Below are 72,089 nucleotides of genomic sequence, written 5' to 3' on the forward strand. Positions count from 1 at the left end.
GAACAATGAACTTGTACTTCAAGCGCCCATTCCTAAAAGAAGAAGAACCATTCCACATGGTTGTTCTTACAAAGAATTCTGGTCCTGCAAGCCAATAGAATTCTCGGGCAATGAAGGACCCATTGCAACTTTACGCTGGATAGAGAAAACTGAGGCAGTTCTGAAAATAAGCAAGTGTGCTGAAGAAGATAAAATAATGTTTGCCTCAAATCTATTTAAGAATGCAGCCCTAGAATGGTGGAACACTATTCTCCAAACCAGAGGAAGTGATAGGGTTTATAACATGGAGTGGGAGGAATTTAAGAACATGGTAGAAAGGAAATTCTGCCCTCCCAATGAAAAAGAACAAATAGCAAATAAATTTCTAAATCTTAGAATGACCGGGGTAGACAGTAAAGGTTACACTACCACATTCTTTGAATATGCTAGGATAGTGCCAAGCCTTGCATCACCTGAACCGGTATTAATTTCCCGTTACATCTGGGGATTAATTGGAGAAATTAGACATGTAGTCAAGGCAGCTAGACCTCAAACCATAGAAGAAGCTGTAGAACTGGCTAATACCTTGACCGATGAACTAGTAAGAACTAGGGAAGAAGATCAGAGGAGAAATTTATCCCAAAGGCTTACTCAAGAATTCCGTTCTAGGAATTTCAACCGTAGGAATGTAGGTTCTACATCTGCACCTTATTGCAAGTATTGCAAAAGGAAGCATTCTGGAAAATGCCCCATATACTGCAATTTCTGCAAAATCTCAGGTCACAAGGAAGAAGATTGCAGGAGGAAAGCTAATAGCAGGGTCTGCTTCAATTGTGGGGAATCAGGTCATATCAAAACAAACTGCCCAAAATTGACCTCAGCTGCAAACAACAAGAACCCTAGAAATGCTAGAGCATTTGTTTTAACTGCAGACGAAGCCAAGATGATTCCAGACGTCATTGTTGGTACGTTTTTAGTTAATGATATTTTTGCTAAAGTATTATTTGACTCTGGTGCGAACCAAAGTTTTATTAATACTTCGTTTTGCAAACTCCTAAATAAATCATTAACTAAACTACCACAAGAATGTCTAGTAGAAACTGCAAATGGAGAAACTGTTAAGATTTCTGAAATCTTGCAGGGAGCAAGAATAGAAATTTTTAATCAAAAATTTATGGCAAACCTTTACCCAATGAATCTGGCTGGATTTGATGTTGTGTTAGGAATGGATTGGTTAATAGCCAATAAAGCCAGTATTTTATGTGATCAAAAGACAATTCAATTAAAGTCATCAAGAGGTGAAAAGATTTCAATTAAAGGAGATAAACCCTTTAGATCCACAAAATTCATCTCTGTGATGAAAACTGCGAGTTATATAAGAAAAGGATCTATAGTGTATTTGATTTCTATAATCACTAACACTAAAGGAAAAGAATTAAGAGAAATCCCAGTAGTATCCCAATTTTCAGATGTCTTTCCAGAAGAATTACCAGGATTACCGCCAGACAGGGAAGTCGAATTTAGAATCCATCTGCTACCTGGAACAGCACCGATTGCCAAAGCACCTTACCGTTTAGCACCCGCTGAAATGCAAGAACTGAAGAAGCAATTAGACGAATTATTGGAAAAAGGATTTATACAGCCAAGTTCATCGCCATGGGGAGCACCAATATTATTTGTCAAAAAGAAGGACGGATCGATGCGTATGTGCATTGACTACCGTGAATTGAACAAAGTCACGATTAAGAATCGGTACCCATTACCGAGGATTGACGATTTGTTTGATCAACTTCAAGGAGCTCGATTTTTCTCTAAGATCGATTTAAGATCAGGATATCATCAATTAAAGGTACAGGAAGAGGATATTCCTAAAACCGCATTTAGAACAAGGTACGGTCATTATGAATTTACTGTCATGCCATTCGGTTTAACCAATGCCCCAGCCGCATTTATGGACATGATGAACCGAATATGTAAGCCATATTTGGATAAATTCATAATTGTCTTCATAGATGATATTCTAATCTACTCTAAAAGTAAAAAAGAGCATGCAAAGCACTTGCACTTACTTTTAAGTTTGTTGAGAAAAGAAAAGCTTTATGCTAAATTTTCAAAGTGTGAGTTTTGGTTAGAACAGGTACAATTTCTCGGACACTTAGTGAATCATGAAGGAATTCATGTAGATCCAACAAAAATCGAGGCAATCACTAAATGGAAAACCCCTGAATCACCAACTGAGGTTAGAAGTTTCTTAGGATTGGCCGGTTATTATAGAAGATTTATTCGAAATTTTTCTAGAATAGCCATTCCTTTAACTAAGTTAACCTGTAAATCTGTTAAGTTTGAATGGGGACCAAAACAAGAAGAAGCTTTTAGAATCCTTAAGCAAAGATTAACCCATGCACCTATATTAGCATTACCAGAAGGAAATGAAGACTTTGTAGTCTATTGTGATGCTTCTAAATTAGGTTATGGATGTGTGCTGATGCAACACCAAAAAGTTATAGCCTACGCCTCTAGACAGCTTAAGAGCCATGAAGAGAATTATTCAACCCACGATTTGGAACTAGGAGCTATAATTTTTGCCCTTAAGATTTGGAGACATTATCTTTATGGTAGTAAGTTTACCATATTTACAGATCATAAAAGTTTAAGATATGTTTTCGGGCAAAAAGAGTTGAATATGAGACAAAGACGTTGGATGGAATTGCTTAGTGACTATGACTGTGATATCCAGTATCATGCAGGAAAAGCCAATGTGGTGGCTGATGCTTTAAGTCGAAAATATCACGAAAAGCCAAAAAGGGTACGTTCTCTTAAATTAAATCTACAAGTAGATTTAAACAATCAGATTAGAAAAGCACAAGAATCAGTGATCAAGGAAGATACTGAAAAATTAAAAGGAATGATTAAAGAATTAGAACAAGGAACGGATGGAATTTGGAGGTTCCATAAAAAGAGAATGTGGATACCTAAATTAGGGAACTTACGTCACCATATATTAGAAGAAGCCCATAAATCTAAATATACGATGCATCCAGGAAGTGATAAAATGTACCAGGATTTAAGGAAAAATTTCTGGTGGATAGGAATGAAAAAGGACATAGCAGATTATGTTTCTAAATGTTTAACTTGCTCACAAGTTAAAGCTGAACATCAGAAACCCTCAGGTTTGTTACAGCAATTAGAAATGCCAGTTTGGAAATGGGAATTAATAACAATGGATTTTGTTACTAAATTACCCAAAACAAGAAAAGGTAATAATACAATCTGGGTGATTGTAGATAGGTTAACTAAATCAGCTCATTTCTTACCAATGAAAGAAACCTTTAGTATGGAACAATTAGCCAAATTATATGTAAATGAAATCGTTTCTTTACATGGCATTCCTTTATCAATTGTTTCTGATAGAGATAGTCGTTTTACTTCTCATTTTTGGTCAAGTTTTCAAAGAGCAATGGGAACCAGGCTAAATCTAAGCACCGCTTATCATCCTCAAACAGACGGACAAAGTGAAAGAACAATTCAGACAATGGAAGATATGCTTAGAGCTTGTGTAATTGACTTTGGAGGTAATTGGGACGAACACTTACCTTTGATAGAATTTTCTTATAATAATAGTTATCACACGAGTATCAACGCTGCACCATTCGAAGCAATTTATGGAAGAAAGTGCAGAACCCCAGTCTGTTGGGCGGAAATTGGAGAAAAGCAACTATCTGGACCCGAGATAGTACAAGAAACAACCAACAAAATTATTCAAGTCAAGGAACGACTGAAAACCGCACGTGATCGCCAGAAGAGCTACGCTGATAATAGACGTAAACCATTAGAATTTCAAGTGGGAGATAAGGTATTATTAAAAGTTTCACCCTGGAAAGGAGTGGTAAGATTCATCAAAAGAGGAAAGCTAAGTCCCAGGTATATTGGACCTTTTGAAATTATCAAAAGAATAGGACCTGTAGCCTATCAGCTACGACTGCCAGAGGAAATGGCGGGAATACATGATGTGTTTCATGTATCCAATCTTAAAAAGTGTTTAGCTGACAAATCACTCGTAGTACCTCTTAAGGATATAGAGGTTAATGAGCAACTCAAGTTTGTGGAAAAGCCTCTACAGATTGAAGATAGAAAGATTAAGAATCTCAAGCATAAAAGACTAGTTCTGGTCAAAGTGAAATGGGACTCCAAAAGAGGACCTGAATACACGTGGGAATTAGAATCAGAAATGCAAAAGAAATATCCACACTTGTTCCAGTAGATCTCGAGGACGAGCTCTAAAACAAGGTGGGGAGGATATAACAACCCTCGGTAAAACCGACATCCACATAATAATTCTAGCACCCTAATATATTTGTAATATATCTATTTTATGTACCCCGTATGTGAAAACCGAGCCCTCGAACTAGATTATATTATATAAAATAAATAAAAACAATAAAAGTTAAGTTGAGGCGGGCCGCATGGGCCTCACCTCAAGCTTAAGCGGGCCGCGCGAGTGTGTAATCAGACATCGCCAAAACCTTAAGCCCAAGCGGGCAGCGTACATGGTGGATTAAGTCCATGCGGGCCGCGAGTGTCCGGATTTGTGGCGTGACCCGGTGCGGCCACGTGTCCAACTCGTGTCGAAGCTATACGCTGACCGGACTAAGCTACGCGTTGACCGCCTGTTGACGCGGGCCGCGTAGACTTGGCCCAAACTTCACGCGGGCCGCGTGGAGACTCGGATCAGGCCCTATATAAAGCAGCTTCGGGATTTCATTTCCGATCGCTCAAATCTTTTCTTTCTTTCTTAATTTCTGAGTAGTGTACACTATACCCGGGCATTATACCCCCTAAAATAGCGAGGTTCTGCTACGATGTAAGTATTATAACCCCTGGAGACGTATTAGATACGCTGCCCGATTGATCTAGGGTTCCGTAACGGCTGTCGTGGTCCTGCCCGACGTAGTCGTTGGAATGCCGTCTCGGGAAGGGTATTACTAATGTTAAATTGGGTTATTATACTAACACACGTGCATTTGTGTAAATTATAGATATTCACCAGGAAATCATAAAGGAAAACCCTAAAATAGCAATGTGAGTAATCTCCTTTTTGTTAACAGTTTTTACAAAACCTTAACCTTTTTACAATGCAATTTAGCAGTGATTGGGTCTTTGTAATTCTACAATTACTGCCGGTATGTTGGGGTTTTGTATACAAAATTGGAGTAACGTTACCATTGGACGAAGAGTTAGCCAATGTGTAATATGACCCTCAGTCAGACTTGACACTACTGAATGAGTAATTGGGTAGATATAAACATTGTAATCGCCCTCAATACTGTTTAAGTTAAATTAATAATTCTTGATTAAACTGAGATTATTCACCAGTATTTTCCACTGACAAAACCTTTTTAAAACGCGTTTCAGGTAACAAAATGTGAAAGCCAATTAGAAGCCAGCTGGACAGCACTGAAGGCTTGGAAAAGTGGCTATAAAAGTTACCCAAATAAAAGAAAGCGTTTTATTTCAATAAAGTGGGATTTATCTCTGTAATGCAGTTTGTAATAAAAACTTGGGTTTTACCCATTTGTTTAATATTATAAAAAAAGGTGGTTTACTCTGATTTAAAATATTTCCTAACTACGGTCCTGATGAAAATTTCCGCTGCCAAATAAAATAATAACGTGATACCACCGCAACTGGCTCACGGCCGCCCATTCCCGGACTATAGGGATTGGGGGTTGTGACAAGAAGCCTTTAGAATCCTTAAGCAAAGATTAAACCATGCACCCATACTAGCATTACCGGAAGAAACTGAAGACTTTGTAGTCTTTAGTGACGCTTCTAAGTTAGGTTATGAATGCAACGTCAAAAGGTTATAGCATATGCCTCTAGACAGCTTAAGACTCATGAAGAAAATTATTCAACCCATGATTTAGAATTAGGAGCTATAATTTTTGCTCTTAAAATTTGGAAACATTATCTTTATGATAGTAAATTTACCATATTCACAAATCATAAGAGCTTAAGATATGTTTTTGGGCAAAAAGAGTTGAATATGAGACAAAGACGCTAATTGCTTAACGATTATGATTGTGATATTCAGTATCATGCAGGAAAGGCCAATGTAGTGGCAGACGCTTTAAGTCGAAAGTATTATGAAAAGCCAAAAAGGGTACGTTCTCTTAATTTAAATCTACAAGAAGATTTAAACGATCAGATTAGAAAAGCACAAGAATCAGTAATCAAGGAAGATACTGAAAAAATTAAAAGGGATGATTAAGGAATTAGAACAAGGAACAGATGGAATTTGGAGATTCCATAAAAAGAGAATGTGGATACCCAAATTAGGAAACTTACATCATCGTATATTAGAAGAAGCCCATAAGTCTAAATATACGATGCATCCAGGAAGTGATAAGATGTACCAGGATTTAAGAAAAAAAAATTTTCTGGTGGATAGGAAAAAAAAAGATGTAGCAGCATATGTTTCTAAATGTTTAACTTGTTTTCAAGTCAAAGCTAAACATCAGAAACCCTCAGGATTGTTGCAACAATTGGAAATGCCAGTGTGGAAATGGGAATTGATAACAATGGATTTTGTTACTAAATTACCCAAAACCAAGAAAGAAAATGATACAATCTGGGTGATTGTAGATAGGTTAACCAAGTCAGCTCATTTCCTACCAATGAAGGAAACAATTAGTATGGAACAATTAGCTAACTTATATGTTAATGAAATTGTTTCTTTACATGGCATTCCTTTATCAATTGTTTCTGATAAAGATAGTCGATTTACATCTCATTTTGGTTAAGTTTCCAAAAGGCAATGGGAACTAAATTAAAACTAAGTACAGCTTATCATCCTCAAACGGATGGACAAAGCGAAAGGACCATTCAGACAATGAAAGAGATGCTTAGAGCTTGTGTAATTGATTTAGGAGAACCCAAGTCTGTTGGGCAGAAATTGGGGAAAAGCAACTATCTGAACCTGAGATAGTGTAGGAAACAACCGACAAGATCATTCAAGTCAAAGAACGACTGAAAGCAGCACGCGATCGACAGAAAGGCTATGCAGATAACCGGCGTAATCCATTAGAATTCCAAGTGGGTGACAAAGTATTATTAAAAGTCTCTCATTGGAAAGGAGTGGTAAGATTCATCAAACGAGGAAAGCTAAGTCCCAGGTATGTTGGACCTTTTGAAATTATTAAAATAAGACCTGTAGCATATCACCTACAACTGCCAGAGGAAATGGCAGGAATACATTTCATGTATTTAATCTCAAGAAATGCCTATCTGATGAATCACTCATAGTGCCACCCAACACATAGTGGCACAAGGAATAATAGATGCAATGCCATTTATTCTCCAAACTGTTAAAGAAGCTGAAAATAAAAGTAAGCATAACAGTAAGCGACCAATTGAACCAGAACACAGCATAAACAATGGACCCGTACTTTAGATGCCCATTCCCAAAAGAAGAAGAACCATGCCATATGGTTGTTTTTATAAAGAATTCTGGTTCTGCAAACCAATAGAATTCTCGGGCAATGAAGAACCCATTGCAGCTCTACGCTGGCTAGAAAAGACTGAGGCAGTCTTAAAAATAAGCAAGTATGCTGAAGAAGATAAGATAAACACAAAAGAAAATATCATTCGTAATTCTTATGAAAACATGAAGTCATATAAGAATAAATCCTGAAACGTATTTTGTTTTGAAATACCATCCGTCTCAATAAAATATTCCGTGCATCGGAATCTCATAAGCATGAAAAGAGTTAGCTATAAGCATACTTATTACATTGAACCTAGCTATAGTATCAATGGAGACAATGATATATTTGAAACTCCATTCTCCACAACCATAATAATATCTATAGGATATTGATATTCACTGGTAACGACCAGTACAGTATTTAGACTTGAATCTAAGAAAAATGCCTTAGTATAAAGCTTTGGGATAAGCCAATTACTTGCGTAGATAAAGTGTGATGGTTATTGGTATCCCGTGAGGATGATGACTAGAACAGTGCCTGTATGATAAATAAGCAATAACACTTGGCCACTGTTATTTCTTGTTTATTGATACTACCCGGTTCTAGAATATGATCCATCATGAGAATACTAATTTCCTTGTTCCTTGATACAAGCCATGATAAATGATGTACTTCTGAAATCATTTGAGAAAATTCTATTTATGGGAAATACAATGATAACTACCTCTCCGGCAAGTCTGGGCATGATGTGGTATACACTCCAGCTTGTCCGGGTAAGATGGGGGTACCTCTCCGGCAAGACTGGGTGAGATGGGGTATATGTTATGTTGATGGAATTCCCTAAATATTACCATGATTTGATGTCTAACCTGTTTTTGAAAATATGAATCTGTTAAATACACTGACCTGATGAATGGTGTGTATATTACAGTATGTGAAATATATGATTATATAGATATGTATATCTATGAGGAAATCCAAAGACCATATTGATTGGCAATTAGGGATAAATCACGAACAGGTGTGTCAATGATAATTCTAGATTTAATTATCAGGAATCTATCTCGTATACGTCTATAATTCCAATATCAAACATTATTTCGTTTGATCATCAGTCTCGAAACTCGTGCGACAAAATGAACGATGAGAACCCTATAAGTTGGGACGCCATGGAAAGTATAAGATTTCCCTTTGCGATTATTAATGCATTAGGAAGCCTGTAACCAAAAGTTGTGCTAAGACACAAAACATCTAAAAACTTATGAAGAGTCGTTTCACCTCTTGAAAAGATAAGAGTAACCACGACTAGATATATTTACAAGAACTCTTCTTCCTCTATGATTCTACTAAGATTTATCATTCGGAACCCTTAAATTTATTTGAAATGACAGGAATATATACCTAACCGATAAATCTTTAGTTGTACCTCTTCAAAGTTGTAGAGGTAAATGAAGAATTTAAATCCATTAAAGATCATACAAATTAAAGGTAAGAATCCCAAAGCATAAGAGAATAGTTCTGGTCAAAGTAAAGTGAAATTCAAAACAAAGACCAGAATATACCTAGAAACTAAATTAACTAAATATTCATCCATATTTAAGGTAATCTCGAGGACGAGATTTAAAACAAGGTGGGGAGGATGTAACATTCCTAAAAATTTTTACATTATTAAAAGGATGCATCATAAATTGACCAATGGTAATATGAGGTAGTTTGAGCAAGCGTAGGAACAATTTAATAATTAAATACCTTATATTTGAACCTACTCTGTTTTTAATGAAACATGGTTCAAAATGTAGATAAAAATATGCTCGTCCTAATGGCATATTCATTATTTTATAAAACATCATATTTTATCAGTTATAAGCGCCAAATGAGTGAAACAGTTAAATTAATTATAATATCTATATTATATAATAATAATAATAAAGCCATGCCCTGTTTTAAATATTGTAGCCCCTGAGCACTGATACCCTGTCCAAGTAACGTAGGGCCCCGTAACGTATGTCAAGGCTATGCCTAAATTCGTTGGGGTTCTGTCTCGTGACGTAGGGATAAAGTGGAATTGGGTTACTATATTTAAGTGTGAGTGCACTATATATTTTACCAAATCACCCAGGAGTGATACCCAAAATATAACAACTTTCCTAAAACACCCATGACACCCCTACACTTCCTAAAATACATCCCGTATGGGAAAACTAAACCCGAAATATAATATAGCATTGAAAATAATGGGAAACCAGAAAAAGTAAGTTGAGGCGGGCCGCATAGACCCACCCCAAACTTAACGCGGGCCGTGTGAGGGTGTAACTGGACTCCGCTGAATTCTTTAGTTCATGCGGGCCGCGTAAGGCCACACCCTTAGTTTATGCGGGCCGCGAGGGTCCCAATTAGTGGCGCAGCCCGGTGATGACACGTGTCATCATCGTGGCAAGGCTAGATCATGACCAGGACAAGCTACGCGTTGACCCAGTATTGACGCGGGCCGCGTAAGCCTTGCCTGTTCTTTACGCGGGCCGCGTGGGAACCAGTATCAGCAACTATAAATAGCAGGCATCGGATTTCATTTCTGTTCGTCCCAAATTTCATTCTCAATCACAATTTCTGTAGTAGGCTTATAATACGCGGGTATTATACCCCCTAATTAGCGAAGCTCTGCCTCGTTGTAAGTATCATAACCCTTGGATACGTATTAGGTACTCTGCCCGATTGATCTAGGGTTCCGTAACGGCTGTCGTGGTTCTGCCCGACGTAGTCGTTGGAATGCCGTCTCGGGGAGGGTATTACTAATGTTAAAATGGGTTATTATACTAACGCGTGTGCATTGTTTATTTAATTAGACTATAACCAGGGAATCACAAAGGAAAGCCCTATAATAGCAATGTGAGTTGATCCACTTTTGTAAATCTTTTTGTTAAACTGTTTTTACAAAACCTTAAATTTCCATGCGAATAACAGTTATTGAGTATTTGTAAGAGTACAATTACAGTCGGTAAATTTGGGGTTTTGTATACAAAATTTGTTACCACCTGGTAAAGGAGTAACATGACCATAAGTCGGAACGACAGTACCGTGTGGTGGTAATTGATATAACTTGGAAACAAATGTAATTGCGGATGCGCCCTCAATACTGTTCACTGTGACTTTCTATTTAAACTTGATTAAACTGGGATTCACTCACCAGTATTTCCTGCTGATAAAATGTTTTTAAACACGTGTTTCAGGTAACTTAGTGTAAAGCCAATAGAAGCCAGCTGGAGAGCACTGAAGGCTTGGAAAAGTGGCTATAAAGTTACCTAACATAAAATAGATGTTTTTATTAATAAAAATAGGATTTATTCCTATGAAAGTGTGTATACTGAAAACTTGGGTTTTACCCATGTGTTTAATATTATGAAAATATGGTGGTTTTACTCTGATAAAAATATTTCCTAACTACGGTCCTGATGAAAAATTCCGCTGCCAAATTAGACAATACACGATACCACCGAAACTGGCTCACGGCCGCCCGTTCCTGAGGGGTCGGGGGTTGTGACATGTTCCATCTAATTAAGTTTCAGATTTAACAACTAAGGTCCCTCTATTTTGTTCCACATCTAGTTTTGTAGCTTTTTAATCACCTTATAAGCTATTTTTAGACTGGTTAACTAACTAGGTTAGAATTCCTAGTTAGTAAACTCCCATTTGTTTATGCTTTATAATTATGATATAATGTTTTATATTTTTTCGGGGTGTTACAAGTCCACCCCCCTTAAAAAGGGTTTCGTCCCCGAAACCGAAGTACGTACCAAATAATGTAGGGTGGAGACGTCGCATCTCCTCTACGGATTCCCATGTAGTGTCCGAACCTTTTCTGTGCTCCCATTTGATCTTGACTTGATAAATCACCTTGTTCCTCAGACTTTTCTCTTTACGATCTAAAATCGCAATTGGTTTTACTGCATAGTTGAGACTGTTGTCCACCTCGATATCATCGTACTGGATATGAGCAGTTTCGTCGGCCAAACATTTCCGGAGATGTGACACATGGAATGTGCTATGAATACCACTCAACTCTTCGGGTAATTCAAGACGATAAGCTACTTTACCAACCCGTTCAGTGATTCTGAATGGCCCAATAAATCTCGGGCTTAGTTTCCCCCTTTTTTTGAATCTAATAATGCCCTTCCAAGGAGAAACTTTTAGCATAACCATGTCGCCAACCTGAAATTCAATTGGCCTATTCCTTTTATCCGCATATGCCTTTTGCCTATCTTGAGCCGCTTTCAAGTGTGCCCGAACTATGTCGATTTTCTCATTCGTAGTTTGGATTATATCAGTAGGTGCTAACCCTCGTGGACCCACTTCTCCCCAACACACCGGAGTTCGACATTTTCTGCCATATAATAGTTCATACGGGGCTATCTTAATGCTCGCATGATAACTATTGTTATATGCAAATTCGACCAAGGGTAGATGGACATCCCAACTACCTCCGAAGTCAATAATGCAAGCCCGCAGCATATCTCCCAACGTTTGTATTGTTCTTTCGCTCTGTCCATCCGTTTGAGGATGGTACGCAGTGCTGATGAACAACTTGGTTCCCATTTGCTCTTGGAAATCCCGCCAGAAATTTGAAGTAAACCGGGTATCCCTATCAGACACGATGGATACCGGCACTCCATGACGTGCTATTATTTCATTAGTGTAAATTTCTGACATCTTTTTTGACGTATAAGTCTCACGAATCGGAATGAAGTGAGCACTTTTCGTCAGTCTATCTACCACTACCAATATGGCATCGAAACCACCATTCGTCTTAGGCAACTTGGTTAATAGGTCCATTGTGATATGTTCCCATTTCCAAACCGGAATTTCTAACGGTTGTAGTTTGCCGTATGGTTTCTGGTGTTCCGCCTTGACTTGTAAACATGTCAAGCATTTTTCCACATACCTCACCACATCCCTCTTCATTCCGGGCCACCAATAGTTTTGTTTCAAGTCATTATACATCTTGGTCGCACCCGGATGAATTGAATAACAGGATTTATGAGCTTCATTAAGTAGAAGCGCCTTCACTCCACAGGTATGCGGGACCCATATCCTTCCGGATCGGGTCTTCAACCCGTTATCCCCATCCGACAAATCTTTCAACTGACCTATAATTCTTTCTTTCTTCCAATTCTCTTCTTTCATTGCTTCTAATTGCGCCTCTCGAATACGTTCAAGTATACCCGAGGTCACCACGAGTTGCATCGATCTAATTCGTATTGGGACATAGTCCGCTTTTCTGCTCAGAGCGTCCGCCACCACATTAGCCCTTCCGGGGTGATAATGTATTTCACAATCATAGTCTTTCACCGTTTCCAGCCATCGCCTTTGTCGCATATTTAACTCCTTCTGATCGAAGAAGTATTTCAAGCTTTTGTGGTCGGTGTATATGGTGCACTTTACCCCATATAAGTAATGCCTCCATATTTTTAGTGCAAATACCACCGCTGCCAACTCGAGATCGTGCGTGGGATATTTCTTCTCGTGTATCTTCAACTGTCTCGAGGCATAGGCTATTACCTTGTCCCGTTGCATCAACACGCAACCTAGCCCTGATAATGAAGCACCCGAATAAACCACCATGTCTTCAACTCCGTCCGGCAATGTCAATACCGGAGCTTGAGTTAATTTTTCTTTTAGCGTTTGAAACGCTTTTTCTTGATCGACACCCCAAATGAACTTTTCTTTCTTTCGCGTTAGCTTTGTTAGCGGTGACGCAATCTTGGAGAAATCTTTAATGAATCTCCTATAGTATCCCGCGAGCCCCAAGAAACTTCTAATTTCCGAAGGGTTCTTCGGGGAATTCCACTTTGACACAGCCTCGATCTTGGACGGATCTACCAATATTCTGTCGGCGCTTATGACATGGCCAAGAAATTGTACCTCTCGTAGCCAAAAGGCACATTTAGAGAATTTTGCGTATAACCTCTCTCTCCTAAGTGTCTCCAATACCTCTTGTAAATGATGTGCATGCTCTGCTTCACTCTTCGAATACACCAAAATGTCATCGATAAATACGATGACCGACTTATCCAACATTGGTTTGCAAACCCGGTTCATGAGGTCCATGAAGGCCGCGGGTGCATTCGTCAGCCCAAATGACATTACAAGAAATTCGTAATGCCCGTATCTCGTACGGAAAGCCGTCTTTGGCACATCTTCTTCTTTGACCTTTAATTGGTGATACCCCGATCTAAGGTCGATTTTTGAAAACCAGTTCGCACCTTGTAGTTGGTCGAATAAATCATCTATCCTCGGGAGCGGGTATCGGTTCTTTACCGTGAGTTTGTTTAACTCCCGGTAATCGATACACATGCGCATGCTCCCGTCTTTCTTTCTCACAAACAATACCGGTGCGCCCCAAGGTGACACACTCGGCCTTATGAATCCCTTATCAAGCAAGTCTTGAATTTGGGACACTAGCTCTTGTAATTCCGACGGTGCGAGTCGGTACGGGGCTTTTGCTACGGGTTTCGCGCCCGGAGTCAATTCGATCCCGAACTCTACTTCCCGTTCAGGCGGTATCCCCGGTAAGTCCTCCGGAAACACATCTTCATAATATCGCACTACCGGTACCTCTCCAATCTTTCGTGATTCTTTTTCGAGCTCATTAGCGTATATTATGAATGCTTTGCATCCCCGCTTCATAAGCTTGTGAGCTTCCAACATTGAGCATACTATAGGGTTGCCTCCTTTTTCGCCATAAATGGTGACATGTTTCCCGCTCGGAGATGTTAGTTTTATCTCTTTACGAAAACACACTACCTTTGCATGGTATTGAGATAGCCAATCCATCCCAACGACTACTTGAAATTCTCCCATTGACATCGGGATCAGGTTTATCAAATATTCTTCGTCGTCAATGCTCAGTTTACAGTTTTTACATACATCACAAACAATAAAGCTTTTGTTATTACCTATCTCTACTTCTAAGGGCACAGGTAATTTTGTTAGAACAAATTAAGGATGTCGAATAAATCCATATGATACAAAGGATTTATTCGCACCCGTATCAAACAACACGTGTGCAGGAATTGAATTTACAGCAAATATACCTGAGACCACGTCAGGTTCAACCTTTGCTTCTGTGGCGGTTAGTTGAAAAGATCTTGCCTTTGCTTTCGGGGCTTCACCCTTCGGTTCATGCCCATCCTTCTTTCCAACCAATTCTGGGCATTCCGACTTCTTATGACCCGTTCGATAACAATTGTAGCAAACCGTCACTTTCTCCGAGCATGATATAGCCATATGTCCCGTTTTCTTGCATATGGGACAGGGCTTATTGTAACACCCCGAAAATATTAATGTTACATTTTAAACTAAATACTAGTAGTAAGTTAAGATAAAAGACTAGGAAAGATAACCTAGTTAGTAGAAATCTTAACATAATTTGACAAAGTATAATTAAAAACCCTTGTTCTATAACCCATGTATAATTGAGGGACCAAACTTGCCAATTCTGGAACTTAAATTATTATTAGTAAAAATAACACATCAAACACACACCTAAGTGTGTGTTTGATCGATCAGAACGCAGGCAACAAAGGGGATTTCCCCTCAAACCCTAAAGTTCACAAAATCCATCAATTGAAGGTGCAAATCGAGTCCGAATTGAAATCCGAATATAGATTTGTGATCACCTTGACTAAGGGATCGTAAGGTATGCAAAATTTCATGATTTGGTTCTACCTTAGATTTTAGATAAAATCACGAGGTTCAAATCTGATCATGCATGATGTTTGTTTTAATTGAAATAGTGTATAAGGATGAACCCTAGTAGATTTCTTGTTGTAATTTGGTTTAATTCTTGTAAAGTTCATGATCACCATTAGAGGTGATATGTGGGTTTTTGTAGAAAAGTATGAAACATTAGGATTTTGATGTGTCCTAGAGTAATTCAAGCTTTATGAACAAGATTCAGAAATTATTGATGTAAAAATTTAGCGAAATTGCTTAAATTGATGTTTGCCATGGCTAAATCATGAATGTTAAATTTAGTTACAATTGTAAGAAATTATGCACACAAGATGCTTGATAAAATGCCTAAAAGACATTGATCGACACAAATGTGGTGTTGGTAAAGTAACAAGCTTAATCATGAGCCGAATGGTTCTAATGATAATTGGCTTGTATGTTTTAGGCAACACGAGTGAGGCGTCGGGAAGTCAAGCCGGTGCGGACGCTCGCCAAAAGGGAAAGCTCTAAGGTACGTAGTTAACGCTACTATAATATTGATAAATTAGTTTTCTTATTAATGGGTTGCTAGTTTGAACAAATTAGAATCGTGTTGGTTTGGTTGTCTAAAATGAGGGACTTCATAATGGCAACCCCAAACGAGTTAAAAATGATGGGTACAAACCGGGTAACGGAAGTACCTCATCCGTAGACCATAAACCCGTGTGTGGGATAATGGGAAGAATATTAGTATCACGCAAACCGGTAATGGGAGCGTGTGTGTTGAAACAAGGGATCCAAAATGGGTCGTGCTTGTTGCAAAGGAATACCCCGTGCTGCGCTTTGATGGCCGAAAAGTGCAGGAATTGGTACAAACGGGTCAAAACAGTAATTAGGAAGAATATGCAGAAGCCACCGTAAATTACGGTACCACCATAATTTACGGTGGAGGGTAAGTCATTACGGCAATTCTCTACTGACTTACGGTGAAACCACAAACGCCCAGCGCCCACCGTAAATTACGGTGACCACCGTAATTTACGGTGGAGCCCTGCCAAAATTGTTTGGTTTTGCAAAACTGTGTATATCGAATTCGTTTTAAGCACACACTTATTTATGTGAAATTTGAAGGATCCTAACATTATTGTTTTGTTAAAATTCCAGCTTTTAAGTAAGTCAATCAAGCGGATGGTGATCAACGCAAGACTTATGAACCGAACACACTCAAGAAGATGATCTTCACTTTTGTCTTAGAAGTTCATTTGTGATAATTTTGTAATGAAAGAATTACCTATGTGTCCTTTAAGTTTAGTGGTAGTTTTCAAACACTTATGTACTAAATATTTTAAATGACTATGATCTTTCTTATCTAGTCGGTTTAAATATTGGGCATTTTAATTGGAGTGTTACAAGTTGGTATTCAGAGCTAAGGTTAAAGAGAATTGTGTTCGGTTCAAGGCTTGATCAACATCCGGTAAGAATTTACTTAAAGCAAATTAAATTTAAAAAGATTAAAAAGGGTAACGATTTATTGTGTATGGGAGGAGTATAGTGATATACTCGAACCCGGGAAGTACACTTAGTATAAATGATAAGGCAAAGTTATATACTTGGCCGGATAATAAGTACGAAGTCTCATGTAAGAGCATGAGAGAGATTGAACAAGATTATTTATCGGATCATTTTAACATTTCAGTAAGAAGATGTCGGGAGGTGCTAGTAACAATGTTCTATCCCTCACTACCGACGAGTTGAAAGAGAAGATTGCCGAGGAAGTTGGTAGGGCCATCGAAGTTAGTCTACCAAGATTTGTGGAAAGAATGCAAAACACCTTACTTTCGACTATGGAGGAAAGAATTGGTGAATTAAGAGAAGATCTTACCAGTGATAGAGGCAAGACTAAGGAAAAGAAAGGTTGTTCCTACAACAAGTTTATGGCGTGCAAGCCCCCGATTTTCAATGGAGAGGTAGATCCAATTGCTTGTCAAAGGTGGATAAGCGATATTGAGGGTGTTTTTGAACGAACGCATTGTGATGAAAGTGACTTCGTGGCATATGGAACTGGCCAACTTAGAGGCCAAGCCAAGGATTGGTGGGACAACCTCAGAAACGAAAGGGGTGCTGAAACAATAAGGGCGATGACTTGGGAAGCTTTCAAGGTACCATTCCTCAAACATCATAGCCCCAAGGCAGTGATAAATAAGATAAAGGAAGAATTCATGCAATTGAGGCAAAAGGGTGAAACCGTTGATAAGATTACGGGGATGTTCATGGATAAGCTCAAGTTTTGTGATGACTTGGTCAAAACTGAAGAACAGAAAATTTATTATTATCACACCATGCTTAGGGCTGAATATAGGGAGTTCATGACTCCCTCACATTATGAAAGCCTCACCGATATAATCAATGCGGCGCGGGAACGCGAGATTGAACTAAAAAGGCAAGTTGAAAGAGGTGAAAGGAGGGCCTTGGATGAACACCCGAGTCCCACAAAGAAGCCGAAGGTAGCTGAATCTTCGAAGAAAGGAAGTGCAAAAGGAGGATCTCCGAGTTGCAAAACATGTGGACGCACTCATAAAGGTGAATGCTACTTCAAGAACAAACCTTGCGTGGCATGTGGCAAGATAGGGCATGGGGTTGCAAATTGCCCAGACAAAGTAACGGTGTGCTATAAATGTTACCAACCAGGTCATAAAAAGTCAGAATGTCCGGAATTGGTGGGAAAGAAAGAGAGTGCCGACTCTAGGGATGAGACCCCGAAGGCTAAGGCAAGGTCGTTCCAAATCACTGCTGCTGAAGCAAAAATGGAACCTGACGTGGTTACAGGTATATTTACTATAAATTCGATCCTTGCATGTGTTTTATTTGATACAGGTGCGAATAAGTCTTTTGTTTCACATAGATTTATTCAAAACCCCATGTTTACATTAACAAAATTACCTATGCCAATGGAAGTAGAAGTAGGTAATAACAAAAGTTTTCTTGTTTGTGATGTATGTCGGGAATGCAAATTGAATATCGATGGTGAGGAATACTCCATTGATTTAATACCCATGTCCATGGGTGAATTTCAAGTGGTCGTTGGAATGGATTGGCTATCCCGCTACCATGCTAAGGTGATATGCTTACGTAAGGAGATACACCTAACGTCTCCGAGCGGAAGGCGTGTCATCATCTATGGGGAGAAGGCTTGTAATCCCATGATATGCTCGATGATAGAAGCCCGCAAGTTTATACTACACGGGTGTAAGGCATATCTAACTTATATACGTGACGTCGAAAAAGAAACGCCAAGAATTGAAGACGTACCTGTGGTGCGTGAATTTAAAGATGTCTTCCCGAAGATCTTCCGGGAATGCCACCAGAGCGCGAAATAGAGTTCGGGATTGAACTGACCCCGGGTGCTAAACCGGTTGCTAAGGCACCGTATAGATTGGCACCTTCAGAACTGCAAGAGTTAATGTCTCAGTTGCAAGATTTACTAGAGAAGGGATTCATCCGGCCTAGCGTGTCTCCTTGGGGAGCTCCCGTGCTATTTGTAAAGAAGAAGGACGGGAGCATGCGGATGTGTATTGATTACCGGGAGTTAAACAAAATCACGGTAAACAATCGATACCCACTTCCGAGAATTGACGACTTATTCGATCAATTACAAGGCGCTAGCTGGTTTTCAAAAATCGATTTGAGATCGGGTTACCACCAATTGAGGGTAAAGGAAAATGATGTACCAAAAACGGCATTCCGGACACGATACGGACATTTCGAATTTCTCGTGATGTCTTTCGGATTAACGAATGCGCCCGCGGCTTTCATGGACCTCATGAACCGGGTTTGCAAACCGATGCTCGATAGATCGGTGATTGTTTTTATAGACGACATCCTCGTTTATTCAAGAAACGAGGCGGAGCACGCTAACCATTTACGAGAAGTATTGGAGGTATTAAGGCGGGAAAGATTATATGCTAAATTCTCAAAATGCGCCTTCTGGTTACGAGAGGTGCAATTCCTAGGGCACGTCATCAGTGCCGAGGGAATATTGGTGGATCCGTCGAAGGTGGAAGCGGTGTCAAAATGGAGCCCTCCAAAGAATCCATCCGAAATTAGAAGTTTCTTGGGGTTGGCGGGTTACTATCGGAGATTCATTCAGGATTTCTCCAAAATCGCAACGCCATTGACCAAATTGACCCGCAAGAATGAGAAGTTCGTCTAAGGAAGCGATCAAGAAAAGGCATTTCAGACATTGAAGGAAAAATTAACCTGTGCACCGGTGTTGACTTTACCGGATGGTACGGAGGATATGGTAGTGTACTCGGATGCATCGCACCTAGGCCTTGGGTGCGTACTAATGCAAAGGGGAAGGGTGATCGCCTATGCCTCTAGACAACTTAAGCCGCATGAAACAAAGTACCCAACTCATGATCTTGAGTTGGCAGCCGTGGTCTTTGCCTTGAAAATCTGGAGGCATTACTTGTATGGTGTGAAAAGTACTATTTTCACTGACCATAAGAGTTTGAAGTACTTTTTCGACCAAAAGGAGCTAAACATGAGGCAGAGACGCTGGTTAGAAGTGGTGAAAGACTACGATTGCGAGATCCATTACCACCCCGGAAAGGCTAATGTGGTGGCGGATGCCCTTAGCCGAAAGGACGAATGCGCTCCAATACGAGTACGATCTATGCAGTTGGTAGTAACTTCAGGTTTGCTCGAGCGTATCCGAGAAGCCCAAACCGAAGCGTTAAAGAAAGAAAATTGGAAGAAAGAACGTATAAAAGGGATGGTAAAAGACCTTACAGAAGGAAGTAATGGGATGAAATGCCGGAATGATCGGATTTGGGTCCCAAACACATGTGGTGTTAAGAGTCTTCTGCTTGACGAGGCTCATAAGTCTCACTATTCGATCCATCCCGGGGCAACTAAGATGTATAGGGACTTGAAGCAAAACTATTGGTGGCCGGGGATGAAAAGGGATGTGGCTAAATACGTGGAGAAGTGTTTGACTTGTTTACAAGTCAAAGCGGAGCATCAAAAACCCTATGGCAAGTTGCAACCATTAGATATTCCGGTTTGGAAGTGGGAACAAATTATAATGGACCTGCTAACCAAGCTGCCCAGAACTAGTCGTGGTTTCGATGCCATTTGGGTAGTTGTGGATAGACTAACCAAAAGTGCACATTTCATCCCTATCCGAGAAACTTATACGTCAGAGAAGATGTCAGAAGTGTATACTAATGAGATAATAGCACGCCACGGAGTGCCGGTATCCATCGTGTCCGATAGGGATACCCGGTTCACTTCAAATTTTTGGTGCGATTTCCAAAAACAAATGGGAACTAAATTGTTTATTAGCACCGCGTACCATCCTCAAACAGATGGTCAAAGTGAAAGAACAATACAAACATTGGGGGATATGTTACGGGCGTGCATAATTGACTTCGGGGGTAGTTGGGATATTCACCTACCGTTGGTTGAATTCTCATATAATAACAGTTACCACGCAAGCATCGGTATGGCTCCGTATGAAATGCTATACGGAAGGAAGTGTCGAACTCCGGTATGTTGGGGTGAGGTTGGCCCGCGTGAACTTGAACATAAAGATATAATCGGACTCACGAATCAAAAGATCGACATAGTCCGAGCTCACCTAAGGGCGGCTCAAAATCGACAGAAGGCGTATGCGGACAAACGGAGAAAACCGATTGAGTTCCAAGTTGGTGATAAGGTTATGTTGAAGGTATCACCGTGGAAAGGAATAACCCGGTTTAGAAAAAGGGGAAAGTTAAGCCCAAGGTTTATCGGGCCCTTCAGAATCATCGAGCGAGTCGGTAGGGTGGCTTACCGTCTCGAATTGCCCCCAGAGTTGAGTGGGATACATAGCACGTTCCATGTATCACATCTCCGGAAATGTCTAGCTGACGAAACCGCGTATATTCACTATGACGACATCGAGGTAGATAATAGTCTCAACTACGCGGTGAGACCAATTGCTATTCTAGATCGTAAGGTGAAAAGCTTAAGGAACAAGATGGTCTATCAAGTAAAGGTCAAATGGGAACACCGAAAAGGATCAGACACCACTTGGGAGTCTGAAGAGGAAATGAAACGACTATACCCTACACTTTTCGGTACGTATAAGAAACTTCTGTCATATACATAAACAGGTTTCGGGGACGAAACCCTCTTTAAGGGGGGTGGACTTGTAACACCCCGAAAATATTAATGTTACATTTTAAACTAAATACTAGTAGTAAGTTAAGATAAAAGACTAGGAAAGATAACCTAGTTAGTAGAAATCTTAACATAATATGACAAAGTATAATTAAAAACCCTTGTTCTATAACCCATGTATAATTGAGGGACCAAACTTGCTAATTCTGGAACTTAAATTATTATTAGTAAAAATAACACATCAAACACACACCTAAGTGTGTGTTTGATCGATCAGAACGCAGGCAACAAAGGGGATTTCCCCTCAAACCCTAAAGTTCACAAAATCCATCAATTGAAGGTGCAAATCGAGTCCGAATTGAAATCTGAATATAGATTTGTGATCACCTTGACTAAGGGATCGTAAGGTATGCAAAATTTCATGATTTGGTTCTACCTTAGATTTTAGATAAAATCATGAGGTTCAAATCTGATCATGAATGATGTTTGTTTTAATTGAAATAGTGTATAAGGATGAACCCTAGTAGATTTCTTGTTGAAATTTGGTTTAATTCTTGTAAAGTTCATGATCACCATTAGAGGTGATATGTGGGTTTTTGTAGAAAAGTATGAAACATTAGGATTTTGATGTGTCCTAGAGTAATTCAAGCTTTATGAACAAGATTCAGAAATTATTGATGTAAAAATTTAGCGAAATTGCTTAAATTGATGTTTGCCATGGCTAAATCATGAATGTTAAATTTAGTTACAATTGTAAGAAATTATGCACACAAGATGCTTGATAAAATGCCTAAAAGACATTGATCGACACAAATGTGGTGTTGGTAAAGTAACAAGCTTAATCATGAGCCGAATGGTTCTAATGATAATTGGCTTGTATGTTTTAGGCAACACGAGTGAGGCGTCGGGAAGTCAAGCCGGTGCGGACGCTCGCCAAAAGGGAAAGCTCTAAGGTACGTAGTTAACGCTACTATAATATTGATAAATTAGTTTTCTTATTAATGGGTTGCTAGTTTGAACAAATTAGAATCGTGTTGGTTTGGTTGTCTAAAATGAGGGACTTCATAATGGCAACCCCAAACGAGTTAAAAATGATGGGTACAAACCGGGTAACGGAAGTACCTCATCCGTAGACCATAAACCCGTGTGTGGGATAATGGGAAGAATATTAGTATCACGCAAACCGGTAATGGGAGCGTGTGTGTTGAAACAAGGGATCCAAAATGGGTCGTGCTTGTTGCAAAGGAATACCCCGTGCTGCGCTTTGATGGCCGAAAAGTGCAGGAATTGGTACAAACGGGTCAAAACAGCAATTAGGAAGAATATGCAGAAGCCACCGTAAATTACGGTACCACCGTAATTTACGGTGGAGGGTAAGTCATTACGGCAATTCTCTACTGACTTACGGTGAAACCACAAACGCCCAGCGCCCACCGTAAATTACGGTGACCACCGTAATTTACGGTGGAGCCCTGCCAAAATTGTTTGGTTTTGCAAAACTGTGTATATCGAATTCGTTTTAAGCACACACATATTTATGTGAAATTTGAAGGATCCTAACATTATTGTTTTGTTAAAATTCCAGCTTTCAAGTAAGTCAATCAAGCGGATGGTGATCAACGCAAGACTTATGAACCGAACACACTCAAGAAGATGATCTTCACTTTTGTCTTAGAAGTTCATTTGTGATAATTTTGTAATGAAAGAATTACCTATGTGTCCTTTAAGTTTAGTGGTAGTTTTCAAACACTTATGTACTAAATGTTTTAAATGACTATGATCTTTCTTATCTAGTCGGTTTAAATATTTGGCATTTTAATTGGAGTGTTACACTTATCCTTGTAACGACATTCGCCTTTATGACCCTTCCCGCAGATCCTGCAACTTGGCGACCCGCCTTTCGTATCAGATTTCTTTACTTGTTTTTAATGATAAAATACACCATTTCTATTAAAAAATTGGTTAAGTAACATGACATTCATTAACGTAGTTCATAAGTATGTCAACCTTAGTCAATTTACGTCTAAGTTAAAACATTTCAAAAGTGGTTTAACAAGTGTTTACAAACCATACACAAGCACTACTAAAGATTTAAAACATTGCGGAAGCTTCAAAATGTAGTGTTCGGTTCTTCATTATCCGCTCGACCGCCATCCGTAAGATTCAAATCACCACCTAGGGTCAATACCACTAAAATGTTAGTTTTGACATTAGTACATAATGTATAGATGCAAGATCCGACATCAAAGTATAAAAAAGAAAAACGTTACAAATTTCTAAGTTCCACCGTAACTTACGGTCTCACCGTAAGTTACGGTAGGTTCTGGGAATTTTTGGTTCACTGTAAACCAGAAGAAACGCACCGTAAGGCTTTGGCACCCACCGTAAGTTACAGTACCACCGTAACTTACGGTAGTACCTGGAATTCTATATTTTGTTTGAGTTGTTCATTTTACTCAAACCCAAATCTCGGATTTTCCTTTTTTTTAGACATACCAATACTTTAATTTCCCGTAATTCTATTACGTTATTTTATTAACCAATAACAAGATCAATCGATCACAATACGGAGCATCTTCCGTGCCTTAAATGATTATTCGACCCGTTTGGCTCGTCTACGGAATTCCTCCATTATGACGACTACCAACGAGTTCCAACCAATTCGATCTATTATTCCATATAGCAACGTCACTACTTAAATTCAAAACAACCCTTGTTCAAAAATCCGATTCACGCATTTAATAATCATCAAATCTACTCAATGTAACGGGTCAAGTTACATACCTTTAAAGCAAGCCCTTCAAACGTTCATCTACACCGGTTTGCCCGCTCGATGCCCCGGCTTCCTTTCCTATAGAGTTCAATCACTTTAGGTTTAGAACTCTTTGTTTCACATACATAACGCACATTTCGTCATACATCATAATTATGCGTTTTTAACTTAATAATTCGGTTTTAAGCCTTCTTTGAGGCATTTCAACAAACACTATATGGGCAGAGTTTTCATACCCTTCATATTCAAGTTCATAGCTTACTATTTAGCTAACTCAACATCAATAAAGCTCTCATATAGCGTGTAAACATCATACTTTTCTGAAATTACTTTCTATGATCAAATTACACTAGAATAATCATTCTAAACCCTAGTGTCCATCTTCATCTTGTAAAACCCACAACCCACCTTCAAGGTGTTCATGGAATTTCCTGAATTTGGACATGATTTCACATGTAGTTGTTTGGGTTTCACTTCTAGACACTATGTCATCCCTAATCTAACCAAATAACACACATGCAACATCTAGTTTCAGATTTTCCAAAATCATGAGAATTTCGAACGAAGAATTAACACGAATTTTTACATACCTTGTAACCCTCTTGTGATGAGGATCACTAATCTATGTTTAGATTTCGCTTTTGATCAGATTTGAGCCTTCAATTTGATTGTTTTGTGAGGTTAGGGTTTTTTGGAATGGGGATGTCGCCCCCTGCTTCTTCTTGATCGACCAACACTTCAATTTTTGGAGTGTTTGGTTTATTATTTTTTTTATTTGTTCCATCTAATTAAGTTTCAGATTTAACAACTAAGGTCCCTCTATTTTGTTCCACATCTAGTTTGGTAGCTTTTTAATCACCTTATAAGCTATTTTTAGACTGGTTAACTAACTAGGTTAGAATTCCTAGTTAGTAAACTCCCATTTACTTATGCTTTATAATTATGATATAATGTTTTATATTTTTTCGGGGTGTTACATTTGGTGACTCACAAATTTAGAGAGGAGAGAGAGGGACGGATTTTGTGATTAAGTTATGTTATAGTTAGGTGTTTATCTCTCTCTATGATCTCTATATATACACCTAAGGCGAAATCCTTATTTATTACACTAAGGATAACTATGTTCATCAATTAAACACTAACTAATTCATAGGAGTATTTAGGTCAATGATTAATTAAATTGGAAAAATGATAACTAAGGTTATTTAATTAAATATAAGTCTTGCATTCTACCACTTGGCAGAGTACTCATTTATAATGAGCATTAGTGAAGTCTTGTCAGATTTAATACTCATTTTAGTTCTAAATTGAAACTATCGCAAAGAGATACAATTATTGAATCAACGTTCAACTCAAGACCCTCATTAATCATACTATAATACCAGATACTAAATTCAAAACTTAAATAAAATTATTTTCAAATTGACAATTAACCCTTAACATTGATTTGTACAATTATTGGCTTCAAGTCTTTATGCATGCATAAATATATTTAGAGACAAAAAAATTCAAGTAAGTGAGGAAATATTATTATTAAAAGTAAGCAAGTACAATGTACAACCAAATAAGGTCTTCAGAAAATCCCATCTTTGAAAACCTTAAGAGGGAGACATTTAGTCAACAGATTCGCAATCATATTTTTAGTAATTTTATACTCAATACAAAATTATTTTACCCAACTCACTCACGAACAAACAAATACTTTGTATTAAGATATAATCTTGCTCCAGTCGAACTCGAGAAACTAAAGTCAGCTGAGTTTTCACAATAAAGCTTCAATGGTATAGAGATAGAGTTACCAACTTTGAGTCTAGTGATAAGATCCTTTAGCAAAATTGCATGACAAGTCGCGTTATAAATAGCAATATATTATGCTATCATAGTGGATGTTGTTGGCAACTGTTGTTTATGACTCCTTCATGAGATAGGACCGTTGGCTAAGATAAAGATATACCCCAAAGTGTATTTCTTTTAATCTTTACATTTAGCAAAGTCGGAATCTGAATAACCAGCCACTTTCAAATTGTCACTTCTTCTGTAAGTCAGTTTATAGTCTTTCTTCCCTTGAAGACATCGAAGAACTTTCTTAGTTGCATTCTAGTGATCAAGGCCATGATTAGTTTGATAACAACCTAGCAATCCAACAATATAAGCGATATCTGGACGAGTACAGACTTGAGCATGCATTAGGCTTCCAACTATTGATGCATAAGGTATCATTCTCACTTGCTCCTTTTCAACCTCTTTATTTAGACATTGAAAAAACCGAAAACATGTCCCTTAACTACTAGAGCTACAAAAGGATAGCAATGTTGCATATTATAACATGCGAGGACATGCTCAAAGTATGCCTTTAAAGATAATCCCAAAATCCTATTGACTCTTTCTTAGTGTATTTCGTTGCCAATACATGAGAAACCTCTTTAAGATCCTTCATGTTGAAATTACGCGAGAGTAAACGTTTCGACTCATGCGGCATATCTAAATTATTACTTTCCAATATAATATAATCTATGTAAATGACAAGTATAGTAAAGTTGCTCCCACTCATCTTGAGGTAGGTGCATTGATCTACTTGATTCTTAACGAAGCCATATTTCTTCATGACTTCATCAAACTTTAGGTACCATTGACGTGATGTTTTCTTCAACCTGTATATGAATTTCTTCAACTTACAGGCTAAATGTTCTTGACCTTCAGGTTGTTACATGAACACGTCTTCATGCAAGTCGCGGTTAAGGAAATCGGTTTTAACGTCCATTGTTAAGGAAATCGGTTTTAACGTCCATCTAATGTAGCCCTAAATCAAAGTGAGCTACTAGGGCTATAATGATCCTTAAAGAATCATTTCAAGAGACAGGAGAAAAGGTCAATTGAAAGTCAATTCCCTATTTCTGAGTATAACCCTCTACAACCAATCTGGCTTTAGAGTGTTCAATGTTTCCATCTAGATCTAGTTTTGTTTTGAAGACATATTTACACCCTACGGATTTAACAGCGTTACGTAATTCAACCAAATTCCAAACGTCATTTTTCTTTCTAAAGTCAAGCTTGTCAGTCATGGTTTTATTTCATTCAAAAAGTGCTAATGGCTTCGTTATAAAAGATAGGATTGGTATACTTTCCAGCACCCATTTCAGCTTTAGTCAGGTTGGTTACATAATCATCAAAGTTAGTAGGCCTTTTGGACTTAGATGACCTCCTGAGTTGATTATCGAGTTCGGCATTGTTTTGATGTCGGTAGTTTAAGGTGCCTTCATTCTCAGGTACATTCGAATGGTACACTTTTTTACTTATGTGTAGTTTTGTCTTCTAGATCTATTATTTCAATTTTTTTTTCATAATTTTTGTAAAGATTAATAACATACAAGGCATATTAGAAAAAAAAATGTTATCAAGAGTTCTTATCACTCACTCTAGTTATCAAATTACCCTCTCCCATACCTTAGAGATGAGATCGGTACGATACCGGTACCGTACCGGTACCGATACCGTAAATACCGTTATCGAAATTGAGAAAATGTGGATACCGATTACCGTACCGTATTTATAGATTCGGTATCGGTACGGTACCGGTTTCGGCACTGGTTTTTCGGTAATTTACCACATTGGTACCGCTTTGATGTTATCCAACTTTTACCAAAAAAATATCATGTATGAAAGCATATTAGAATAAGACTTTACCTAAAAAAAACCTCAGAATAGTAAAAATGAACGAGAACAAACTGTATATTAGAATAAGACAAAGTCACAATGGAAAATGAGTATGAAAAAAATGATATTAGAGATAATGATACAGGAAGTTACACTCCAAAGAAATAATTCAAAATTCAAATTTTGGATAGTCTTTTAATAGGTTTATTGTAGCTGATTTGTAGTGATAGGATTCCAGATTTTGTAGCTCTTATTTTTTTTCTGTATATATATATATTTGTCATATGTCAATTAATAAATCAAGTTTATATACTAGACACAAGACTTTTAGCATGTATATAGAAAGCTATATCTATATTAACATGAATGCATACTAATAAATCTTGATACATGAAGTCATTAATAAATTCGGTATTAATACCGGTATTTACCGAAAAATACCGGTACCGATACCGTTATTTACCGATATCGAATTTTGAAAAATCCATTACTGATACCGGTACCATTTATGATCGGTACGGTACGGCATCGGTACGGTACCGGTATGGTACCAATACGGTACCGGTATTTCGGTAAAAAATAAAGTATGGTATTTATTGCTTTAACTTAACATCATCATTTTTCTACTTTATTCAATCATTTTTTACTTTATTTATTGCCTTAACTTAACATTGTTCTAAAATAATATTGAATTAGTTTACTAGTAAATTGTTATCCCCAAGGATCAACCACCATTACTAAATTTGTAAATATCACCAAGCTTCAAAACTTTATAGAAATGTCGTCAAAACACACCACGAGAGATAGTGACTAGACATGATGACCGGGGAAAGAGTGACCGGCGGTGGGGGAGGGTGGTTGGGTAACATTCAATTTGATCCCTTTTTTTTGTTTTTTCTTTTATATCTTAACCACAAGACGAAGTTGATCATTTTTACATAACTAACATTAAAAAAAGCTAAACATATAATCTAGGAACCAAAAGTGTGACAAGTTAACGAAATATGTAAATTTTGCTTGCCACATAGACTATCTATGTAATTTAGAGGTGTAAATTTCTAACGTTACACGAAATTTACGAATGTGGTTTAGTCTAAACGAGGCCGGGCCAGTTTCATGTTGAATCAGCAAATTTATTTAGCTAAACGGGTAGGGTTTGTATCAACCCAACTAGTTCGCATGTTGACTCGTTTAAACCATTTATATGTGTTTATTGTTATAAACTAAAGTGGTAGGGTATTTTATGCTCTAATTTTAACTTAAAAGAGAAATTAACATAAGATTTTATTATTAAATATGTAATAACTAGCATTGAGGACTCGCGTGTTGCAGCAACCCGTAATTATATACCTAATTCAAGTAACTCACCAGATCATACATGTAAATCCTAAACCCTAAACCATATATCTTATTAAAATTAATTAATCTATCTTTTTAATATGACTTGGTAATCACTCATATACTTTCTTTCTAAATATAAATATTCATTCTTCTAATTAACTTTCTAATACCAATTCATAAGTATTTTTTCAGAAAAAATAGTCAATTTGATTGTTATATTTTATTTAAAATATAGATTCAAGATTATTGAAATACATGATTTTCGTTTAGATTTCGACAATATGTACTTCATTAATTATTATACACGTAACATTTGTTTAATTAAAAAGAATTTTATTAGTTTTTTTTATCATCACATTATTTATCTAAACTTAATGGAATTGAACCTTAAAAAATTGTTGGAAATAGTGATATAATTTGTGAAAGAGAATACATGCAATCTTCCTTATTTTAACAAAAATAAAAAAGAAGAAAAGAAAAAAGAGAAGTAGGCAAGGGTTATTAAATGATTGAGTATAGATATGAAAACCAATGAAAACAAAAGAAAAATGAATAGCAAGCATGTGAGGGGAGCAAAACTTACTAATTAATATAGGGGTAATTTTATATACATTTATACTTTTTGTTGCAAAATTTTAAATTTTAAAATTTAAAATACTAATAAGCGAAAAATAAAAAAAATCCGGGTTAAATCTGTCGTGTTCGGGTCAACACGTAAACACTCATGTCGTGCTCGAGTTCATATGTTAAACACGCGTTACAGATTCGTGTAAAACTTCCAAGCTCAAGTCTGATTGAACCCGTTAACATGCAAACAAGCCCGTTTCCTATCCTGGTACTTTACTCTTAATTAATAAAATATATAAAATATCATTTACAGGGAATGTGGCCACTAGACTTGTGTCGGCCCGAATTGAATATCCATGATCCAAACTAGCTAGTACCACCCCTACGGTACAAATGTGGACCGGCATGCAGACAACCAAAACCAATAACTGTTTTTTCATCTATAAATACCTGCAACACTCCCTCCATTCTTCATCAAACCATTTCATCACTCCAAACCACAATGGCTAAGTTCTTTGCTGGTTTCCTGTTAGCTCTCATCGCCATTTCGATGGTTCAAACCTTTGTAAGTATCTTCAACTTTGCAATGCTAACTGTTAAATCGATGTTATTTAAACGCGTTTATTGATACATTTTGTTGTTTGGTTATCATTTAGGTTTCTGCTAGTGGAGGACATCGCGGCGGATTCGGGCCTGGAAGCCTGACTAGCTCTCGTAAGTTTCTCGAAATTTAGACCTATTTTAATTTATTCTACGATTTGTTTTTAATTCGGTTGTAATTTTAAAGTTTTGAACATCAATCGTTTGTTTCAACTGTGATTGACCATAATTATTAATTCGCTATTAATGCGACTTTAATTTTGAATATGATCACAGTTGAAACAAACTATTGATGTTCAATATCTCAAAATTAAAACTGAATTAATAGCAGCCAATGATCTCTAGATCAAGTGGTGGAGGACTTGCATTTCTCTTGAGAGATGCAGGTTCGACTCCCATTTGGTGCAGAGTGAGGCACTGGTGGGCAGTAATAGGAGACCCAGGGAAACCTGGGTTGGATCCTTGAGCCAACGGGTTTTACCGGTAATTTCACCGTCGTGCCTACGGGCGGGTGGGTTACCGGGTTTTCCCCGGAATTTGTGGTGGACTCGGGTTACTCTCGGAGTACTCCGTTTGTCTAGTGGGTGCCCCGAGAGTACTCGGGATTGAGTTTGTTGGCCGTTAAAAAAAAAATTGAATTAATAGCGAACCAGAGAGGAAACTGGATCTGAGACCAGTCGATCACAGTTGAAACAAACGATTAATGTTCAAAATTTTATAATTACAACTGAATTAACAACGAATCAGAGAAAAAACTGGATCTGACAGATCCAGTTTTCCTCTGATTCGCTACCAATCCACTTGTAATTATGAAATTTTGAACATCAATCGTTCGTTTCAACTGTGAACGACTAGTCTTAGATCAAATTTCCTCTCGGATTCGCTATTAATAAATTGTTACAAGTTTCAACTATGTGTTAACCTATGCGAAAATAAACAGAGTGCCCTGGGCAATGCGTACGAAGATGCAGCAAAACGCAGTACCACAAGCCGTGCATGTTCTTCTGCCAAAAGTGTTGCGCGAAATGCCTGTGTGTACCGCCTGGTTTCTACGGCAATAAGCAAGTGTGCCCGTGCTACAACAACTGGAAGACCAAGGAAGGCGGACCGAAATGCCCTTAGAGGTCATGGATATTTACAGGACGTGTGAATCTGTTATGTAGTACTACTTGCTTTTTGCTCTTGAATGCGGTTAGGTTGTTATAGCGTGAGGTCTGTTTTAGCAGAAGTTAAAACGGACTAACGGAATTTAATGGTTGTTGGTTGGTAGTTGTTACTCTGTTGGATGCTGTTACTGCATCGAACATGTGATTGGGCCCAAATGTTTTACGATTAATATTTTTATTCTATTCAAATATATATTTTATTATTGTTGTTATAAGTTGAAGGTTTCATGTTGTTCTACTTTACTTTTTAAGACATGCGTAACATATGATGCTAGATCAAGTTCTATATAGTTTTGAGTATGGTAAATTTGATTATTATTTAACAAAAGGAATATAAACAAGCATAATTTAAGAGTGAATTTCAAGAATTGTCCTTTATCTTTATACCCATTTTCAGGCAATGTCCTTTATGTTCAAAATTGACGAGTTTTGTCCTTTATGTTTTCATATAATACACGTTTTGTCCTTTAGGCCTAACCCAGTTAGTTTTTTCAGTTAAATTTGGTCATATGCTTTGCACATGAGGGCATTTTTGTCAATTCAAAGGTAAGTTCAACGGCAGATTTACAGCTCAAAGCTTCTGCAACCTTTGAATTGACAAAAATGCCCTCAGATGCAAAGCATGTGACCAAATTTAACTGAAAAAACTAACTGGGTTAGGCCTAAAGGACAAAATGTGTATGATATGAAAACGTAAAGGCCAAACCTCGTCAATTTTGAACATAAAGGACTGTGCCTAAAAATGAGTATAAAGATAAAGGACAATCCTTGAAATTCACTCTAATTTTAAATACATTAAGTTAAGGTCGGCTAATAAACGAGGAAGGAAATATAAATCATTTTATTTATATTTATTTATTCAACTAGTTCTATCGGTGGATGGATGGGTATATTAATGGTATGATGACATAAATATTTTATTATGAGGATAATTGTATAAGCACCCATTCTAGACAACTAGCCTTCTATTGCTACAAGAATCTGCAATATTCATCTCAAGAATACCCATCGAAAAAAAAAACTGCAATTATAAGAAGAAAAGCTCACTAATAAAGCACTATTTACATCATTAGTGTGTGTAATGCGAGGTGTGAGTGTGAATTTAAGCCTCTAAAAGTCAACAACCAACATGCTCCACTCGCATAGCTTCCCAGTATCACTCTTTAACCACCATAAGCAATAGAAACATTATTCACGCTAGGACAATCTTTAGCCCAATCTTCATTATTCACTCCTTTTGTTCCGAGGCCCCACCATTGTAAAAATAATCGATATGGAGTGTTGTATATTAGCCCTCTTACTGAACCTTCCACCATGAATTCTAACACTTCCAAAATTTCTAAGCCCTTTAAACCAGAACCAAGCTAACCAAAGTTGGGTCTTCACTTTAAAAGCTTTGACCCAATGCAGTTTTATCAACAGAAAATATGCAGCTAAAACAGTAATAATTCTACTGTGATCTTTAGAAACTTCCACCAGTGTAGTGGCCTTAACCAAAAAATGTAAAATACAGATTTAGAAAGTGGGTCAATATTGTGATCACAATGGCAATGATACAAAGTTAATATATTAGCTAAATTACACACTAATCCTATATCTATAACCCTCGTCAAGATGGTTCATTTATTTTCGAACATACTCAAATGACCAAATGTACTACATACTACATAAAGGTTGCAATAAAGACATGTTTGGTGGTGAGTGGCTTCCATTGATGGTTTTCTTTTTCTTAGACTTCTGGGTTGTCTTCCTTCCAAAAACCAAGTTCCTACATATCTTGTTTTGCCATCAAATTCCTAACAAAACAAAGATTATATTGTAAGATTTGACTTAAACAACGTAGTAAGAATTGTATGCGTCTAAATGATAAACATAACCATAGAGTTAAATGTCATGTTAGTCCCTGTGGTTTGGGTCATTTTGCCAGTTTAGTCCAAAGGTTTGAAACGTTACCATTTTATTCCAAATAGTTTCAAACATTGCCATTTTAGTCCACTGGGTTAACTCCGTCCATTTTTTCTGTTAACTATAAGGGCAATTCAGTCATTTTATATGTATTTTTGTTAACTAGAAGGACAACTCGGCCATATAAAATGACCGAATTGCCCTTTTAGTTAATAGAAAAAATGGATGAAGTTAACCCAGTGAACTAAAATGGCAACGTTTGAAACTATTTGGACTAAAATGGCAACGTTTCAAACCTTAGGACTAAACTGGCAAAATAACCCTAACCACAAGAACTAAAATGGCATTTACATCCAAGGAATCATATTATGTGTGTGGTGTTTTTAAAATATGAAGAGTATAAAAAATGGTTGTGAGTGGAGGAGAGAGAAAATGTTACTGTTCATCTGTATATTTGAGGGGACACTGTTCCTCCTCTATAATTTTTTAATATATTTTGAAAGTAGTTGTGAGTGAAGGAGAGAGAAAAGATAATGATAAAGGTATAAAAAATATTATTTAATTGAAAAGGAGAGAAAAAATGTAGTGTTTTTTAGTATAATTTAGAATGAAAATATAGTGGAATGGATGTGAATGCTCTTAACCATATATATCACCCATACCAGGTCCCTTTTTACCCATTTGATTTGCATCATCTTTAAATAGTATTTTATAGTTTACCCACTTGACCCAAAAATGGTTGAAACTCCTACCTAGAGAAAAGACCAAAGGTTCAGACATAAAGCTATAAAGTAGTGAAATTTCACATCTTTAGCAAAGTGTAATATGAGACCTATTAAACTATATTATTATTGAATAAAAGGTTACAATACCCCCGTGGGCTCACACAAATAATAATAATATAGTTTAACAAGACCATCCCGGATTTAGCCACACGATGAACTTTGAAAGGAACTTTTTTTTTGAAATTGTACGCTATGTAGTTAATGCGGTAAAATATCGGATATCGGTCAAGAAATGATATTTGAAATATAGGTTATCTCGGTGAGATATCGGTGGGATATCGGTAATTTTAATATAATGCAGAATTTATATATATAGCAATTTAACACCAAAAATTCAGTGATATATCGGTTATATCGGTCAAATATTGGTGATATATCAGTTATATCGGTCAAATATCAGTCAATATCGCCGATAATATCGGTACCGATATTTGACACCGATATTTTACTAATGAACCGATATGACCGATATAACCGATATATCACCAATATATCACCGATATTAACTTCATAGATTGTACGTTTATTATTTATTTTTGTAGATTTCATAAACATTTTCACATAAAAACATGCCATAGCTCCTTAAAGTTTTGTGAAACACTCAAGCATGCCCTATCAAGATGAGTTATACAACAGACAACTAAACCTAGCTATATATTCTTAATTCTTATGCATCTCTATTAAACTTAGAGGTAGCCCAAAACAATTAATCTAGGCATCTAACATAGCACCGTCAGTTAGATATGTATAATTTAGCATCAGATATGTATAATTTGTGATAATAATGAACAAATAAAAGTAAAGAAGAATTTATATAGGGTATTAACATGCAAAGTTTACGGGCGAGTGTAGTTACCTCTCTGTCGACAAACAAATAACAAACTTCACCGTGATTCAGATAAGACAACCATGTTTGGGATTTTCGGTACCGGTTACCGAGCTCATATCTACTGAGTTCAAACATTCTTATAATCAGTTGACCACCAAATGCTACAAATTTTACTAGACAAAGGAAGTATGAAGTAATAAAATCAGAATTATAGCTCAAAATTGACTTATACAAATATCACAATTAGTGCGCATGCATAATATAATAAGAAAAATTCATAGAATACATAAATTCGAAATCTCTGCATAGCCAAATCTCTCAAATGAAGATTTCCTTTGGCTTCTTCAACACCTTTACATTTGTAAAAGAATATATGATAAACCAGTAAGTTATACATCAATGCGTGTGGCATATTTTTTATATAATAATGTAAAAAATAAGGAATAACAAATTGATAAAAAATAAAAGAAAATATTCCAAAATTAGCATCTCCTTACCTTGCAAAACCTGACCAGTGACCAACAAAATGTAACCTTGATTCTAGCCTATTAGAAGTGCAATGACATGTAAGAAAATGCAAGACTAAGCTAAAATACATAAATATTAACAACACCTTGAGATTTTCAATAAACCTATGGAAATGCAGACGAAGACGAACACCGCGAATGCCTCCCAATCCCACCAGTTTTCACCTTCAATAACTGCATCCAAACGTTTGTATACCTCATTTGGCATTTCCCTGATGCATATAAATATGCTTGAACCAAAAGAATACGTTAGTCACCCAAAGACTCGAAGTGATCACAAGGCACATCAAATTCTGCATAACCCAAGTGACTAAAGTATGTACTTTAGCCATTTCAATTCCACGGCTCACCTCTGACATCCAATACCTAGTTGTACCAAATCAGTTGTAAGCAAAATAGCAAATCACTAAATCAGTCTTAGCCAATCGCCCGTTTAAAATATGTTACCTTGATATATGCCTGGAGATAAAATCAAGTATCTTTGATCATCAATTCGGGTGACAACTCGCTAGCCTTCCTGTCCTTTAATCCAACCCAAAATCCCCGCAATAAAGTTTTGAGTTGCCATCCGAATTTCGGAGCCAAAAAGAAGCTCTGATATTGCGCCACATCAGCCCGAAATTATTTTTTGCAGGCTTGATAGCAACAGGTTCTGTATAGACTGCAGAAAAAACGCACGAGACCAGAAGCTCATTCAAATACGATTTAAGAACAAAATATGCTTTTCAAATATATTTTCTCAATTTAAAGATGCATAATCTGTTTTAAATCTAAAACTGTATCTTATCTCTCAAAGTCAGGTTTTCATAATCTGTTGAATTGCTAATTGGTTTGAAAGTATTGATTTGGGGCGTATTATTACTAACCATTTTATCTTTTTTTCAGGTTTTTTGTGCCAACTGCTCAAGATCAATACCATGGCATATTTCGCAAAATCCATATAGACGAATCAACATACTAACACATCTCGGAAGTTGTTCTGTATTGCCATCAGTAAGTGGTTAGAATTCCAGTTGTTGCAAGTTTTTAACACATTTGTTACATAAGAACGAAACATGTATGGACAGTTTATTGTGTGAGTATATATGAATTACTTGCGACTGTTATATTGGTGTGGTGTACTGGTGTATACTCTTTAAGACTTTTTATACACCAAATAAAAACAACTTGCACCCAATAAATAATACTCAAAAACCAAACCTATTATGACTCTAATCCTAACAAATAGACAACCTTGACCCAAAATGACCTATTTAAATTAAAACCCCATTATGCCTCGGGCTCATGATCGTTTTTTAAATGAGCTCCAACTTAAGCTCGAGTTTGCTTTGAGGTTTCAGCGAGTCAACTTGAGTAGCTCACAAGTATTAGTTAAACCCATGAAACTTGTTATTTGATTCTTATGAGTCGACTAATCACTTTACGAGTAGCCAGAGCCGGCCCGTAAGGCTTATCAATCTAGGCTAAAGCCTAGGGCCTCCAAAAAACAAGGGCCTCCAATTTTATTTCCTTTCATATATTAGACTTGTTTTTGCCATTTAAATAATGTTTCTAGGCCCAAAATTTAGGATTTACACTAGGAGTCTCCATTGTCCACGCACACAACACATCTACCCTCATTACTTGCAGCGTCTTTTGAGTAACCAATGTGAAACTAATTATAGATTGAGTAGGCCAAGATTAGGAAAAATCATCGCTATGGTTGTTCAATGTCTCAAATCTCAATCTCAATTCATTTATACCAATTCAATAGGGTCCTGACTTTGTAGTTCGCTTAGGGCCTCCAAAAACGTTGGAACGGCACTGCGAGTAGCTTCAATAAAACTGATAAACTTAGTATACAGGGGCTATTTTAAATGTAAAACTTTAGAAAATAAGAAGTTCCCAAACACTAACAACTAATTATCTGATCATAATAGTTTCAAACGACCCTGTTGACGAGTTCTATTTCATAAATGCAAAAGATAAAAAAGAAATAAATATTTATTTACGTGATACTATATTTTGAACTAAGGAAGAGTGTTGATTCTTGATTGGGGATGGGACAAACGCATCATTAAGGAACGAAAAATACATTGGATTATATATCCCTCTTTTGAGGCTGTGAATCGTGCTTTGATTGGTTAAACGAATTTTGGAGAATTGCACGTAAATGCCTGAACCATGTGCCAAGTTTCATATAAATTATAATGATTATTTAAAGCAAAAGTTAACGTGTGGCTGGAATAGCTCAGTTGGTTAGAGCGTGTGGCTGTTAACCACAAGGTCGGAGGTTCAAGCCCTCCTTCTAGCGATTTTGTACCTTTTTTCATTCTCTTCAACACAAAAAGTTCTTAGTTTAGTACCTGTGGTTTGAGTCCTTTTTCACCCGTGGGTCTAAAAAGGTTTCACCATTACCATTTTAGTTCACTAGGTTAACCTCATCCATGTTTTCTTTTAACGAGAAGGACAATTCGACCATTTTATATGTAATTCTGTCGATACCTGGCTATACTTTGTCATCCGTGGGTCCAATGGATGTTTAAGTACTGCCGATACCTGGCTATACTTTGTCATTCGTGGTGGGTTATGATCTCATAAAGTTGAATTGAGTTAATACGCTAATACGAGTTCCATTACATCTAGAAATTAGAACTCGTAACCAGTGAGCTGCTAGAATACTTAGCAACTAAGTAAACTTAATAGCTAAGTAAACTTAATAGTTAAGTAAACTTAGTAGTTAAATAAACTTAGTAAACTGATGGAGAGTGTGAAACCCAGGTGTTAACGTGCTTATCTTGTGTGGTTTATTGCCGTTTACGTGATTATATACTTCGAATATGTCCACTACGAGCTTTCGTGAATTTACAGGTTTATCGCGTAATTTGGTGAATTTAAAGAGGTGAGAGATGATGCGGAACGTTTGTGGATGGCAATCAAGATATATTACATCATTGGGAATGTGTTCGGGTCGAGTGATAGCGTGAATGTGAAAGAAACGCGAAACCATGAAGTCCAGGGCTAGTGTGTGAGTTAATATGTAGCTTATGCTATATGTAACGTAACATACGGCCAAGAATCAAAAGAAAGAAACAGAATATTGAAAACGTAACCTACAGTATTAAACCGTAGGCTACGGCTAAATGAAAAGAGGAGCCGACATCATTAGGGGACTACGTGGAGGAGATTTATTAAAAAGTGAAGGGGAATACATCACTTGGCGGCTGACTTCTTTTAAGGATGGTGATTCACAAAGTCAAAGATAATCATCATACATACATATCATCACGTGAAGAAAGGAATAAAAAGGCAGTCAGCAACATTAATTCATTGCATGATCATCAAGGAATTGGAGGGACTTTTTGGGGGTTTCTTTTGGCAGCAAGCAACAATTAAGAGAAGGCCAATAACAAATATTATCATCATCATCATCATCATCACGGCTGCCTTGTGAGGTGGACTTGTGGCGTCATATTGGGCCGCACATGTGCATATTGGATTGGGCCGACATCTTGACTTGAGGGGATGTAATTTGGCAGCCTTGAAAACACGAGAAGGGGAGCCGCCATAATTGAGATAGGAATACACATCTTGCCAGCCAACACATGAGGAAGTCTTGGACTATTTTGATTGGGCCGCCATTGGGGAGACACTCACGTGGGTTCTTGTGGAAGTATACATAGATCAGTGGGCTCTCTTGTCAACAAATGATTATCATCACAAGTGGGCCGCAATTATCATATGCACGTGGACTTCCCTATTGGGCCTAAACATCAAGTGACGGCTGAGGATCATCATCCCATGTGGGCCCCCAATATGAAGGTAAACATCACGTAGGGGACTTTAAGGATCCATCATCAACACACAATTGATAGACATCAATTCATCATCATCTTCGACGACAGACAGACAGAGGAACCATGGTTCGAGATCATCCAACCCTAATGAGCGGCTAGTCTTTTATGGTTTCCTCCGGATAGAGGGTTTGTGTAGTTAGGTACTTTTATGTGTTTTTAATCATTGTAACTTGGTGATCTAAGCATTCGATGCTTTTCACCATGGATTTAATTGACTGATTGTAACTGGTTGCATTTATTTAAACCTTGATTTCTAAGCATTCAGTTCCCGAGAGTTCTAGTAATTGGGATATATTTGACATGGGATTAGGGTTTGTAATTGCAATTGATAATCATTCGATAACCTCCCGTTATGTATTGACCGGAGTACTTAGTCGTTGGTTATCACAATTGGTTAATTAGGTTAAACATTTATGTCTTTGTGAATGTTTTGATTAAACACATAATTGAAGTTAATTGCAAAACCTGAAATCTGGAGGAACCATCTTTCTTCCTACTGATTTAAATCGCATTTTTTACTCGTTAATTTAGTTCTTTCACATAATCAAACAAACCGATTTCTCAATTTAGTAGCAGTTAGTCAATACTTAGCATAATAACGCTTTCCACAGTCCTCCCTTGGTTCGATACCCTGCTTATTCTATACTAATAGTTTAAATAGGTTTTTGCATGTCACTAACGATAAACATCATAAACTTACTGATTACGTACACTTAGCTGTTAAGAAAACTTACCAGTTAAGCAAGCTGAGTAGGTTAATTAATCTGCTACTTAAGTTAAGTAATCGACTAAGCAAATTATAAGAGTTAAGATAAATTAATCAGTTAAGTAGTTAAGTCAGTTAATTAATTAATCAGTTAAGTAAGATTAATTAAGCTAAGTAAGATTAATTAATCAGTTAAGTAAGATTAATTAATCAGTTAAGTAAGATTAATTAATCAGCTAACTCGGTTAATCAGATAAACAGCTAACAACAAGATATACCTGAGGTAGATAATATCTAAATAGGCATATATGGGGTAGGTATTATCCAAGACAAATATTATCCAAGGAAAGTAATATATAGGGAAGGTTTTATCTAGGGAAGATTCAACTGAGGAAGATAACACCTAGGGAAGTTCTATATGGGATAAGACTTATCCCTTACCTATAGATAGGAAGCTTATGATTCATTTTTCTTTGCTCATTTCTTCTATTCTTCTCTCTGTACGTTGGTGTTCTAACCAATAATCACCGATACGATATTCTGTCCGATCGATTCGGGAACCAACTAACGAATGCCAAAGTGCTGTCTAAATAAGACTATACTTTGTGAATTTCGTTAAGGTTCTGATCTCGTGACCATCGTTAGGTTTGATGTGGTTTTACACTAATACGTATTCCACTCTGTTAAACTAAATGTTTAACCATCAGAAAACTCCGGTCCATAAACCTACAATCAAACAAGATGATTAATCATCAGAAGATTCAGAACTATAAAGTAGGTGCTTAGAATCAAGACGCTTGTTTAATCAAGACTATATGCTAGCAAGGCGAGTCATTCTCTTTTTACCAAACTGTTTCCAAAACCCTATTTATTTTCAAAGTTATAATTACAGCGATTAAGTCTTTGTAATCTTCAATTACAGCCGGTATGTGGGGTATTGTATACGGTACTTGATAACCGTCACCATTGGACAACGAGTTAGCCAATGGGTGATATGACCATAGTCACTGATACGGTCGAGTGACAAATACCGTTGGGTAATTGGTTGATATATAAACATTGTAACCGCTCTTAATACTGTGAATTATAACAAATTTGTTTTTATACAAAAATGAATGAACTCACAAGTATTTCCTGCTGACCAAATGTTTTTAAAACGCGTTTCATGTGATTACGGTAGATTGGAATAGGAGTTGTGACACGACACCGAACGGCTTAAAGAAGTGGCTTATCTTATCAAATGAATTAAATATTATTTTTATATATTCAGTTTTATCCCATATTAGCTACCTTTGTAAAACATGGGTTGATTCCCATCTGTTTAATAAATAAAATCCGGTGTTTTAAAACTCTGATATTTTTCCTAACTCACGTTCCTGATGAAATTTTCCGCTGCAATATTTTCAAAATAATCATCGATGACACTTGACTGCTTCACGGCTTCCGCTTCTGTCCAGGGTGGGGTCGGGGGTCGTGACATGTTATACCAGGTTTGGATTCATTGAATGAGGTTCTGTACTAGCTCTCAAAAATCAACAACTAGCCTTTTTGAAATCACCCTTAAAATCTCAAGTACGAATCATGTTGATCGGTTATGTATAAACATAATGGAAAACATATAGAAATACATGTAACTGCAGGCAAGCAAACATGCCAGCAGAGAATCCAGTCAGAGACGCAGCCATGGAGTTCGACATAGTTGTCAGGATGATCTGGTTCCTCCTTAGGGTGTAAGTTCTTGATGGTAATACCGAACTCTAGGGTTTGAGTTCGTATGGAGAGAGAGATGTAGAGGGAAACGTTTTTGGTGATGTTATGGTTATGATAATTGTGTAACCCTTAACCTCTCTAATTATCTCCTTATATATACACCAAGAGGAAACCCAATTAGTTAATAAGGGTAATATGGTCCATCAATAATTACCAACTAATTATATAATAGGATTAATATATTTTGATCTAGTTATTATATAAATGATTATATAGCTACAAGATTAAATACCTCATGATTAATATATATAATCTTACATTCTCCTACTTAGCCGAGTAATCATTTATCATGAGTATTAGATAAGCCAACTTAAAATTAAAATTGCATATATCCCCTTACTTAACTAATAAAATTGCAAATTTACCCATTTTGATTTATTTTATTGAAAACAAATTATATAATCACTATTTTACCCTTATTTTTACTAAAACTTTTAAAACTTACACATTTATCCATTTTTACTAGTTTTTGTGCCTTTTCCATAATTCTTTTTACTTTTTTACATTTCGCTAGTCAGATTTTTTTCCAGTTTTTTTTTACAATTTTACTAAGTTATTTGTTTTGCTTTTTCTTTTAATCATTAAATGTTTTTTAATGTATATATCTATACATTAGCCGAAAGTCACAAATACCCCTAGATCTATACCTTAAGCTACCTTTAATGATTAAAAGAAAAACACAATTGTCGATTTTTATTAAGAAAATCACAAACACTCTGTTGTATACGTTTTTAAGAAAACACCCTTTTAAGAAAACCACAAATGTAAAAAACGAAATGGATAAATATGTAATTTTTAAAGTTTTAGTAAAAATAAAAAGAATTCTAAAAGAAAAAAGAAGTTTAAAAAATGAAAAAAAAAAACTAACTAGCGAAATGTAAAAAATAAATGTGAAAAGCCACAAAAACTAGTAAAAATGGATAAATATTAAAATTTTGAAGCTTTTAGTAAAAATAAGGGTAAAATAGTTATTGTATAATTTATATTTAATAAAATAAATCAAAATGGGTAAATTTACAATTTCATTAGTTGAGTTGAGGAAGGGAATATATACAATTTAATTTTAAATTATGTAAATATGTAATTAAGAAGTTTTTTAAGAAGAAATATGTAATTAACCATTTTTTAATCAACAACATATTAAGTGATTTCCTAAATAACTTCATCGGATTCGTAGTGGGAAACATTACCCATTTCATCACGTATGTTTGTGCAAGTGGCAAACACTTGGAAGTCGGTAGAAAGAAGGTTCAAAGTGTTTCATTTTCATCCACAAAGATTGAAACTAAAAAGGTGGGCGGAATTTCGATAAAGGAAAAAGAATGGGGAAACATTATAAAATATAGTTTATTTTTGTAAGGAGATAAAAAGTGCACTAAAGTTATTGAAAAGCAAAGGTGGGTATGTGGTGGATTTTGGAAAGTTTCAAGATATGTGTTCATTTTTAGTCCCTTGGGTTTAGCCTATGACAAGTTACCCCTTTGTATTATAAAATAACTAATTTGTGTCAATAGTTTATTTTTGTTTTTATAATACCAAGAGAAAGAGAACATCTAACCCAAAAAAGTACGTCATAAGAAATGGCTTAAAGAATAACTAAATTACATTATTATAGATTCAGTAACGATTTAAATTTTGACATTCTTATGATAAAAAGTTTTACTAAAAAGTGAAAGAGATTAATCTTTTCTTTTGAACGTATTTTACTCTTTATATAATGTGCAAGTGTGTGTATATATACATATTTGAGTGTGTAATATTCATTTATAGAATATATGCTTACATCTCACCATTGAATCATTGATCATTGAAGCATGGTTTCAATATCATATACAGGGGCGGACCCAGGTTGTCCCCAAGGGGGGCGGGCGCACCCCATGACTTTTTTTCGGTTAGTATATATGCGTGATGCGCCCCTTATAAAATATTAATACCGCACCCCTTGAAATATTAACGCCGCACCCCATGACCGAAGAAGAAAGAGGAGAACAAAGAAAAAGTTTTCCGATGAACAGAAAGAAGTTACAGGAATCATGGAGGAGCTCCAGAAATCGGAATTGAAAAAGGGAGACATAGAGAAGAAGATGGTCTTTGAAATGCAATTCAATGCATAATGCAGTAGTTAGTTGCAGTACATTTGTTTTGTGGTTAATAAAGTTCCTTGTGCTATTAAAAAAAGTTAGTTGAAGTACATCGAAACTTGAGTTGGTAATTTCCAATCTAGAGGCACAATTTAAACAAGCATGAGAAAATCATTATTATTATTTTACTTCTCATATTATTATTCATTAATTTTTACTATGTAAATACTATGAATATGAATTATATTACTGATCTTTTATATTAAATACACGTAGTTTATAATTTACAATTTACACTATTTTCATATCTTCTTTAAAATTAAATACATGCAGTTTTAAATTTGAACCATTTGTACCACGCATAAAAACTAATGATTTTCGTAACGATATTAAAATAGAGATGTTATAATGGTTACATTTCAAAGAATGTAAACCCGTAACGATATTGTATTTTCTATTATGCAATTGAACAAAGATTAACGTACTTTTTCTTGATTATATAAAATTTAGTTTGATTATCTTTTTATACGATCCGAATCGGTCCGATCTGACCTGAACCGGACCGAAAAAATTTATTATATAACAATAAATAAAGGACCTCTGAAAATTTCCGCACCCCATGAAAAAATTTTCTGGGTCCGCCACTAATCATATATATATATATATATATTTTTAATTTTGAAGTGTTTTATATGTGATATCATGATGTTTATAATCAAATTTTGTATAGGTGATTATGGAGTAGAAGATTATATTTTGTAGAGGAGTTGAACATTCTATTTCAAATCTATCAAATTGGAAACCAAACAGAACCAAAACTGTACAAAACTGAACCAAATCAATCATTCGATTCCTATTTTGATATATAACCACATCAAATAAGGTAAATGGTTTTACAAAACTCAACTTTATTAAGATCAAGCAACCCAAATTACATTCTATCCGAAACTCATTTAGAGGTGTACAAAAAACCGGTTTTAGAATCGAACCCGGAAAAAAACGAAACCGATTTTTTTAACCGTTTTTATAACCGGTTTTAGAAACGAACTTAACCGAACCGGCGGTTGTAGACCGGTTAGGGATCTTAATCTTCGAAACCGGTTTTAAAACCGAAACGGTTATAAAAAAAACGGTTTAAACCGGGTTTTTTTTTTTTTTTTTTTTTTTTTTTTTTGCATAAACCGGTTTAAAACCGACCCTAACCAGTAGGACCGGTTATTGTCTTGAGTAAAAAAACTGGTTAGTAATCGAAACCGGTTATAAAAAAACGGTTTTTGATTTTGATGAAAAAACCCGGTTCGGTTAACAACCAGACATGTTTTTGAAAAAAAAAACGATTTGTATACCTCTAATCTCATTTAGCTCAAATCCGTTCTCATTTTTTTGTTTCTTTTGTCAAAACCCGGTTTTTATGTTTGAAACCAAAACCTAATAGAATTCGAATCCAACATCTTATCAGTTTGCCAACTTTAAATTCAACTCTTCCCTGACGGTTCAACCGGTTTTTATACCGTGCCATGTTTGGCTCAGAAACAGTTTAATCGGGTATACCAGTCAGTTTAACTGGTTCTACCGGACGGTTCAACCGGTACAACTAGCTGGCTGGTTTAAACCGCTTTTTAAAGATTGATTCCATTTACATGATGAAGTAGCTAAAATGAAAAAAAAGCAAAAGTAAAGGGGAAGAAATAAAATATAGCCGAGTCAGCAAATAAGTGAGAATCAAAAAGAGCGAAAGTTGGAAGAGAGAGAAAATCCAAACAGCCACATACGCAGCTTGTGGCTCATATTTCATCTCACTTTGCTAACGTGGCAGTAGAATCAAAACCACCAACACACACACAAAAGATCCGCACCGTATTCTTCCCACACCCGATTAGATCTCCTAATATTATCCATCCAAATCCAACCGTCCGATCTGCCGGAAATGTCGGATCCCGCCATTAAGCTCTTCGGTAAGACCATTCAGCTGCCGGATGACGCTGATGTTGACGCCGTTAACACCGAAGATCCGCCGCCGTCGGATGATGATGATGACTGCAAATCGTACGGTGATTGTAAGGTGATTCAATGTTTATTTGGTTGATTTAGGGTTTTGTTCGTGTTTGATGATGGATCTTATGTTAATTGAATGTTCTAGGGTTTGTTTGATTGTTTGCGTTGTTTGTTTGATGATTGTTTATGATTAAGGTGTGTTAATTTGTTTTGTTTTGATTAATTTTGTTTTAGTGTAAGTTTTAGTTGTTATTTTTTTAAGTGAATATTGAAATAAATTGGTTATTTGTTGTTGTTCATAAGTTTTTATAATCTGTTTTGTTTCAATTAATTGTGATTTAGTGCAAGTTTTAGCTGTTATTTTAAGTCAATATTCATATAAATTGGCTTCTTTTTTGGTGTAAAAGTAAAACAAAATTAGTGCTGCTTATAAGTTATAAGTTTTATTGTATTATATGGTTACTGTTTTTTTTTTTGTATATTTGTTTTTGAATTAGAATTTGGGGGATTTGATGATTTAAGTTTGTTATTTTGGGTAGGTTTAATGTGTGGCATTGTGGCGAAGTCCGGTTATGATTTTTCGGGAGTTTGATGTTACACGAGTGTCTTCTTATTGAAGGATATAAGATTTTAATGTTCAATACTGTTGAGACGGTATAAGAAAGTGGTTATGGCTAGCATAGACTTGTTACTAGCGGCTATAGTGCGAACTATAGCACGCTATGTAGCGATGCACCCATATGGTGTTATAGGGTGTTTAGCGACAAATACCAACGTTTTTGTATTTTCTTTTTACTTTTTTTAATAATTATAAATAGCGAAGTTCATTATGGTTTTTGTGTTTCACGATTGGAAAAAGAAGCGTATTTAGATGATTAGTGATAGCGTATTTTAGCTATTTTTTTTATAAAATATACATGTAAAGTATTTCTCAAATTTTCTACTACTTTATCGCTAAACATGAAATAGCAGGCGTTGCTATCGTTACGGTGCATATAGGCAGGGGCGTACCCACCCTAAGCCAAGGGTGGGCGGGCGCACCCCCTGAAAAAAATATTTTTTAGTGTTATTTTTCGCCGAAAATCCCGACCGCACCCCTTGTAAATTTTCACCCGCACCCCTTCAAAATTTTCAACCGCCCCACTTAGAAAAAAAATAATTATTAACCACTTATTCACTTAATTATTTGATCCAATCAAAGCCCAGTCTGCAATCAATTTTTATTAACACAAGCCCAAGCTCAAACCCAACCTAAAGAAATTTGAACTAAATAAAATAATCCAAACCCAATAACTCATTCGATTTCCAAATCCCGCCCCCAAAAAAACTCCCAGCGACTTGACGCCACAGCTCACGACCTGGTGGCTTTTTTTACCGGAAAAACCAAAATTCCGGTTGGACCGACCCATATTACGTCAGAATTCCAATATAGAACTAGTATGGTTTATTTATTTATTTTGTTTTATGTGATGATTAGGAGAAAATATAGATGTGTAAGGGTTTAATGTTTTTATATTTTTTTGATTTTTTTGTTGTTCTAGACTTGTAGTTAAATGATTTTGTTGTTTTATTTATAGCTTTGTTTGTTTAGATGATTAGTTACAAGTAATCAACATTTAATATTAGGGCTTGAATGTTTAAAAATATAATTGAAAGTTATGGGCTATGGTTGAACATATTGTTTATTTTGTTTAAGTGTTTAGTGTTGTTTTATGAACTTGTGGAGCAAATTATGTGTTAGGAACAATAAGTAAGAATGTAATGAACTTATGGCGTGTTTAGTATCTTTAGATAATATTTTGGATATATTTCAAAAAAAAAAAAAAAACCTGTAGGGCACAATTTTAAATACGTTTGTAATTTGTAATGACGTTTGACGGGTTTTTGATGATTTATAAATGTTAGTTTGATGTTCTTTTGTCTTACATGATCCGACCCGACCCGCTATGAACCGATATTTTTATACAGCTAGGGGCCTAAAATCTTTGAAAATATTCCGCACCCCTAGGAAAAAATTCCTAGGTCCGCCACTGCATATAGGTAGCTTGTCGCTATTTACCTCTATTCAATACTGACAACTATGATAAAAAGTTGAATTACATGCTTGTCATCTTTATATAAGCATTTGACTAGCTTACCAGTTGCAGCAGGTGTATGTTTGTCTGTGTGAGAGCTTATTCGCATATAAAGTTGGATTGTTAGCTTTCTGTTTTTCATATAAAGTTGGCAAGATAAGGTAGTAGAACTAGAAAGGTGTATGTGTGTCTGTGTGAGAGCTTATACGCATACTACGCTCAAAGATTACATTTCTAACATAAACTTACGGTAAATGTAGGGCCAGCCTGACGAGAAACCCGTTGATAAAGAAGAGGAAATAACCCATTCCTCAATTTCTGAAGACGTTACCGAGCCAAACGCATCTTCAACATTAAATGAGAACCCTACCACAACACTTTCCGCTGAAAACGAATCTGCTACTGCAAAAGTATCAAAATCAGAGGAAGAACAAAGTGAACAGGAAAAGACGTTAAAAAAGCCAGACAAAATACTTCCGTGTCCTCGATGTAACAGCATGGATACGAAATTTTGTTACTACAACAATTACAACGTTAATCAACCTCGACACTTTTGCAAGAACTGTCAAAGATACTGGACAGCTGGCGGGACAATGAGGAATGTTCCTGTTGGTGCGGGCCGTCGTAAGAATAAAACTTCACAGTCTCAGTACCGTCAAATAACGGTCACCGAACCTGTTCCTGGTGATTTGAATAATACGCTTCTTAAACCCAATGGCACGGTCCTTACGTTTGGTTCCGACGCACCTCTGTGTGAGTCAATGGCATCTGTTTTGAAAATTGCGGATAAAACAATGAGACAAGATAGTTTCCGTAAGCCGGAAGATATAATAATCCCGGGTCCTTCAAGTAATGATGATAACACAAATAGACCGTCAGCAACGGGGCCCGCGTTCTGCCCACCAGGCTTTCCTGGCGCACCATGGCCATACCCGTGGCCCCCACAAATGGGTCCTGCGTTCTGCACGCCGGGCTTTCCTATGCCGTTCTACCCCGCAGCACCGTATTGGGGTTGTGCTATACCCGTACCAAGCCCAAGCTCTGGCCCAGGTTTGAGCCCGGGCCCATGGAGTATGCAGTGGGTTCCTCATCCGTCGAGTTACCATCCTGCCCCTCCGGTTACATACGCCGCGTCTCCGTCCAGTCCGATATCCCCGACGTTGGGGAAACACTCACGGGCCGAGAACGGAGAAGATGAAATCATAAAAGAAAACGAAGCGGAAAAAAGTCTATGGGTTCCGAAAACGTTGCGGATTGATGACCCGGAAGAAGCTGCAAAAAGCTCGATATGGGCTACGTTGGGAATCAAAAACGATAGAACCACTAGCGGAAATGGTGGAGGTGTGTTTAAGGCGTTCCAATCCAAAAGCGAAGACAAAAGCCCGATCAAAGAAGCGTCTCCCGCACTTCAAGCTAACCCTGCGGCATTATCTCGGTCGCTTAATTTCCAAGAGAGCTCGTAAGTAAGTAAGTAACAAGTGGTTGATTTTGCGAGATTTTGTGGCAATGGAAACCGCAAAGGTGTATGTGTTGCATGGAGATGGGCTTCAGTGACATGCAAAAATGGGAAGCGAGGTAAGTTAATTCCGTCCGTTGTAGTTTCCATTGTTCCAAAGAGATAGAGACAGTGTGTACTTTGAATTCGAAAGTGTTCTTGAGTTTAGTGTACATATGTTATATGTGAAATAGTGAAGAAGGTAGAACAGATGGAGTGTGTGCAGTGAAATAAGGTAACAAACGTTAATCTTTAATCTTATTTTGGCCATTGAATGCGTTACTGCTAATTTGTTTACATCTTTATGTTTTCTCTTCTTTTTTTTTTTTTTACCATTTCTTGCTTTGTGTGTGTCATCCTCATAGTTGTCAATAGCGATCGTAGCGATCGCTATAGCGCGCTACGTAGCGTATAAGTATAGTGTCGCTATTAGGGTTGTAGCGATGGATAGCAAGAATAGCCACGCTATTTTTTTATTTATTTTTTTGTTTTTTAATATAAATAGCAATTAAATATAGCTATAAATTAGCAGGATCTTAGGTTTTTGTTAAATATACATGTAAAATAGCATACATACTAGGGTATTTTGATATAATATACATATAATTTAAAAAAAAAATTCTTTTTCTAGTGTATCACTCTTTATAAAATAGCCGCCCGGTATTTATTAGCATATAGGTACGTTATCGATATTTGTCGCTATTCGCCATTAACAACTATGGTCATCCTTACACAGGCCATGCATGCTAATCTTCTGTGTATCGTTTCAATTATATCGTTCCAATATCTTTGTTTATGTTTTGATTTGCTTGTACAGTCTATAGGGGTTTCTCTTTTGTTGTTTGTGAAATAATTGAGAAAATCTTGGTATAAAATTGTTGGTATTGAGCGGTTCTATTATAATTTGTTCTGTTTCTTGGATGTCTGGTGTTAATGCCATCACGTCGTTACCTCATCACGCGGCACTTGGTACATAAGCTAGTTGCCTGTGCAGACCCTGCTGAGGTGTTTGTTTTGTTTTCCGCTCATTGTTGGTCTTTGTTATGTTTTAGGTTTTGTTATTCCGAATTCTAACACAGAGATTTATGATTTCAAACAGCTGTTGTATGTGCAGTAGATTTATGCCAAGCTCACTTTACATTAATCACTAGTTGGTTAAAACTAAAACCAAAAAACTCTAGTTTATAGAAGATAATTGTAAAACCACATTTTTATATATTTTCTCTGCTAAAGATTTTGTCCAAATATTTACAAAGATGATATTACAATTGTGAGCTTAAGTTGTGCACCACTTTTCGATGTTATCATCATCTATACATCTTGTATTTGGATATCATTTATCGTTTGATATATTGTGTGATACCTATTATTATTGTTGATTTGTTATTCTTTTTATCCACTCATCAGCTTTAACTCAACCATGATTGGTTGTTATCGAGGTTTGTTGGTGGCTATGAGAAAAACATAAACTGTTAAAGAGTGCTTTTATATAGTGAGTTATTTACTTCTAAGTATTTATTTTTTTTCTTTTGGGTATTTGGATTATGAACTTTATGTTGTTTCTAACACATATGTAACAGTGATCTGTCAACTTATTTTGAGTTTGGGTGTTACACTATTACTGGTCATTAAATTCCTCTTGGTAGCTCGGGTTTGGTTCCACTTAATTAAGAATTTAGTGGTGGATCTAAAAATTTTTTTCACTGGTTCCTTTTGGTAGATTATCACTAATTCTCACACTTTTTTTTTCAAATCATACAAGGTTTCATTTTTTCCAAGCCGAATGGGTTCCTGGGAACCCATGGCCTAGATCCGCCCCTGCTTAAGATTTATACATGTTGATTTATACATGTTTGGATTCAAGTCATACTCAGGATGGTTGTCGTGACACGTGTCATTGATCCTCTAACTTTTCTACTGTGAGTGCGTTTTTATCAATTGGAATAGATTTTCACATAGCCAACGCGATTGATGAGCTTTACTCGGTTGAAAATATGAAGCAACTTATAGCCCTGGATCGCTAATTGTTTATAGAGTAAATTAAAAGTTTTGTCCTTTATGTTTGTACCAAATTGCAGGCGCCGTTCTTTGTCTTTAAAATTGATGAGTTTTGTACTTTATGTTGCAAAATCTTGCACGTTACGTCCTTTAGCACTAATCTAGTTAAAATTTTCTGTTAACTTAGATGACACAAGGGTATTTTAGTCTTTATACTCCTTTATTTAAAAAGAATTAACAAATAAAACAAAAGAATTATACTCCTTTATTTAACCCCCCCCCCCCTCTCTCTCTCTCTTAACCTCTCTCAACAGTTATCTCTCTCTCTCATCCATCACCATCACTGCTCTCACCTTTACCCAAAACCACCACCTCCACAACTATTACAATCACTAAATCAACACCAATAATCGTTACAAAATCAACACCAATAACCGTAATTAGCCAAAATCAACACCTTGGCCACCACCACCCTTGTGACCGTCGCCGGCGCCTGTGACAAACACCAACACCTCACCGCCGGTATAACTAAAGATATGGGCCACTATCTCTATCCTCTGAAACATTCTTAATCACACACCCTCTTCCCCATCCACAAATGCACTGTGACAACCACCACCGCAGGATAACTATAGATCTCCCGTCGTCGCCTGTGACAACCACCACCGCCGTGATAACTATAGATCCGGGCCGCCATCTACGTCGTCGGAAACATTCTTGTTGTTGCTGATAACTAAAATCCGGGCCGTCATCTCCGCCGCCTGTGACAACCACCGGTCCACCATCGGATCTGAGCAACCAGATGTGTAGTTAGAGAATGAGAGAGAACAATTAAGTTTATTGATTTAGTAGTTATTTGTATGTGGGTGCTGTTAAATTTGGGAGACTAAATTGGGGATTTGATGTTTTGCAAAGTATTTCGTATGAATTTGTGGTGGTGATGTTGGTTGGTGGTAGGGCTGTTCAAAAAGCTCGCGGCTTGGAGCTCGCTCGGATTTAGCTCGGAAAAAGCTCGCTCGATTTGGCTCGGTTTAAAAGTGAGCCGAGCGGCTCGGCTCGGCTCGGTTAGAAAGTGAGCCTAGCTCGGCTCGGCTCGTAACGAGCCGAGCTGGCTCGGTTCGGCTCGTAACGAGCCGAGCTGGCTCGGTTCGGCTCGTTTTGTAGCTCGGCTCGGTTTAGCTCGAATTATTTTACTTATAATAAGTTTTAATTTTATATACATTATAATATATTACAAAAAAAACTGATTATTATTTACATGTATATAGGTTTGTAATTTGATATTTATGGCATATTTGAAGATTGATTACCATACTAATGAACTAATATTGTATTTTATTGAAATTAAAACTTATTTTGCGTTATTAAACTTGATTTTGGTTTGAATTGTTTTAGGTTGAACTTATTTTGAATATATTCTTTTAAATTATTGAATAATATTTTAGGCTATTAAATTTTAAGAGGTATATATTAGTTTTTTTTTTTATAAAATCGAGTCAAACCAAGCCGAGCCGAGCTAGCTCGGTTTAAAACCAAGCCGAGCCCGAGCTTAGATTTTCAGCTCGGTTTCAAATCCGAGCCGAGCCGAGCCAGCTCGGTTTATAATCGAGCCGAGCCCGAGCTTGGCCTGGCTCGGCTCGGCTCGGCTCATGAACAGCCCTAGTTGGTGGTGGTTGGAGGAATGAGGTGGGTGGAACTGGTGCATAGAGAGAGAGAGAAAGAGGGTTTTTAGATAGAGAGAGATAGAGTTAACATATAACTTTTTTTTCGTTTTAAGATATATATTTTTTAAATAACAGAGTAAAAAGACAATTTTAAAGGACGTAACGTGAGCTGATTTATATTTTTTAAATAACAGAGTAAAAAGACAATTTTAAATAACATATAGCTTTGCACATGAGCTGATTTAACAGAAAAATTTAACTAGGTTAAGACTAAAGGACGTAACGTGCAAGATTTTGTAACATAAAGTACAAAACCCATCAATTTTAAAGGTAAATGACAACACCTGCAATTTGATACAAACATAAAGGACAAAACTTGTAATTTACTCTTGTTTATATAACTGGAAGAGTTAATTAATGTTTTCGTCCCTAAGGTTTGTCAAAAATAACGGTTTCAGTCCATTAGTTTAAAAATTGCGATTTCAGTCCATTAGTTTCATTTTCGTAACCATTTCAGTCCACTAACTTAACTCCATCCATTTATTTTGTTAACTTTGAGTTAACTAACTAATTCAGGGACGGTTTGCGTCCGTTTTAGAAACACAGGGACTTAAGTGTAAACTCTCAAACATTAAAACATAAAAAATAGTAAATTCCAAAAAATCAAAAAAATTCCAAAAAACCAAACAAATTCCAAAATATTCTAAAAAATAATAAAAATTCTAAAAAATCCAAAAAATCCGTTTCGGCGCAAACTGTTTCGAACCCGAACCGTTTCGAGCTGAACCATCCGTACCGTTTCGACCCGAACCGTTTCGAGCCGAACCGTTTCGACCTGTACCGTTTCGAAGCCGAACCGTTTCGAACCGAACCGTTTCGACCCGTACCGTTTCGAAGCCGAATCGTTTCAAGCCGTACCGTTTCGAACCGAACCGTTTCGAGCTGAACCTTATCGAACCGTACCGTTTCGACCCGAACCGTTTCGAAGCCGAACCATTTCGGTTCGATACGACACGGTTCGCGTCGAAACGGTACAGCTTGAAACGGTTCGGTTCGAAACGGTTCGGTTCGATACGGCACGGTTCGGTTAGAAACGGTTCAGCTCGAAACGGTTCGGTTCGAAACGGTACGGCTTGAAACGGTTCGGCTTCGAAACGGTACGGGTCGAAACGGTTCGGTTCGAAACGGTTCAGCTCGAAACGGTTCGGCTTCGAAACGGTTCGGCTCGAAACGTTACGGGTCGAAACGGTTCGCGTCGAAACGGTTCAGCTCGAAACGGTTCCGGTCGAAACGGTACGGACGGTTCAGCTCGAAACGGTTCGGGTCGAAACGGTACGGGTCGAAACGGTTCGCGTCGAAACGGTTCGGGTTCGAAACAGTTCGCGCCGAAACGGATTTTTTGGATTTTTTAGAATTTTTTAGAATTTTATGATTTTTTAGAATTTTTATTATTTTTTAGAATTTTTTGGAATTTGTTTGGTTTTTTTGGAATTTTTACTTTTTTTTTGTTTTAATGTTTTAGAGTTTACACTTAAGTCCCTGTGTTTCTAAAACTTTCGCAAACCGTCCCTGAATTAGTTAGTTAACTCAAAGTTAACAAAATAAATGGATGGAGTTAAGTTAGTGGACTGAAATGGTTACGAAAATGAAACTAATGGACTGAAATCGCAATTTTTAAACTAATGGACTGAAACCGTTATTTTTGACAAACCTCAGGGACGAAAACAGTAATTAAATCTAACCGGAAAATATGAAAACTTACGAAAAAGAAAACAAGATAAAAAGAACAAAAAAGACAAAAAAATAAAATAAATAATAACCATAAACAAATGATATAGGCAAATTAGATTTTAATAATCCGAACCGGCTTTTATTTGCCGACAATAATCCCAACTCAGTTAATTACCCACAATAATCCGAACTCTTCCATTTTGTTTGTGAAATAGTCCGCCGTTAAAAAAACATAACGAAATTAAGTTTTTTTTTTTCATATTACAAACCGATGTTTTCCGGCTTTTGATTAGAACGAGAATACAAGTCTATTGATGTAAAACTTACCTCAAAACATTGCTCTAAAAGGGTAACTTTAAATGAAGCGGTGTCTTATATGATTATAAAAATGTGGTTTTTTAACTGATGAACGAAGAGGTGTGTCTCGACAATCATGGCAGTTCATTAGAAGGATGATGAAAAGACACGTTTAAAAGACACGACTTTTAAACGAAAGGATATGCTCAACAATATACAACATATACTATAATTTTCTAACGGACACAACTTTTAAACGAACGGACATGACTCAAGTTGCTTTTTGTAGGTATATATAATATCTTTAATAGTCAAGAGTTTATTGCCAATTTTTACGCGTACTTCCACAAATTCACATATTTTTCTTAAAGACGATGTTTCCCTAGGCTCGATCCCTTAAACTTTAAAAGGAGTTTTACTTTAACTTCAAAGGTTTTGTTGTTTAACCTAACATGTTAGGTCATAGGGTATGGGGCTTGGGTTGGGGCGAAGGTTGGGAAAAAACGCCTAAGGCACCACCCTGGGTGGGCTTGGGTTGGGGCGTGGCCCTTGGGGCTTGGGTTTCAAGCCGGGCTTGGGGCGGGGGAAGCGAGGTGACATGGCGGGCTGTGTATGACCAACAGAAAAGAGCCGTTGGGCTAGCCGTTGGCCAACGGCTATATTAAAAAAAATAAAAATTAATTTTTTCTTCCATTTTTCACTATAAAACTCACATTTTTCTTCCATTTTTTACCACATTCAACCACATCTTCTATACATCTTCAATTCTCATTCTACAAAACGAAAAAATGCATCCTTATAACCGTGCTTATGACCCGACCAACCCATATGCACTCCAAGAAAGTAATCCTAGCCCACCACCCAATCGTCCAATTCCTCGTCCATTTTTCATACACTCTTCTATGCCCGACATGGCGGGTTATGCATCGTATATCGGGAATCGTGTGTTTACTAACTTCCCACACACCGACGATTCGATACCTACCCCGTTTTCACAATCGCCCATCGACCTTTCACCAACCTCCATCGACCTTTCACAAAACGAATCCGTTCCCGAAACTCAACCACCCAATGATGGTCCTTCTGCATCGAAACCCATCAAAAAGAGAAGTTATAAGAAAAAACCCGAGGCAGATAAAGTAGTTGAAACCGCCAAACGAAAACAACAAAAATGGGTCGTTGCTGAAGAAGTTGCATTGTCGAGGGCTTGGTGTCAACAATCTCAACATTCAACTTTAGGTATTCTTAACCTTTGTTTTTATTAATGGTTATTTTTTATATAACTTTGTAATATATTAATTTTTTTATTAAAATAGGAAATTCGCAACATCGAACCACCCTGTGGGAATCGGTTAGTAGAGTATTCCATGAAGAAATGGGAAGGGATGCTTATCGTGAAAACGATAGCTTATCCTCAAAGTGGAGCGAGATAAGCACCCAACTTACAAAATTTAGTGGTTTTTTAAATAAAGCAAAGCAAAACCCTAAAAGTGGTGAAACCGAAGCCGACATTTTGACAAATGCAGTGGTCACATTCAAATCAAATGTGGGGACCGACTTCCGTTTCATGCATTGTTGGGAGATTTGTAAGTTCCATCCAAAGTGGACGACTATCCCCATTGGTAGCGAAACTAACTCGTCTTCCAAAAGGTCAAGGGCCTCGTCCCAAGCCCAATCTGATGCACGAGATCAAGAGTTTGAGGACCTTTTGGATGATTCGCCAAGCCCAAACCGGTCTGAGTATGGAAGAAATGCCTCAAGAATGCGTGCTCAAAAATCTAGATCTGGTACGACATCTCCTTCAGCTGGGAGTTCTGGCTCGCGTAGGGGAATATACAGCGAGCAGTTTGATGACATTTCATGCAAGTTGGATACATTTAACGTATTCCAACAACAAAGGCCGAAATACGAAGGAGCAAAGAAGCTAGAGATGCCCAGAAACAAAAACGGGATGATTTAAAATTTCTATCCCAGCCCATTGATCACCTACAGGGTGAGGAGTTACAACTAGTCTTGGCGTTGAGAGAAGAGATAAAAAAACAAATATAAAAGTTATGATTTTTTTTTTTGTAATTTTCTTTATTTAAAAATATTAAAAAAATTAAATTTGTTGTTTTAAATAATATTCAAATAGCCAGCGAGTCAGTCCAGCGAAGCCCACAAACCCACGCCCCAAACCCCCGCCCCACCAGGCCACCATACCGTGTTGAATGTGGGTTTAGCCCATGTCTACCACCCAAGCCACGTGTCAACTAATACACCAACTCAAACCCAACCCCCACCCCATCATACCCCACGATCTTAATCTTATTCGGTATTATTTGTCCATCAAAAGATGACAAACTAATGATATTCAACATAAGATTAGTTACAAATAATTAGCAACTTCTCTGCTTAGATATTAAAACTTTGACATTTAACACCCTCATGATTTCAAACAACACAAAAACACCCTATAACATTTATAAAGATTAAAACAACCCTTTGAAATTCATACCTTAAGTACAATTTCAAAAAATAATAATACTCTAATCTTCCAAAAAATATGAACAATAAAAACCGGCAATAATATGAAGATCAACACAAAGTGTTCTCCATAAACTTCACAAACTCCCCAAAATCTATCCGACCATCGGCGTTCGCATCAAACGCTCTGATCATCTTCCTACAATCTCCCATATCCGCACTTCCCTTCAATCCTAAAACACAAAGAACTCTTTGCAACTCCCCTGCATCAATAAACCCGTCTTTGTTCTCATCAAAAACATCAAAAGCTTCTTTCACCTCATTCAATCTTGGTTGTTCCGCTTCAAAAATATTGAAAATATACATAGAATTCAACACCTCCGGCAGCTTTTCACCTCCAGGGTGGGAAAAAACACCTAATTCCGTGATCAATAGCTCCAAATCATCGCCTCGGACACTGTCATCATCGGTGGTCTTGTTAGTGAAAGAAAGGTGTGAGCTTGACAATCTTGAATCATGGGTTGGCTTCTCAACTTGATTCTTGGAGTGTTGAAGGTAAAACCGATGGACCCAAGAATTAAATGTTGAGATAAACTTCAAGAGTTCAGTGACCCGGGTTAAAACAAGTTGCAATATGAAGTATTGGATGAATTTAACTATCAAGAAACTCATGGTTAAGAAGTTATAAGAATCTTGATTTTGGTACAAAACTACAAATGGAGTTAGATTAATTAGTAAGAAAAATCTATGTGTTTGAATACATGAAGAATGAGATGTATGAGTTTATATAGAGTTTGTAAACATGTTTGAACTTTGAATATGTTGTTAAAAGTGTCAAAACGTGTGACACATTGGTCTATGAGGAAGGTAGGAAAATTAAGGTTATTATATTTTAATAAGCCGGCTTTCAAGGAAGGTGTGTGTACTATTTCCTTGGAAATTTTTAGTGGAATATGGGGGTTTGTGGTCTTCTTTGGAACTTGTTTTGAAGTTTCGTTTTTTATACTTTTAGTAAATTGTTCAAAGAATGGGATTGATGTTTCTTTTTGATTGACTAAGACCATAATATTATAGTTGAAAGTGGAAAATAAAGTACGGATAGAGAAGTGGAAGATTTTAAGGATTTATAAAATTCTTAAAAAGAAAAACTTCATAACCTTTTTTATATATCTATAAACTAGTATTAAGCCTCTACGTTACAGCGGTTGTTATAAAACTATGTTAAGTCAGTGACTACCAACACCAGAAAAGCTCGTAAAAACGAATTAAATAAAAACGAAAAAAATAACGCTGAGCGAAAAGCAGACGTAAAATCTTTGAATCACGAACGCTCGTTGCAGAGAAATTAAACCGAAACATAAAACATAGAAAAAAATAACTAAGTCAATCCAGGACACGTGCGTTGGTCGAACTTGTTAAATGAAGAAAAATAGATGTGCTGCGACGGGCCAGTCAAACGGGAAAAATATACGAAAAAAGATATTGAACCCCACACGCACACTGCGGTGCATTAACTCACAAAATTTAGAACGAAAAGAAAAACTTGAGAAAGATGATAAGTATGGTGGACCAAAACTGAAATAAAAAAGAGTTGAGATTAAATTGCAAAAGATGAAAAAATTTGTGTTAAAAGTAAAAAATAAAGGGTCTAAATCGCAAAATTAAAGTTATTTATTAATCTTAGATAAAGATAAGGATAAAAATAAATGATATCTATATATTAGTTATTAATATTAATATTAAAAGAAATTTATTAAATAATTATAAATAAAATTTATGAGGTTGAAGAAGAATATGTCATGTGTCATTATTTGTATGGTTTTATTATAAGTTAGATTAGACTAGGGTTAAGACCCGCCCGCGTTGCGGCGCGGGAACATCGTAAACATTGAATAGATTAGTCCAAACGTTATATGATGCATTAACCATATGAAAACACACATTTCGACGTATCCAGTTGAACTCAATGTAACATGTATAAGCATTGTGATTGGATCAAATGTAAAGTAAAACAAATTCATATCGAACAATCACAACATATTATATGTGACCCAACTCGTACATAGAAAACGTAACGGGTATGAAGGAAAATATGCACATGTAATCGAAAGGGCTTAATTAGAGCTTTCGAAAAAAGGGAAGAGAAAGAAACCATAATTTGACTCCACTCGGTTCGAAACAAACTTTACGAAACATACATAAAATAAGCACGAAAACATATTATATATGCGTGAACCATTTCCCAAAAAAGTTTACGTCGAAACGTATAACTTGAATTTATACCAAAACGTACATAAAAATCTGCACATAAAATGGCCTCTTTAAACGAAAACGTATTATATTTGACCTGACTCGTCTATAAAAAAAAGTTTACGTCGGAATGCGACCCGCCGCAATGCGGCGGGGATTCTTTAGTTATAACTAAGTCGATCTAGGACCCACACGTTATGTTAAACCTGTCAAACGGAAAAAATAGACGATGTAAAGACGTTCACCCACACACGCACGCACGTTGCGTCGTATTAACTCGCAAAATTTAGAACGAAACGTAAAAATGTTAAACCAAAGACGCACGTTGTGATGTGTTAAGTCACAAAATTTAGAACCAAGCATAAAGCGAAAAATTTGCGGAAAATGAAAACTATAAAGGACAAAAGTTGAAAGTAAAAAAAGTTGTGAGGATAGATTGCAAAAGATAAAAAGTTCTGGGTTAAAAGTAAAAAAACAAATAGTTTTGGGTTAAAAGTAATTTATGAAATACTTTTGGGTAAAAAGTAAAGAAAAATCCATTTTTTTTGGAAAACCCCCAAAGCAAAGGTTACGACAACCATATGCATAACCATTTTTTCTTTAAAAACCCCCCAAAGCACACCTCGCGTTGCGGCGGAGCGTAAAACGGTGTCAAATAGTACTAATGTCACGCAACCGTCATCGACCACCAACACTGACTCGACCTAGGATCTGCGTGTTACGACAAACCTGTCAAACATGAAAAATAGAGGTAAAAACGTTGAACCACACATGCACGTTGCGCCGTGTTACTTGCAAAATTTGAAACAAAACATAAAAAAGTTGAAGCACACTCATAAGTTGCGTTGCATTAACTCGAAAAATTTAGAACTATACGTAAAACGAAAATTTACGAGAAAACTATAAGTGACAAAATTGTGATGTTGAATTGAAAATAATGAAAAGTTTTGGGTTAAAGTTAAAAAATAAATTATATAGGGTTAAAATTGTAAAAAAGTAAAAGCTTTTGGTTTAAAAGTAAAAAATTAAGGTTTTTTTTTGAAAAATGCCCAAAGCACAACTTACAAGTTATTATCCACAAAAAACTTGCTAAGTTATATATGGAATAATATATAAACGTATTACACTTATATATAATAAATTTATCAGTTATTATTAATTTATTGTATCAATAACAGGGTTTGAGTTATTATTTTCTATAATAAAATATTATTAAATTTATTTTAAGTTATATAATATTTTAAGATTTATTAGTAAAATGTATCGACGTTTAAAAAGCCCGTGGCTCGAGACTTGCTCGAAGTTCCCTCGAAAAAAGTTCGAAAAAATCTCGGTTCGAAGTCAGCTCGGTTTTAAACGAGTTGGCTCGACTCGGTTTGCACATGAGCCGAGCCTGAGCCAAGGTAGGTTCGATTCGTGGCTCGCTCGTTTGGCTTGTTTAAATTAAACCCCCAAATTATTTATGTGTGTGTGCGTGTATATTTTAATATATTTAAGAAATGTTATTTAATTAGTAACATGGTTATTTTTTTTATTGAAAGAAAATAGACTGTTAAGCTATAGTCTTAATTAGTAATATTGATTTAAAAAAATATACATATTAAGGCAAGTAATATAGAATCTTTTCTTGTTCGTTTTATTTATAGTTTGCCCAAAATTACTATTCTGTTAGCTAAATAATGTTTTATTTATTGTTTTTTTTTGTTTTATATGTATCATTATGTGTAAAAAAATACAAAAATATAAACTTTTTTAAACAAACGAGCCGACTCGAGCTTTTGACTAGAAGAGCCCAACTTTCCAGCTCGTTAAGAAAAATGAGTTGGCTCAGTTCGATACGATTTTTAAACGAGTTGAGCCTGAGCCCGCTCTGGTTTGATTCTGTTCGGCTTGACTCAGTTCAACTCATTTAAAACCCTAGTAAAATGTAATAAAGTATGAACTTAGCAACTTAAGTGGATGAAGGGCTACGTCGTATGCAAGTATTGTTGTTATTATTGTTATATTTGTGAATATAACGAAGAACATAAGTCACCTGCCCTAAACCTTGATCATCAACTTGATGATGATGCCCCTGACCACGAGGAGATGGTCCACTTTTGTCTAGAACATAGTCACCTGCCCTAAATCTTGTTTATTAACATGATGATGCCCTTGACGTTAGGGAGATGGGCCGCTTTTGTGTAACACCTCGAAATTTTGTGTCCAATAATGTATTGACACGTATCTTAAGTTTACACGTGGCGTTTCATATGAAATAAAGGACTAATGTTGACAAACCTTGAAAGTATGTAAATTCGAGGGTTATAAATGTCAAACAAGGGTAAGTATACTGTATAGTAACCCTAAATGGTGCTCATACCTTCAAACGAATAAATCATGGATCGTACGGAAGCGAAACGCGGAAGAAAGTGGGAGATTACAAGCTGCGGGGGTTAACTGTGTCAACATGTTTAATTATACCTCTGAGTGACCCTTTGACGTACCCGAGGCTTTGTAACAGTAAAATACGCTCACTAGAATATACTGCATAAATTCCGCGAAATTCCGTTTTAAAACGAGGAAGTTATGATCAAATTCGTACGAGAAGGGTTAAAAGCGTCAACACTGAAAGTTAAGGCTTTCCAAATAATTAATAAACTAACCGGGGACTTAACAATGCAGGTAAAATAACATGAGGCCCTTAGTTGTAAATAATCGAGGGCCAAACCGCAAAGTTACCCCTTCAAACCCGAAAGGTCAGGTTAATAATTACGAAAGATTTCGTTATTAATTACCAGATTCTGATCATGATTACAAAAGATTTAAAAATCTGAAAATCTTGACCTCTCGCGGGCCGCGTAAGGTTTTAGAGTAAGTTGAGGCGGGCCGCGAGCCACCTCTTTAATCACGTCTGATTTTAAACTTCAGGCGGCCCGCGTTAAAGTGTGCCTAAACTCCCATGCGGGCCGCGTGGGACGCCCAGATGCAGAAAGTTTGGACTTGCATGCCTTTTGAGCTCGTGAACGATCATTTAGCCAATAAGTGAGGCATGGGCGCCCCCTACTCGACCTATACCACCTTGGGACACCTGCCCATCATCCATACTCAGTTGTAGGGTGTGTTGTGATGATCTAAGAGCATTTCTTGCACTATAAATAGACCTTCAATGTTCACAACTTAAACACACCTCAAACACACTCTTCTGATCATACTTGGAGCTCTCAAAGCTTTCTCTTATCATTCTAAGTTGTGCACAAGTCTCTGTAAGTATGCCAAACCTTCTATGGTTTTGTTTTTGCTTAGATTAGCCTAAAAGTCAATCCGTCGTAACTAACGATTGACTTTGCGATAACTCACGAATGGTTCAGTGAATTGTCGAATCAAAAGTGGTTATGTGTTGGTATTTATGTGGATAATAAACTCTAAAAGGGTTCCCACTGATCACCACTCTAACTAGTTCAAATGTCGAGTCAAACGCATGCTTAAAAAGTCAACAGAAAGCCGTTTTTGCGAATCTTGCATAATCTGTAATGTATATGCTATGAAACCGGTTTTGATGATCATAAAACATGATATTAAGTATATAAACTTGTCTAAACTCGTTTGATTCGGCCGTTTGATATATTGACCCGGTTCGGAGCCGAATGTCGCAAAAGTTTGACTTTTGCTTTGACTTCAGTTCTGACCCGTTTTAGTACAATGTAAATATACTTTAGGACTCCCTTAGGACCAGGTCCCATGAAGGTATCACCCTCTGTGACCGGTTCGTCGTTTGTCCGAGTCTTTTATGCATTTCCGTTAATTACTTAAAAGTTGACCGTAACGCCCTTTTTAAAATAAAACGAGTATTTCGGACACGTGAATGGACCATAACCTTGCTTACTAAATTCTAAGCATGTCCCGAAAGTTTCACGCCAATCCGAGGTCTAGAATGGGAGTTATGCTAAATAGCGCATTTATAAGAAACTTTTGTAATAAACGGCGCAATTAGCATAACGCCTACCTAAACCAAGATTCCGTCACCAAAACTTTTACCCACTGTACTAAAATAATATTTTGGAATTTTTAAATATTTTTAATTAATTTTAACCTGCTCATAACCTGCGGTTATGGCTACGGTTCGGTAAATACCGAATATGCCCTTTTCGGCCAAAACTTGAGTTCTACAAGGTCTTTTGACCCGATTCCGGTTGCTACTGATTTTAAATAATAAATAAGATATTTTGGACTTATCAAACTGATCGGGAAACTCAGGTTTCTTGTAGAACTCAGAAATCCCTTTAAAAGTCTTTAAAATGACCGGAAAACCCCTTACGGGGCGTATAATGAACTAAAACTCGTTACGGGCATTATGGAAGGTATACTACTGATACCACAACCTCTTTAAAGTATATTGACTTAGGAAAACAGTGTAGGACTCCTACGGTTACCCGTTGCGCCTATTGCGCGCACGGTTCGGCTTATGTAACTAGTTTACATAAATTAGCCGATACGGGTCAAACCATATCATTTTGACCCCAAAATCCAGAGTGTGAATATTAAACCCATATAAAACAAGTCTCCGAACTTGTTGGGTCAGAATCACGCTCCATTCTCGGTTTTCGCCTTGCACGCGATTAAACCGTATCGATCCCTCGAAACTAACCGGTCTAGGCTACGGCTAATATAAAGACCCGTTAGGATTCTAGTAGGTTATTTTAAAACCTTCATTCCAGAATAAGGAGCCCCAGTAAAAGATATTGGTGATTTAATTGATTAAGGAATATACATTGCAAAGGTAAATACTTTTAACTTATTTTCCCTTATACGGGCTTGGGTTACGGTATATAAAATACCGCTTGATTGAGCATCAAATAATTCCATCGTTTAGGTGGTTAATTGAATAGTTTGATCGGCTCATTTAAACAGTCTTGTTACTTAAAAGCCTTTGGGGGGTTAATGACCATGTCCCGGATATCCTTGGCATCATTCGAAGAAATGGCCACGACCTTGACAGTCGGGTGTAGGCGTACACCCGGTATTATGTCTATATTATTAAAAGACGTAGCCGATGGTTTACCCACCTCGGTTTTACGCAAATGTGGTGTGTCTATTGATCTTTAACCCGGACAGGATCCGGGCTACTGAACGCATAGAAGGAACATGTAATTCGTTCACAAGATTATAATTTTAAATAATTCTCCCAAGTTAAACAAACATGTTTATGCCACGTGCATCCAAACCAATTTTTAATCATTTTACAAAATGAGTCAGTTGAACGTATTTACCAAGGTAAACTGACGTATTTTCCCAAAAAGATTAAGTGCAGGTACTACACGTAATTGGCTGGCATTAGCTCCCTAGCATCTAAGGAAGTCTCGCAAGCTTGATGTCTATCTGTTGAACAATATTTTATTTATTTGATCCATCATGTGGATATTATTCAACTACTTGTGATACATTTGGATATTACAGTAAATGGTTGAATTATATTTATCTTTATGCTTCCGCTGTGCATTTATATATTGTGGTTTGACTATATTGTTGCCAACTACGTCACGATAATCCCCCACCGGGCCCACCGGTGATACACGTGGAAATCAGGGTGTGACAGGTTGGTATCAGAGCCAACATTGAGTGAATTAAACACTATCCTAATGTGTTTAATCTCAGTGACACAATTGCACATACTTGAGTCTAGACAAGAACATAGGACAAATTCGAATTGTTACTCCAAATTTGTCTTTTCCTTTTTATTATGGTATTTAAAGTTTTAAAAAGCAGGAAATATGCCGCCAGTGATATTCCGAGGAAGAGGAAGGGGAAGAAGAGGCAGAGGAGAGATCGTTACTCATCACGATCACGAAGCCGGACCTTCAAATACGCGAGCTCCTTCAACCACAAGAAGTGAAGAACCGCAAAGGCGAAGAGACCTTTATGAACCTGCGAGGCATTCCACCTCGCATAGCTCAACGCCATTATACCGGCACTCATTCGGGCCAAATTCCGAGAATGACCCCAACAACCCGCAACCCTCCTTCATACCTCCACAACGTTCGGCATCACACCGAAATTTTGACGACCCTACTCCATCTCTGATGGGTCATCCTTCCATGGCACACCCTATCAGGGACCAGATAGTTTCCAAGCGTTGTTCGACCGACATGAGTAGTACTACACACCACCTCAGCAGACATCACAACAGCCGCAACATCCGCGAGATCCCTCCGAGGATCCACATTTCGTGGCAGTTACGCCACCACCTCCGCCACCGGCACAGCCAGTAATGCCTGATCCGCCAAGGCGTAGGAGGACAAATGCCCGTATGTCCACCCGAGGGGGAGGGGATTTCCACTTCAGCACCCCTCGACACTCTAGTAGTAGCCACTACCCGCCACTACAAGAAGAAGGACCTTCAAGTCCTATACAGGAGGCGAACTCCGCACCAGCTGCACCAACTTCGCCACCATTTGGGTATGACCACCCAATACCTGCGTATACGGGTCCAACGGCTTACAACCCGTTCGAACCGTCATCGCAAGCACATTACAACTACAACTATGAGCGCGACCCATATGTGGTGTCGGCCAGGTATAATGCACGATATCCCGACGGAGCTCATGGGAACATGGGAGCACCGGACTACTCAGCTCATGGGTATCCAGCACCTCCCAGACCTCCAGTTCCGCAACAGGCGCCACAACCACGTTTCTCTCCTCCCGAACAAGAAGAAATACTCCACCGTTTGAGCCGTGTGGAGAGAGAATTCGAGGAAGAACGTAAGAGCCACCGAGGATTCCTCGAGGGCTTAGCAAACCTACTAAAGGGCAAGAAGAAGAAACGTGACCATTAGTCCTTATGTATGTTCTAATGTAATGTTTATTTTAAAAGAAGTCCCTGCGTGGACATTTATCGTAGTTCAGTCCCTACGTGGACTTATCTTTTAGTCCTTGCATGGACACTTATCTTGTATTAGTCCCTGCGTGGACTTGTCACTTATTTTAAACCTCTATGTAGGTATGTACTATTTAAAAGTCCCGTTTAGGGCAGTGTGTAATCGTATTAAAATTCTGGAATATTATGTTATGAATTTCATTTTGTGATTACTATATATGAAATAAATCAAAACCATTCCTTTTAATTTGATCTGCCAAAATAAAGAATCTTAGAGTGAAACCTAGCCAGGTGTCTTTTAAGATCCGGCCAAGATGGTAAGACCTAATTAAAAGATTCTGATTCCCTGTTAACCTCTGTAAGCATGTTAACAATCATGGCAGATGTGATTCGTTAAAATTACACACGCCATTCTTATACAAGAATCCTTAAAAGGATTCCAAAGCCCAAAATAATGATATAATAAATCATGGGTTAAATCATCAATAAAGATGATCACTTGTTAAACATCCGTTAGTGATGTAGTGCCTAAGGGCCAAATTATCAAACATCCGTTAGTGATGTAGTGCCTATGGGTCATAATTGCTGTCATAATAAGACAAAAGACAGTGGTGGTTTATGACTCCCTGTCAGAAGGAGTAAAAGGACTACGGTTCAAACCTTCATACCTTGATTCTCTGTAATCTCGGCTAACATTATAATAACGTCCTCGTGACTAGGCTTTTATGCCACTAGCAATATTAATTGTAATTAGGATAAGTATGTTCAAATCCTAAATGTAAAGTGAGTAACAAATTAACCAAATATGGTCTTCAATACCATGGTTAATGAATTGCCATAAAAGACAATTCAATGATAAACTCCTAAATAGAATTTTCATTATCTTCAGCAGCAGATACAAGCTACTATGGCAAATCCAAATGGAGGAAGTAGTCATACAAATGAAGATGATTATGATAATGCCCAAATAAATTTAACGGGCGCTCAACTCAAGGCTCTTGTCGACAATGCTGTGCAAGCAGCTCTGGATCGACAATATACAGAATCCCGAAGCAGAACAGTTTCCAAACCACCATCAAAGCCAAAGACACACTCAAAAACCCACAGCAAACCACTATCCAAACCTAAGAAGGACGACGATAACCACTCGTCCAAGCCCAAGAAAGACGACGACAACCACTCGTCAAACGAAAATAGTGTTCGTCGCGAACGGGAGTATACTGATGCTTCCCGTGCCAGGGGCTGTACATACAAGTACTTCGTATCTTGTAAACCCCGAGACTTTACGGGGGAGAAGGGTGCTGTCGAATGCCTGACATGGTTGGACGAGATGGACACAATGGTGGACATCAGTGGCTGCGCTGAAAGGGATGTAGTGAAGTTTGTGTCTCAGTCATTTAAGGGCGAGGCCCTAGCTTGGTGGAGGGCGCTGGTTCAGGCCTCAGGAAAAGCTGTGCTTTACAGCATGACGTGGGAGGAATTCGTTTCTCTCATCAGGGAAAATTACTGCCCTCAGCATGACGTGGAGAAAATAGAGTCCGATTTTGTGTCATTGGTGAAGACAAATCTGGACTGCCAGGCCTATTTGACGAGCTTCAATACGATGTCTCGCTTGGTTCCTTATCTAGTCCCCCGGAATCAAGGAGGATTGCTCGTTTTATCGGGGGGTTAGAACCCGCGATAAAAGCTAGTGTAAAGGCCTCTCGGCCAACAACCTTCAGGTCAGTGACTGACCTCTCTTTGTCCCTCACGATGGACGCGGTCCGACTGAGATCGCAGAGGAACAAAGAGGCCGAAAAGAGAAAGCGTGAGGATGATACCTCGCGAAGGTCAGGAAAGAAACACCGTGGAAACGGTGATGGCAAGAGAGGGGGAGAGTCGAGAAAGGATGGGCAACAATCGGGAGAGAAGCCCAAATGCAAGAACTGCCAGAAATTTCACTTCGGGAAGTGCAGGCTTGGGTCGAACTCACAGTCGCAGTAAAAGACGTATGCTTGTGGACTGTGCAAGTCCAAAGACCACAAAACTGTGGACTGTAAGAAGATCAAGGACGCAACCTGCTACAACTGTAGTGAGAAGGGGCACATCAGGAGCAACTGCCCCAAGTTCGCTAAGAAGACTGAAGAACCCAAAAAGAATAACGCTAGGGTCTTCAAAATGGATGTGAAGGAAGCCTTGCAAGACGACAACGTAATAACAGGTACTTTTCTCGTGAATAATATATTTGCAAGAGTACTTTTTGATTCAGGCGCTGACAAATCCTTCGTAGACCAGAAATTTTGCAAACTGTTGAACATGCCTATTAAAACCCTAAATGTAAAGCACGAAGTAGAGCTAGCAGACGGCACTGTAGAAACCGTCTCCACTATATTAGAGGTTTGTATGATATCCATTAAGAACCATTCTTTTCCTCTATCTCTACTTCCCTTTAATCTAGCTGGTTTTGACATTGTTCTGGGCATGGACTGGTTGTCGCACAACCAGGCCCAGATAGTCTGCAATAGAAAACAAATTGTTCTAAAGACCCCAACTGGTGAATCGCTCACCATTCGAGGGGATACGCAGTATGGACTGCCCGAGAACGTATCTATGCTCAAAGCTTCAAGGTGCTTAAAAAGAGGCTGTGTCATCTACATGGCACAAGTGATTATCGAAGAGCCCAAACCAAGAATAGAGGATATTCCTGTCATTTCGGAGTATCCAGAAGTTTTTCCCGAAGATCTACCTAGGTTGCCACCAGATAGGCAGGTGGAATTCAGAATAGATATCATCCCTGGAGCAGCTCCCATCGCTAGAGCACCCTATAGGCTAGCACCGACTGAAATGAAGGAATTGAGAACCCAGCTGGATGAACTGTTAGCAAAAGGATTCATCAAGCCTAGTTCGTCTCCCTGGGGAGCACCTGTCCTGTTTGTGAAGAAAAAGGACGGATCGATGCGTCTGTACATCGATTATCATGAACTTAATAAAGTCACGATCAAGAATAGATACCCATTGCCAAGAATCGACGATTTGTTTGACCAATTGCAAGGGGCTAGCTATTTCTCAAAGATCGACTTGAGGTCGGGCTACCATCAGCTGAAGGTCAGAGATGAAGACGTGCATAAAACAGCATTTAGGACTCGCTACGGTCACTACGAGTTCCTAGTGATGCCTTTTGGGCTCACAAATGCACCGGCTGCGTTCATGGATCTCATGAATCGCGTTTGTAAGCCGTATTTAGACAAATTCGTCATCGTATTCATCGACGACATTCTTATCTATTCAAAGAACGAAGCTGACCATGAGAAACACCTACGATGTGTTTTCAAATTGCTACATCGTGAGAAACTCTATGCCAAATTCTCCAAGTGCGAATTCTGGCTAAGAGAAGTCCAATTTCTTGGACACGTTGTAAGCGAGCGTGGTATCCAGGTGGATCCCACTAAGGTAGAGGCGGTCATGAATTGGCAAGAGCCAAAGACGCCCACGGAGATCCGTAGTTTCCTGGGATTGGCAGGATACTACCGGAGATTCATTGAGAATTTCTCAAGGATTGCTGCGCCCTTAACTTCTCTAACCAAGAAGAAGGAAAAGTTTATTTGGGGCCCTAAGCAGCAAGAATCCTTTGATATTTTGAAACAAAGGCTGAGCAACGCTCCTGTGTTGACGCTGCCGGAAGGCACCGAAGAGTTCGTAGTCTACTACGACGCGTCACACACTGGCATGGGGTGTGTGCTCATGCAGAAAGGCAAGGTGATTGCCTATGCTTCAAGACAGTTGAAGGGGCACGAAAAGAATTACACCACCCATGACTTGGAGCTGGGTGCCGTTGTATTCGCACTAAAACTGTGGAGGCATTATCTATATGGAATCAAGTTTGTGATCTATTCAGATCACAAAAGCCTTCAACATTTGTTCAATCAGAAGGAGCTAAACATGAGGCAACGCCGTTGGATGGAGACCTTGAATGATTATGATTGTGAAATCAGGTACCATCCCGGCAAGGCGAATGTAGTCGCTGACGCCCTGAGCCGGAAAGAAAGGATAAAACCCACCCGAATTAATGCTAGGAGGATGGAAGTAAAGAATAACTTGATTGAAAGGATATTAGCTGCACAGCGAGAGGCTGTGTTGGAAGCTAATTATCATAAGGAAAAGTTAGGAGTAACTGAGGAGCAGTTAACTCTTCACAAGGATGGACTCTTGAGATTGAATGGGCGGATATGGGTTCCTATTTATGGAGGACTACGAGATGTTATCTTCCAGGAAGCCCATAGCTCCAAATATTCTGTCCATCCTGGAGCAGACAAGATGTATCAGGATTTAAAGGCAAATTATTGGTGGATAGGCTTGAAAAAGTTTGTAGCCGCTTATGTAGCCAAATGCTTGACTTATGCGCAAGTCAAATCTGAGCATCAAAAGCCATCTGGCTTGCTACAACAGCCTGAACTTCCTGAATGGAAATGGGAGTGTGTGACTATGGATTTCATCACCAAGTTACCAAAAACGAGCAAAGGAAAAGACACAATATGGGTTATAGTCGATCGACTGACTAAGTCAGCTCATTTCTTACCCATTAAGGAGACTTATAGCTCCGATACATTGGCCCAGTTATATGTTGATAAGATTGTCGCCCTACATGGCATACCTGTGTCTATTATCTCTGACCGAGATACGAGATACACGTCTCATTTCTGGAAAAGTTTCCAGCAATCCTTGGGCACGCGTTTGAACTTTAGTACGGCTTACCATCCCTAGACAGACGGTCAGAGTGAGCGTACTATTCAAACGTTAGAAGACATGCTGCGAGCATGTGCTATCGATCTAGGCGGTAGTTGGGATAAGAACCTACCCCTAATCGAATTCTCCTACAACAATAGCTACCATACCAGCATAAAGGCTGCGCCTTTCGAGGCATTATACGGTAGGAAGTGTAGATCGCCTGTTTGTTGGACGGAAGTGGGAGAGGTCCAATTATCAGGACCAGAGATAGTTTTCGAGACAACGGACAAGATTGTCCAGATTCGAGAACGTCTCAAAGCTGCCCGTGATAGGCAGAAAAGTTACGCTGACCCGAAGCGTAAGGATTTTCACTTTGAGGTAGGTGAAAAAGTGTTACTAAAGGTATCACCCTGGAAGGGGGTGATGCGTTTCAGTAAGAAGGGTAAACTGAGCCCGCGATACATAGGACCTTTTGAGGTTATCGAACGGGTCAGGTCAGTTGCCTATAAATTGAACTTACCAGAAGAGCTCAATGGAATTCATAATGTGTTCCACATCTGCAATCTAAAGAAGTGCTTCGCTGATGAATCATTAGTTATCCCACACACAGATGTGCATATAGATGAGAGCTTGAAGTTTATGGAGAAGCCTTTGTCGATTGAAGACCGACAGGTGAAAAAGCTC

General features: G+C 37.5%; 4 protein-coding genes, 1 long non-coding RNA gene and 1 other non-coding gene across 7 annotated transcripts; 5 read left to right on the forward strand and 1 right to left on the reverse strand.

Moving 5' to 3' along the window:
* Positions 1-21,621: 21,621 nt before the first annotated feature.
* Positions 21,622-23,063, forward strand: LOC110867352. The gene is made up of 3 exons (XR_002551539.2): positions 21,622-21,742; positions 22,223-22,288; positions 22,921-23,063. It is a non-coding gene; the product is annotated as an uncharacterized LOC110867352 (long non-coding RNA).
* Positions 23,064-30,091: 7,028 nt separating this feature from the next.
* On the forward strand, positions 30,092-31,639 carry LOC110868692 (gibberellin-regulated protein 6). Its single transcript, XM_022117928.2, has 3 exons — positions 30,092-30,235; positions 30,327-30,384; positions 31,211-31,639. The coding sequence occupies exons 1-3, from the start codon at positions 30,173-30,175 to the stop codon at positions 31,390-31,392; spliced, it is 303 nt and encodes a 100-aa protein (XP_021973620.1). The 5' UTR covers positions 30,092-30,172; the 3' UTR covers positions 31,393-31,639.
* A 6,062-nt stretch (positions 31,640-37,701) lies between these two features.
* On the forward strand, positions 37,702-37,775 carry TRNAN-GUU. Its single transcript has one exon. It is a non-coding gene; the product is annotated as a tRNA-Asn (tRNA).
* Positions 37,776-45,689: 7,914 nt separating this feature from the next.
* On the forward strand, positions 45,690-49,729 carry LOC110868691 (cyclic dof factor 2). 2 transcript variants are annotated; one of them, XM_022117926.2, is made up of 2 exons: positions 45,690-45,937; positions 48,206-49,729. In XM_022117926.2, exons 1-2 carry the CDS (start codon positions 45,803-45,805, stop codon positions 49,406-49,408), a joined length of 1,338 nt encoding a protein of 445 aa, XP_021973618.1. In that variant the 5' UTR covers positions 45,690-45,802; the 3' UTR covers positions 49,409-49,729. The 2 variants fall into 2 exon arrangements, with proteins under 2 accessions (XP_021973618.1, XP_021973619.1); XM_022117927.2 differs by having other exon boundaries at positions 45,693-45,937; positions 48,212-49,722.
* A 6,297-nt stretch (positions 49,730-56,026) lies between these two features.
* LOC118480277 (glutathione S-transferase T3-like) lies at positions 56,027-57,127 on the forward strand. The gene is made up of 3 exons (XM_035975043.1): positions 56,027-56,369; positions 56,447-56,692; positions 57,123-57,127. Exons 1-3 carry the CDS (start codon positions 56,033-56,035, stop codon positions 57,125-57,127), a joined length of 588 nt encoding a protein of 195 aa, XP_035830936.1. The 5' UTR covers positions 56,027-56,032.
* A 371-nt stretch (positions 57,128-57,498) lies between these two features.
* LOC110868690 (probable calcium-binding protein CML46) lies at positions 57,499-58,382 on the reverse strand. The gene has a single exon (XM_022117925.2). The coding sequence runs from the start codon at positions 58,266-58,268 to the stop codon at positions 57,708-57,710; it is 561 nt and encodes a 186-aa protein (XP_021973617.1). The 5' UTR covers positions 58,269-58,382; the 3' UTR covers positions 57,499-57,707.
* Between the last annotated feature and the right edge of the window lie 13,707 nt (positions 58,383-72,089).

The sequence above is a fragment of the Helianthus annuus genome, chromosome 7 (genome assembly GCF_002127325.2).
Source record: "Helianthus annuus cultivar XRQ/B chromosome 7, HanXRQr2.0-SUNRISE, whole genome shotgun sequence".
Classification (NCBI taxonomy): Eukaryota; Viridiplantae; Streptophyta; class Magnoliopsida; order Asterales; family Asteraceae; genus Helianthus; species Helianthus annuus.

What these genes read in the sequence shown, in the direction of transcription:
- LOC118480277 (XM_035975043.1), top strand. Translation starts at nt 56,033, where the DNA reads ATGCCCGACATGGCGGGTTATGCATCGTATATCGGGAATCGTGTGTTT. An exon ending in ATCTCAACATTCAACTTTAG is followed by an intron (nt 56,370 to 56,446) that starts GTATTCTTAACC and finishes TTATTAAAATAG; the next exon opens with GAAATTCGCAACATCGAACC.
- LOC110868691 (XM_022117926.2), top strand. Translation starts at nt 45,803, where the DNA reads ATGTCGGATCCCGCCATTAAGCTCTTCGGTAAGACCATTCAGCTGCCG. An exon ending in AATCGTACGGTGATTGTAAG is followed by an intron (nt 45,938 to 48,205) that starts GTGATTCAATGT and finishes CGGTAAATGTAG; the next exon opens with GGCCAGCCTGACGAGAAACC.
- LOC110868692 (XM_022117928.2), top strand. Translation starts at nt 30,173, where the DNA reads ATGGCTAAGTTCTTTGCTGGTTTCCTGTTAGCTCTCATCGCCATTTCG. An exon ending in TTTCGATGGTTCAAACCTTT is followed by an intron (nt 30,236 to 30,326) that starts GTAAGTATCTTC and finishes GTTATCATTTAG; the next exon opens with GTTTCTGCTAGTGGAGGACA. An exon ending in TGGAAGCCTGACTAGCTCTC is followed by an intron (nt 30,385 to 31,210) that starts GTAAGTTTCTCG and finishes GAAAATAAACAG; the next exon opens with AGTGCCCTGGGCAATGCGTA.
- LOC110868690 (XM_022117925.2), bottom strand. Translation starts at nt 58,268, where the DNA reads ATGAGTTTCTTGATAGTTAAATTCATCCAATACTTCATATTGCAACTT.